We start from the raw sequence: 72,089 nt of genomic DNA, 5'->3' as shown, positions 1-72,089 counted from the left end.
TCGACACCTTATCTTCGGAAAAGGAGGCAAGGATGTACAGTGGAAAAAAGACAACCTCTTTAACAAGTGGTGCTGGGAAAACTGGTCAACCACTTGTAAAAGAATGAAACTAGAACACTCTCTAACACCATACACAAAAATAAACTCAAAATGGATTAAAGATCTAAATGTAAGACCAGAAACTATAAAACTCCTAGAGGAGAACATAAGCAAAACACTCTCCGACATAAATCACAGCAGGATCCTCTATGACCCACCTCCAAGAATATTGGAAATAAAAGCAAAAATAAACAAATGGGACCTAATGAAACTTAAAAGCTTTTGCACAACAAAGGAAACTATAAGCAAGGTGAAAAGACAGCCCTCAGATTGGGAGAAAATAATAGCAAATGAAGCAACAGACAGGATTAATCTCAAAAATATACAAGCAACTCCTGCAGCTCAATTCCAGAAAAATAAATGGCCCAATCAAAAAATGGGCAAAAGAACTAAACAGACATTTCTCCAAATAAGACATACAGATGGCTAACAAACACATGAAAAGATGCTCAACATCACTCATTATCAGAGAAATGCAAATCAAAACCACAGTGAGGTACCATTACACGCCAGTCAGGATGGCTGCTATCCAAAAATCTACAAGCAATAAATGCTGGAGAGGGTGTGGAGAACAGGGAACCCTCTTACACTGTTAGTGGGAATGCAAACTAGTACAGCTGCTATGGAGAACAGTGTGGAGATTCCTTCAAAAACTGGAAATAGAACTGCCATATGACCCAGCAACCCCACTCCTGGGCATACACACCGAGGAAACCAGATCTGAAAGAGACACTTGCACCCCAGTGTTCATCGCAGCACTGTTTATAATTGCGGACATGGAAGTAACCTAGATGTTCATCAGCAGACGAATGGATAAGGAAGCTGTGGTACATATACACCATGGAATATTACTCAGCCATTAAAAAGAATTCATTTGAATCAGTCCTAATGAGATGGATAAAACTGGAGCCCATTATACAGAGTGAAGTAAGCCAGAAAGATAAAGACCAATACAGTATACTAACACATATATATGGAATTTAGAAAGATGGTAACAATAACTCTATATGCAAAACAGAAAAAGAGACACAGAAGTACAGAACAGACTTTTGGACTCTGTGGGAGAAGGCGAGGGTGGGATGTTTTGAGAGAACAGCATTGAAACATGTATATTATCTAGGGTGAAAGAGATCACCAGCCCAGGTTGGATGCATGAGACAAGTGCTCGGGCCTGGTGCACTGGGAAGACCCAGGGGGATCGGGTAGAGAGGGAGGTGGGAGGGGGGATCGGGATGGGGAATACATGTAAATCCATGGCTGATTCATGTCAATGTACGACAAAAACCGCTACAATATTGTAAAGTAATTAGCCTCCAACTAATAAAAATAAATGGAAAAAAAAAGGAGGATTTTCTAAGACGCTTTTAACTGGTCACCTTGCCTCTGGCATTAACTTACTGCCATCCATCCTTTGCAAAGCACCCAGAATTATCTGAGACATAGTTTCAGCCATGTCATTCTGCATGAGGTATAGAATGAGCTATAATGTTACTAATTATCAATATGAAAATATAATTAGCAAGGAACTCAAAGATGTTAGAAAAATTCACACTTTGCCCTCTCCCTCCCAGTAGCAGACTCTGTTCTTAAGGATTTAAATGTCATTACCTGCATAATTGCTTTTCTTTGTTTATTTTGTGCTATAATTAGAATATCCACTTAGGTTTCATCTGTGGCCTTGCTATAGTCAGTTAACCACAAGAAAAGAGCATACAACCTGGGGTCCCAGTTTGGATTATCAACAATGGGCATAGTAGGATATTCCAGAATTCTATTTAACTGTGTTGTCATTGTTTGGTCAGACATGTCAACTCATCTCCTTCCCAGAACACCACTAAAATCTTATCATGACAATGATGAAGTCAAGGAGAGAAATTGAGGGGAAGTTACTATAATTTGGAAATTATGACATTTTTGGGAACACCTCCTTTCTCTGAACAGAGGGTATAATTTGACTACCATGTGGCAGGAAACAAATGAACAATAAAAACTTAAAATTTTGCTGGTAAAATTATTTTTCACTTTAGGTTATAATAGTAATCAAGAAATTCATGAACACATGAGAGATGAGCTTTCATCTCATAATGATTCTCTTGACTTTGGAACTATGTCCAAAGTACTTAACTGTATATTCCAGGCTTTCTAGAATCTGGGCTCCTTAGCTCTGTCTGTCCAATTATGAAACCCTGAACTCTAGGCCTCTAGCTGCATTGTTTCCTTTATGGGAAATATCGTCCAACTCCTGTGCCCATACTATCTATCTAGTCATTTTTCACAAGTGAATTGTCTCCTCTTTTATGAAGTTTTTCATAATCCAACTTCCCCCTTTAGAGAACTATACCCTGTATATGTTCTCTAAAACCTACAGTATTTCCATGCACTTACCTATCCGTATTTGTTTCCCTTGACTAGAGTCAAGTCATTGAGGGCAAAGATTTTGCCATTAGAATGCTGTTTTTCTCATTAGTGCTTAGTATTGAGTTCAGTTCAGTTCACTCGCTGAGTTGTCCCTGTCCATCACCAACTCCCAGAGCCTACTCAAACTCATGTCCATCACATTGGTGATGCCGTCCAACCATCTCATCCTCTGTCATCTCCTTCTCCTCAAAAATTTACCTGTTATATGACAGTTTAAAAAACAAAATTAAGAACTAATATTTTTCCTTTTCAGTAAGAAAAATTGATATGCCAGTGTGATGAAATATTTGAATTGTGTGTTCAATGAATACATGATATCTGTATGTTTTTTGGGGGGGGGATAATATAGATCAAAATGGAGAACATTTCCAGTATCCTGTAAAGCTCTTCTAGTGTTTCAACAAGTCAATACTCTCCCAAAGTTTAAAAGTACATCCTCTGATCTCTAATATAGGACCATAAATTAATTCCACATTTTCTTGAATTTCATGTAAATCATCAACATGTGTCCTTCTCATCACACCTCTGTCACTCAGCATGTCTGGGAAATTAACCAATATTGTCGCCTGTCAGCAATTATAAAAATATTCAAATATAGTGAAATGTATTTATCTTTTCCACTGTTGATGGACTAATAGTTGTTTCCAGACTTAAGCTATTATGTACACATCTGGAGAACACTCGTGTACAAGTGTTTTGGCAGATAAGCTGTCATTTTGGTTGATTATATACCTAGGAAGAAAATTGCTAGGTCACAGCATATACATATGTTTAGCTTCAGCAGACACTGTCAAACATATTTCCAATGAGACTGAACCAATTCATACACTCACCAGCAGTATCTGAGTATTTAGTTGCTCTGCACCCTTGCCACACTTGATGTTGTGAGGTCCTTTTCATTTTAGCTATTCAGATGAGGGTTTATTGTTATCGTGTGTCTTTACTTTGCAATTACATGATGACTAACAATACTGAATAACTCTTCATATATTTATTGAACATTTATCATCTTCCACAAAGTTCCTCAGTTTATCTCACTTATTTTTCTAGCTTTATTGATATATAACTGACATATAACATTGTACATGTTTAAAGTGCACAGTATGAGGCAGTCATATGCTTTACCTCATAAAGTGTACAGTGTGATGATTTGAAACACATAAATATTGTGAAATGCTTACCACGAAAACATTAGTTAACAATATTCACCTCACATAATTACCATCATTAGAGAAATGCAAATCAAAACTAAATTGAGGTATCACATCAGCCAGAATGGCCATCATCAAAATGTCAACAAATAACAAATGCTGGGGAGGGTGTGGAGAAAAGGGAACCCTGCCACACTATTTGTGGGAAGGTAAATCGGTACAGTCACTAGGAAGGACAGTGTGGAGATTCCTCAAAAAACTAAAAATACAGTTGCTGTATGATCATGCAATCCCAGTCCTGGGCATATACCCAAAGAAAATTATAATTCAAAAAGATACATGCACCCCAATGTTCACTGAAGCATTATTTACAGTAGGCAGAAGCTACGTAAATATCCATTGACAGATGAATGGATAAAGAAGATGTGGTACATATACATAATGGAATATTACTCAGCCATCAAAAGAATGAAATAATGCCATTTGAAGCAACATGAATGGACCTAGATGATCATACTAAGTGAAGTAAGAAAGAGAAAGACAAGCATATGATATCACTTATATGTGGAATCTAAAATAAACATGAAACCAATGAACATATCTATGAAATAGTAATAGACTTGGAGACATAGAGAACAGACTGCTGGTTGCCAAGGAGGAGAGAAAGGGGGCTGGGGAAGTGAAGGATTGAGTCTTGGATTAGCAGATGCAAACTATTGTATGTAGGATGGATAATCAACAAGGACCTACCATATAGACAAGGAAATATATCCAGTATCCTGAGATAAACCATAATGAAAAATAATATGAAAAAACAATATATTTATGTATAAATAAATCACTTTGCTGGACAGTAGAAATTCACATATTATAAATCAACTATACTGCAATAAACTAAAAAAAAAAAGAACCTAGGCCATTCATCTTATAATGAGACAATAAATCTCCTTATTCTTTAAGCCTCTTTGACTTGGATATTCTATTACTTGTAGCCAAACCACTTGATGCACTTAGCTTGCATAAAATTCTAAGTTTAGGGTTTTCATGTGAATGTTCTACTAAAACTAACAAAGTCTGGACACTTAAAATTCATTCTTAAGACTAACAACAGAATGCTTCCCAAGAAAACATCTAGATACTTGCTGCGTAAGCATCCTTGATATTGAATTTCCTCTAGTAAAAACATAAGCACTTAAATTTTAACCAACTGTAGAAAAGATAACCTTCAATCATTGTTTTGGATACAATGTAAAGTCTTCAAAATGTTAGTTGCTTTTCTTTATTATAATGAACTCATGATATGAAATTAGATATGAATATAGTAATCAGAATATGATGGTTTACTGTAGTACCTTAGATTGATTTTCATGCCTTGCTACATTGATAATCTAGCTCAAAACTCTGTTTTACACAAAAAATTAAACAAAACAAGGCTGACCTAAACTTAGAAATGCAGAGAAAAGATAATTTGTGATCTCCTGAAATATACCACTCTAGAATCATTAACATGCAATAAACTTTTGAGTTTAGAATCATTAACTAAAGTAAAATAAAATAAAACACTTTGTTTCTTTGCTTCAAGTGCAAAACAAAGCAGTTCCTGACTTTCCCAAGGGAATAAATCCATTTAAGAAATGCAGAAAGAGCTTCTAAGCTGTGTTCACTTCAGTTCAGTTGCTCAGTTTTGTCCAACTCTTTGCGACCCCATGGACTGCTACACACCAGGTCTCCCTGTCAATTGCCAACTCCCGTAGTTAACTCAAACTTGTGTCCATTGAGTCGGTGATGCCACCCAACCATCTAGCCCTCTCTCACCCCCTTCTCCTCCTGCCTTCAGCCTTTCCCAGCATCAGGGTCTTTTCCAGGGAGTCAGTTCTTCGCATCAGGTGGCCAAGGAATTGGAGTTTCAGCTTCAGCATCAGTCCTTCCAAAGAATATTCAGGGCTGATTTCCTTTAAGATGGACTGGTTGGATCTCCTTGCAGTGCAAGGGACTCTCAAGAGATCTCTCCAACATCACAGTTCAAAAGCATCAATTCTTTGCTGCTCAGCTTTCTTTAGTCCAACTCTCACATCCATACATGACTACTGGAAAAACCATAGATTTGAGTAGATGGACTTTTGTTGGCAAAGTAATGTCTCTGCTTTTTAATATGCTGTCTAGGTTGGTCATAACTTTTCTTCCAAAGAGCAAGCATCTTTTAATTTCATGGCTGCAGACACCATCTGCAGTGATTTTGGAACCCCAAAAACTAAAGTCTGTCACTGTTTCCATTGTTTCCCCATCTATTTGCATGAAGTGATGGGACCAGATGCCATGATCTTAGTTTTATGAATGCTGAGTTTCAAGCCAACTTTTTCACTCTCCTCTTTCACTTTCATCAAGAGGCTCTTCAGTTCTTCCTCACTTTCTCCCATAAGGGTGGTGTCATCTCCATCAGGTGAGGTTATTGATAAATCTCCCAGCAATCTTGATTCCAGCTTGTGCTTCATCCAGCCCAGAATCTGGCATGATGTACTCTGCATATAGTAGGAAAGTCAAGAAAGTAGGAAGTCAAGAAACACCTGGAGTAACAGGCAAATTTGACCTTGGAGTACAGAATGAAGCAGGACAAAGGCTAATAGAGTTCTGCCAAGAGAATGCACTGGTCATGGCAAACACCCTCTTCCAACAACACAAGAGAAGACTCTACACATGGACATCACCAGATGATTAACCCAGAAATCATATTGATTATATTCTTTGCAGCCAAAGATGGAGAAGCTCTATACAGTCAGCAAAAACAAGACCAGGAGGTGACTGTGGCTCAGATCATGAACTCCTTATTGCCAAATTCAGACTTAAATTGAAGAAAGTAGGGAAAACCACTAGACAATTCAAGGATGACCTAAACCAAATCCCTAGTGATTACACAGTAGAAGTGAGAAATAAATTTAAGGGACTAGATCTGATAGACAGAGTGCTTGATGAAAAATGGACAGAGGTTCGTGACATTGTACAGGAGACAGGGAGCAAGACCATCCACAAGAAAAAGAAATGCAAAAAAGCAAAATGGCTGTCTGAGGAGGCCTTACAAATAGCTGTAAAAAGAAGAGAAGCAAAAAGCAAAGGAGAAAAGGAAAGGTATTCCCATTTGAATGCAAAGTTCCAAAGAATAGCATGGAGAGATTTAAAGAAAGCCTTCCTCAGTGAACAGTGCAAAGAAATAGAGGAAAACAATAGAATAGGAAAGACTAGAGATATCTTCAAGAAAATTAGAGATATCAAGGGAATATTTCATACAAAGATGGGCTTAATAAAGGACAGAAACGGTATCGACCTAACAGAAGCAGAAGATATTAAGAAGAGGTGGCAAAAATACACAAAAGAACTGTACAAAAAAAAAAGAGAGATCTTCATGACCCAGATAGTCACGATGGTGTGATCACTCACCTAGAGCCAGACATCCTGGAATGTGAAGTCAAGTGGGCCTTAGGAAGCATCACTACAAAGAAAGCAAGTGGAGGTGATGGAATTGCAGTTGAGCTATTTCAAATCCTAAAAGCTGATGCTGTGAAAGTGCTACACTAAATATGCCAAAAAATTTGGAAAACTCAGCAGTGGCCACAGAACTGGAAAAGGTCAGTTTTCATTCCAATCTTAAAGAAAGGCAATGCCAAAGAATGTTCAAACTACTGCACAATTGCACTCATCTCACATACTAGCAAAGCAGTGCTCAAACTTCTCCAAGCCAGGCTTCAGCAATACATGAACAATGAATTTCCAGATGTTCAAGCTGGTTTTAGAAAGACAGAGTAACCAGAGATCAAGTTGCCAAAATCTGCTGGATCATCAAAAAAGCACAAGAGTTCCAGGAAAAAAAAAAAAAAAAACCATCTCTTTCTGTTTTATTGACTATGACAAAGCCTTTGACAGTGTGGATCACAACAAACTGTGGAAAATTCTTAAGGAGATGGTAATGCCAGACCACCAGACCTGCCTCTTGAGAAATCTGTATGCAGGTCAGGAAGCAACAGTTAGAAATGGACATGGAACAACAGACTGGTTCCAAATAGGAAAAGAATTACATCAAGGCCGTATACTGTCACTATGCTTACTTAACTTATATGCAGAGTACATAATGAGAAATGCTGGGCTGGATGAAACACAAACTGGAATCAAGATTGCTGGGAGAAATATCAATAACTTCAGATATGCAAATGCCACCACCCTTATGGCGGAAAGTGAAGAAGAACTAAAGAGCCTCTTGATGAAAGGGAAAGAGGAGAGTGAAAAAGTTGGCTTAAAACTAAACATTCAGAAAACTAAGATCATGGCATCTAGTCCCATTACTTCAAGGCAAATAGACGGAGAAACAGTGGAAACAGTGGCAGTCTTTATTTGCGGGGGCGATGGGGAGGCTCTAAAATCACTCCAGATGGCAACTGCAGCCATGAAATAAAAAGACGCTTATTTCTTGGAAGAAAAGGTATGACCAACCTAGATAGCATATTAAAAAGAAGAGACATTACTTTGCCAACAAAGGTCTGTCTAGTCAAGGCTCTGGTTTTTCCAGTAGTCATGTATGGATTTGAGAGTTGGACTATAAAGAAAGCTGGGCGCTGAAGAATTGATGCTTTTGAACTGTAGTGTTGGAGAAGACTCTTGAGAGTCCCGTGGGTGGCAAGGAGATCCAAACTGTCCGTCCTAAAGGAAATCTGTCATGAATGTTCATTGGAAGGCTTGATGTTGAAGCTCAAACTCCAATATGTTGGCCACCTGCTGCGAAGAGCTGACTCATTTGAAAAGACCCTGATGCTGGGAAAGATTGAAGGCAAGAGGAGAAGGGGACAACAGAGGATGAGATGGCTGGATGGCATCACTGATTCAATGGACATGCGTTTGAGTAAACTCCGGGAATTGGTGATGGACAGCAGGTCTTGCGTGCTACAGTCCATGGGATCACAAAGAGTCAGACATGACTGAGCATCTGAACTGAACTGAACTCTGCATATATGTTAAATAAGGAAAGCGACAATATACAGCCTTGACATATTCCTTTCCCAATTTTGAACCAGTCTGTCATTCCATGTCTGGTTCTAACTGTTGCGTCTTGAGCTGCATACAGATTTCTCAGGAGGCAGGTCAGGTGATCTGGTATTCCCATCTCTTTAAGAATTTTTCAAAGTTTTCTGTGATCCACAGTGTCAAAAGCTTTGGCATAGGCAATATAGCAGATGCTTTCCTGAAACTCTATTGCTTTTTTGATGATCCAAAACATGTTGGCAATCTGATCTCTGGTTCCTCTGGCTTTTCTAAATCCAGCTTGAACACCTGGAAGTTCTCAGTTCACGTACCATTGAAGCCTCATTTGGAGAATTGTGAACATTACTTTTCTAGTGTGTGAGATCATTCCAATTGTGTGGTAGCTTGAACATTCTTTGGCATTGCCTTTCTTTGGGATTGGAATGAAAACTGACCTTTTCCAGTCCTGTGGACACTGCTAGTTTTCCAAATTTGCTGGCATATTGAGTGCAGCACTTTCACAGCATCATCTTTTAGAATTTGAAATAGTTCAGCTTCAATTCTATCACCTCCTCTAGCTTTGTTTGAAGTGATGCTTCCTACGGCCCACTTGAGTTTGCATTCCAGGATGTCTGGCTCTAAGTGAGTAATCACACCATCGTGGTTATCTGGGTTATTAAGATCTTTTTTTTGTGTAATTCTGCTAAACATTCCTGCCACCTTTTCTTAATATCTTTTGCTTCTGTTACATCCATACCATTTGTGTTCTTTATTGTGCCCATCTTTGCATGAAATGTTCCCATGGTATCTCTAAGTTTCTTGAAGTGATTTCTAGTCTTTCCCACCCTATTGTTTTCCTCTATTTCTTTGCATTGATCACTGAGGAAGGCTTTCTTTAAATCTCTCCATGCTATTCTTTGGAACTCCACATTCAAATGGGTATATTTTTCCTCTTCTCCCTTGCCTTTCACTTCCCTTAATTTCTCAGATGTTTGTAAGACCTCCTTAGATAACCATTTTTCCTTTTAGGATTTCTTTTTCTTGGGGATGGTCTTGATCACTGCCTCCTGTACAATGTCATGAACCCCCATCTGTGGTTCTCCAGGCACTCTCTGATCTAATCCCTTGAATCTATTTGTCACTTCAACTGTATAGTAATAAGGGATTTGATTTAGGTCATACCTGAATGGTCTAGTGGTTTTCCCTACTTTCTTCAATTTAAGTCTGAATTTGCCAATAAGGAGTTCATGTTCTGAGCTACAGTCAGCTCCCTGTCTTGTTTTTGCTGACTGTATAGAGCTTCTGCATCTTTGGCTGCAAAGAATGTAATCAATCTGATTTTGGTGTTAACCATCTGGTGATGTCCATGTATAGAGTCTTCTCTTGTGTTTTTGGAAGTGTAGAATCTTCTCTTCTGTTGTTGGAAGAGGGTGTTGGCTATGACCAGTGTGTTCTCTTGGCAAAACTCTGTTAGCATTTGCCCTGCTTCATTTTCTACTCCAAGGCCAAATTTGCCTGGTACTGCAGGTATCTTTTGACCTCCTACTTTTGCATTCCAGTCCCCTTTGATGAAAAGGACAACTTTGTTGTTGTTGTTGTTGTTGTTGTTACTGTTAGTTGTAGAAGGTCTTGTAGTTCTTCATAGAAACTTTCAACCTCAGCTTCTTCACCATCAGTGATTGGGGCATCGACTTGGATTGCTGTGGTATTGAATGACTTGCCTTGGAAACGAACAGAGATCATATGTCATTTTTGAGATTGCACCAAAGTACTGCATTTCAGACTCTCTTGTTGACTATGAGGGCTACTCATTTTCTCCTAAGGCATTCTTGCCCACGATAGTAGATATAATGGTCATCTGAATTAAATCCGCCCATTCTGGTCCATTTTCGTTCACTGATTCCTAAAATGTTGATGTTCACTCTTGCCATCTCCTGTTTGACCACTTCTAATTTACTTTGATTCATGGACCTAACATTCCAGGTTCCTAAAGCAATATTGTTGTTCACAGCCTCAGACTTTACTTCCATCATCAGTCACATCTACAACTGAGCATTGTTTTTGCTGTGGCTCCATCTCTTCATTCTTTCTGCAGTTTTTTCTCCACTTTCACCAGTAGCATATTGGCCCCTACAAACCTGGGGAGTTCATCTTTCAGTGCCATATCTTTTTGCCTTTTCATACTGTTCATGGGGTTCTCAAGTCAAGAATACTGAAGTGGTTTGCCATTCCCTTCTCCAGTGGACCACGTTTGGTCAGAACTCTCCAACATGGCCCATCCATCTTGGGTGGCCCTACATGGCATGACTCATGGTTTCATTCGGTTAGATAAGGCTGTGGTCCATGTGATCAAGTTTGATTAGTTTTCTGTGATTGTGGTTTTCATTCTGTCTGCCCTCTGATGAATAAGGATAAGAGGCTTATGGAAGCTTCCTAATGGGAGACACTGACTGTGGGGGAAACTGGTCTTGTTCTGATGGGCAGGGCCATGCTCAGTAAATCTTTAATCAAATTTTCTGTTGATGAGTGGGGTGGTATTCCCTCCCTATTGTTTGGCTTGAGGCCAAACTGTCCACCACAGGAGACTCCTGGACACTCACAGTCACTTTTGACTTGTGGCTCCATCTCTTCATTCTTTCTGCAGATATTTCTCCACTCTTCACCAGTAGCATATTGGCCTCTACAAACCTGGGGAGTTCATCTTTCAGTTTCATACAGTCTCTTGTGGGTACACTACTCCTTTCTCCTGGGTCCTGGTGCACACAAGGTTTCATTTGTGCCCTCCAAGAATCTGTTTCCCCCATCCTGTGGAAGTTCTGTAATCAAATTCCACTAGCCTCCAAAGTGAAATTCCCTGGGGGCTCTCAGCCCTTTTGCCACATCTCCAGGTTGGAAAATCTGTTGTGGCTTCCAGAACTTTTTAATCAGTGAGAGAATTTCTTTGGTGTAATTGCTCATGTATGGATATGAGTGTTGGACTATAAAGAAAGCTGATCACCAGAGAATTGATGCTTTTGAACTGTGGTGTTGGAGAAAACTCTTGAGAGTTCCTTAGACTCCAAGGAAATCAAACCAGTCAATCCTAAAGGAAATCAGTTCTGAATATTCATTGGAAGGACTGACAGTGAAGCTGAAATTCCAATATTTTGGCCACCTGATGTGAAGAACTGACTCACTGGAAAAGAATTTGATGCTGGGAAAGATTGAAGGCAGGAGGAGAAGGAAACGACTGAGGATGAGATAGTTGGATGGCATCACTGACTTGACAGTCATGAGTTTGAGCAAGCTCTGGGAGCTGGTGATGGGACAGGGAAGCCTGGCATGCTGCAGTCCATGGGGTCTCAAAGAGTTGGACATGACTAAGTGACTGAACTGAACTGAAATTGTTTTACAGTTTTTGGGTCATTGACTTGGCAGCTCTATGGTGGGATTAATGGCAACATCCTCCAAGAGGGTTTATACTACACGCCATGTGTCCCAGGTTTGCTGCAGCCAGAGCCCCTGTCCCCACAGCAGGCCACTGCTGACCCGTGCCTCCATGAGAGACACTCAAAGGCAGGTCTGGGTCAGTCTCTGTGGAGCGTCTGGTTCCTGGTGTGCACATGGTTTTGTTTGAGCCTTCCGAGTGTCTCTGTTGGGCATGGGGTTTGATTCTAAATGTGATTTTGCACCTCTTAACATCTTGTTGGGGCTTCTCCTTTGCCCTTGGATGAGTATAAACTGTATGTAGGCATAAAATACTAGATCTAGGCTGTGCTAACTCTGGCTATGTACAATGATGTCAGTGTAAGTACTTTGTTTTAGTACTGAGTGAAGCTAACAGAAGCATAAGTAATGGGATCTATTGTCTCATCAATCTCCCATATTAGCTAGGCCTAACAGGTAGCTTAGATGCTAAAGAATCTGCGTGCAATGCAGGAGATGTGGATTCCATCCCTGAGGCGGGAAGATTCCTTGCAGAAGGGAATGGCTACCCACTCCAGTATTATTGTTTGGAGAATTCCATGGTCAGAGGAGCCTGGTGGGTTACAGTCCACGTGACTGCAAAGAGTTGGACATGAATGAACAACTAACACTTCCACTTTTCAACATATATTGGGTAGCTCTTCTGGAGCTGCTCCTGAAAGTTCTTCATGTTTCTCTTACCTCTGTTTTCTCATGTGATGACAGTAGGCAACTAAGAGGATGCCAGGACAATAGTAAGAAGTTTGACCAAGTAATGAAACCACCAGAACCTAAATCATAACACTTGAGTCAAGGTAGAGAGCAAATGACCACTTATAAAGGCCAGAAAAATGGAAAATAATGTATGCTATCTTTTCTGCTTCAATAGATGAAATCATAATAGAGAAAACTTAATCATGAAAGTATTCCACTTCTCAGAAACAGGAGTTATTTCAATAGAAATCATTTAAAATATTACTTTCTTTTCATTTTCACAGCTACTATGAAACTTCTATTTATAAAGGGAAACACCACATGCAAACACACTGAGGGCCTACTATCATCTTAACTGCTTATGTTCACTTGTATATAAATATAAAGTTACAGTTATCCCAGTGAAAGCCATGTGTTGGGTACTTGCAGGAATATTAGGTCGTATCAAGCAGGATTCCTGCTCTGAGGATTTACTACTCCTACACTGGGAATGAGACATATGTATTGCAGCTATAAGTAACAATAAACATCAACTTCAAATTTTTTCCTCAAGAGCAGAATGACAATGCTTACTTCAGAAGAAAGAGAGACCAAGAAGAAAGGGAGCTTATGATGGGCTGGTGAAAATGCAGAAGGCTTGATGTAGGGAATGGAAGTGGAGCTGACCCTTTAAATTGGTAGTACTGAGATAATTATAGAGGGAGATAAGCATTTGTGGTCAGATGAAGAGCATAGAGAAATGTAAAGAGGCAGATACAAATATCATTGGAAGGACTGATGTTGAAAATGAAGCTCCAATACTTTGGTCACCTGATGCAAAGAGCTGACTCATTGGAAAAGATTCTGATGCTCACAAATATTGAAGGCAAAAGGAGAAGGGGGCAGCAGAGGATGAGGTGGTTAGATAGCATCTCTGACTCAGTGGACATGAATTTGAGCAAACTCTGAGGGATAGTGGAGGACAGAGGAGACTGGTATGGTACAGTCCATGGTGTTTTAAAGAACTAGACATGACTTGGCAACTGAACAACAACAAATACCATGTATTTAAGGACCCAGTAGTAGGAATTTAGGTAGTGAATAGAGGTAGAGAAGATTGGTAAGATCCACTGGGGCCAGACTATAAATAATTCTGAAGGCAAGGAGCAGGAGCTTGCTTTTAAGCTATAACCAATGGAGAGTCATTGAAGTATTTTGAAAAGAAGAATAATCCAGTCAAAGTGATTAAGAGCATAGTCACCTAGCAATGCAAGTTGGGAGGATGGAAGTTGGGGTGGTATGGGCAGTAGACCTAAAATCAAATTTACTAATGTACTAATTTACATTAGTAAATCGCTATGATAATCCATGCATTGAATGATGAGAACCAACCAACATGTGGATGGTAGTACTTGGGAACTAATATATCATAAGCATTCGTGTAAGTCAGAAGTGACATGGGCCCTGCTATAAATTCCTCTGATGTTTCCTGAGGGCATGCAGGAAGAATCAAAGTGATTGCAAGTATGATCCGCCAGCAAGTGACAAAATAAGGATGAGTTTCAGCATATTTCATCTCAGATACAGGGCAAGAATTAAAAATCACAGGAAGAGTTGATCAAAGCAGGTATCAGAAAGCATGTATTGAAATAGTGCTGAATGGAACCAAAAGTTGATATCAAGATCATGAAGTCTTCTTTTGTAGATATTTTTAGGAAAATAGATTTTGTTTTGTGTCTGTACACAAACCCACACCCCAGCACATTCTCTTCCAAGTGGGGCAAATTAAGAGAAATTAACTTGATGACATCTCTAGGTGTTTTCCAGCCTGTGATTCCTGGGTACCATATTTGTTTAATTTAAAAACCAATTCAACATGCACAGAAGATATTACAAAGACTGTTAATATTAAAATAAAATTGCAGAGTCATTTTAAAATCATTATCAAACATTTAAATTTCCATTAAGGAAAATCGAACAATGAATCTTTAAAGACTCCTAAATGGGTGGCACTCCACATTGTTTATTCTTATACACTTATGAATAGCCAATTGTAAGTAATCCAAATTTCAAAAAGACAACTGGCCTGGGGAGGTGTATACAAGTGATTAGAATTTCAAAGAGCTCAGAATAAATACCAGCTCTTTGATAGGATAATTTATGCATAAAGTAGCAGGAAGAGGTGTCTGAGTTGTTCTTGGAAAGTTCACACAGAGCTATATTAGGAGTTTAAAGCGACCTTCGGTAATTTCTTATGTGTAATGAAACTCTAGGAGAGATATTTTTTCTTATTAAGATGTGTTATTGCCCAATGGTATCAACAAGGAACAGCTAATTCATATTGCTTTTTCATAAATTAGAAAGCTATAGTATGTGAAAAAAAATAACATGATCTGTGCAGGGGTATCATTGAAATTGATGAATATCATCAAAAACAGCCCAAAGAAAACGGAGATGAATTACCAATTCAGAGGGATACTTGTACTCAATGTCTTTTTGTGAGCACAAAGGACTCACAGGAAACTCTAAATCCTTGAATGTATAGAGCTATTTAGTAATCCATGGACCTTTGGGAAGGGAAAAAAGGGACTGAAATACCCATTGTATTTTGTAGGCCAGTTGAGGGTTTACCCAGGTAATGTTAAAGAGGGCATCACAAACAGTTCACAGTCTTGGACTAACATTTTACTGAAGGGTAAATATTAAAGAATGTAAGTGCATCATTGAAAAGAAAAAAACAACAAATATTCTGAAAGTATATACAATTTATGGCCTATAACAGTATCTATATCCACTCCCAGTCCTGAATTCTTACATTTAAATTGTTCCTTATGGGTATACTGGGGATAATTTAAATTCCAAAGATCTATTTTGTCCTGGGAAATAAAACCCTCAATTTGGAGTCTGCCTATTGCTGAGTCAACAACAACAACAAATTCCCAAACTGCAAAGCTACGTGGCTGATAGGGAACATTTTAGGGAGAGTCACAGAATATCTCTATGAAACTTTCCCAGGCCCACAGCTGGTGCCGTTCCCATCACAGTGTGACTGAGTCTCTGTCAGGACTCAAGAGCATCTCTCAGCCTGGGTCCTAGTGTCCCTACACTTGAGCTGCATCTGGCCCCTGTCCCTCCCAGAGCTTCATTCCATTACATTTCAGGACAAGGGAAGCGGCTGGCAGTATGCAACTGAGGACACTTTGGATTCTGAAGCTAAGCCAGGAAACTCTTATTAAAAGTCGTGATGAGGAACTGTCCACAGATTGTATGGGGTGGAATTCAAGCTAATCATGTTCTCTCTGCTCACACCAATAATCTGAGAACAAAGCATGCTCTTAAAACAAATGCAAGATATGTGCTCATCACAGGGAGTGGGGAGAAGATGGAATCAGTCATCCAGGCAAGATTTTGTGGGCCCTGAAATCTGAATGATAAAAGGGGAACAGGGATAGATCATTGAGATGCAGGCCAGGGAGGGGTGAAATGGGGAGGAAGAATAGGATATCACATATACAACACAAGGTGCTTTGGTTCAATGTTGGTCTTGTGTTTTTCTTAACTTCTAATTTCAGAAGTTGGCATATAACATAGGACTTTGGTTGAGTGGCTTTGGCTCTAATAATGGGCTGCCAAAGGCTATATCTCCTGCTTCATTGCTAGCTGATATAACACCTCTTATTAAGGATAGAATGCTGTAAGAAAAAAATAGAAAGAAAGCCAAAAGAAGAAAAAAGATGCATAGCAGCAAGGGCAGGGTTAACTCACTCTTGGGTGGTTCTGAAGAACAATCGAATGGGGCCTCGGTCATGAAACCTGAGTTTAAAATGCCTCCTTTGGGGTCTCACTGAGACTAGTCAGACCTCTGACAGGGATGGCTATGCTGAAAGGTTTCTATTCTGGCTTTAAAGAATAAAAAACAGACTATCCAGAAAAAATATGGTTTACATTTCCAATAATCAATGGAACCCAAGTACATGCTGGAATATTTTATGTTGCTACCTCTGTTTCCTGTGAGACTAACAGGTGAGAGGTAACAAAAGGTTACAGTGTCTGCTTCAGAGATTTGAATTTCATGAATGGAATCGAACATTCTTGTCACAGATGCAGGAGCCCAGCCTCCGCTGTAAGAAGAAGGACGAGCTGACAGGCGGTTCCCTGTGTCAAAGAACTTGAGCCAGGCTTTGACTCCCAGACAGGCAGGATAGCTGGCCTCCTCAGCCTGGTATCTAAGGGAATCCGACACTCTCCACAGTATTTCCTCCAGGATGATCTGCCATGGTTTTAGACCTCACTGCATATTTAGCATCTAATTGCAGCCTAACACAGTGCATCGGAGTGTGAGATGACAGGTTAGACTAAAGGGATTCAAGTGCAAGTTCCCCTACTTACTAATTCTTCTCACTGGGAGCATCACTTAAACTCTCTGAACCTCAGTTTCCTCCTCTTTAAAATGGCTGAATCAAGGAATTTCCTGGTGGTCCAGTGGCTAAGACTCCACATTTTCACTGCCAAGGGCGTGGGTTCAATCCTGAGTAAGGGAAACTAAGATCTCACAAGCCATGTCACCTATAATTAATTAAGTAAACTAAAATCACTGTATCAATAGCAATGACCACACAAGATCATTGGCAGTTGTAGTAAAAATAAATACATTAATGATATTAAAGCACATTATACCAAATCTAGCACAGAGTAAACACTTAAATATAACCAATAGTCTTCTTTTTCCAGATGATGACTCCAGAATATATCTGCTTTATCTACTCCTCAACACCAAGTGGTTAACACACAAGGAACAAGCTACAGTCTGACAACATGAGCTTTCCAACACATTCCTTAAGTTCTTCCCCCAAAAAATAAATGAGACCTCAAAAAGGAACCAGTGTAACGTGGCCAGATTTAGCAAATATAAAATGTTCCATTAAATGTGAATTTCAGATAAACAAAAATAATTATATGGTAAGTATGTCCCAAATATTGCATGGCACATGGATACTAAAATATATATTTGTTGTTTATCTGTAATTCAGATTTACTGGGCTTTCTGTACTTTTTCTGGTAGGCAAGAATCCCTTAGAAGAAATGGAGTAGTCCTCATAGTCAACAAAAGAGTCCGAAATGCAGTACTTAAATGCAATCTCAAAAACAACAGAATGATCTCTGTTCATTTCCAAAGCAAACAATTCAGTATCACAGTAATCCAAGCCTATGCCCCAACAACTAATGCTGAAGAAGCTGAAGTTGAACGGTTCTATAAAGACCTACAAGACTTTCTAGAACTAACACCCAAAAAAGTTGTCCTTTTCATTATAGGGGACTGGAATGCAAAAGTAGGAAGTCAAGAGATACCCAGAGTACCAAGTAAATTTGGCCTTGGAGTACAAAATGAAGTAGGGCAAAAGCTAAGAGAGTTTTGCCAAGAGAATGCACTGGTCATAGCAAACACCCTCTTCCAAAAAAAGAGAAGACTCTACACATGGACATCACCAGATGGTCAACACGAAAATCAGATTGATTATATTCTTTGCAGCCAAAGATGGAGAGGCTCTACACAGTCAGGAGAAAAACAAGACCAGGAGCTGACTGTGGCTCAGATAATGAACTCCTTATTGGCAAATTCAGACTTAAATTGAAGAAAGTAGGGAAAACTACTAGACAATTCAGGTATGACCTAAATCAAGTCCCTTATGATTATACAATGTAAGTGACAAATAGATTCAAGGGATTAGATCTGATAGAGTGCCTGAAGAACTATGGATGGAGGTTCATGACACTGTACAGGAGGCAGGGATCAAGACCATCCAGAAGGAAAAAAAAAATGCAAAAAGGCAAAATGGCTGTCTGAGAAGGCCTTACAACTAGCTCAGAAAAGAAGATAAGCTCAAGGTAAGGGAGAAAAGGAAAGATATATCCATTTGAATGCAGAGTCCCAAACAATAGCAAGGAGATATAAGAAAGCCTTCCTCAGCAATCAATGCAAAGAAATAGAGGAAAACAACAGAATGGGAAAGACTAGAGATCTCTTCAAGAAAATTAGAGATATCAAGGGAACATTTCATGCAAAGATGGACACAATAAAGGACAGAAATGGTATGGACCTAACAGAAGCAGAAGATATTAAGAAGAGGTGGCAAGAATACACAGAAGAACTATACAAAAAAGATGTTTATGACCCAGATAACCAGAATGGTGTGATCACTCACCTAGAGCCAGACATCCTGGAATGCAAACTCAAGTGGGCCTTAGGAAGAATCACTATGAACAAAGCTAGTGGAGGTGATGGAATTCCAATTGAGCTATTTCAAATCCTGAAAGATGATGCTGTGAAAGTGCTGCACTCAATATGCCAGCAAATTTGGAAAACTCAGCAGTCAGCAGTGTCCACAGGACTGGAAAAGGTCAGTTTTCATTCCAATCCCTAAGAAAGGCAATGCCAAAGAATGTTCAAACTACTGCACAATTGCACTCATCTCACATGCTAGCAAAGTAATGCTCAAAATTCTCCAAGCCATGTTTCAACAGTAAGTGATCCGTGAGCTTCCTGATGTTCAAGCTGGATTTAGAAAAGCCAGAGGAACCAGAGATCAAATTGCCAATATCCACTGGATCATCCAAAAAGCAAGAGAGTGCCAGAAAAACATCTATTTCTGCTTTTTTGACTACGCCAAAGCCTTTGACTGTGTACATCACAACAAACTGTAGAAAATTCTTCAAGAGATGGGAATACAAGACCACCTTACCTGTCTCCTGAGAAATCTGTATGCAGGTCAGGAAGCAACAGTTAGAACCCAACGTGCAACAACAGACTGGTTCCAAATTAGGAAAGGAGTATGTCAAGGCTATATGCTGTCATCCTGCTTATTTAACTTATATGCAGAGTACATCATGTGAAATGCCTGGCTGGATGAAGCACAAGCTGGAATCAAGATTGCTAGGAGAAACATCAATAACATCAGATATGCAGATGACACCACCCTTATGGCAGAAAGTGAAGAGGAACTGAAGAGTCTCTTGATGAAAGTCAAAGAGGAGGGTGAAAAAGCTAGCTGAAAACTCAATATTTAAAAACTAAGATCATGGCATCTAGTCCCATCACTCCATGGCAAATAGATGAGAAACAATAGAAACAGTGACAGACTTTATTTTCTTGGGCTCCAAAATCACTCCAGATGGTGACAGCAGCCATGAAATTAAAAGACATTTGCTTATTTGAAGAAAAGCTGTGACCAACCTATACAGCATATTAAAAAGCAGAGACATGACTTTGCCACGACAGGCCCATCTAGTCAAAGCTATGGTTTTCCCCGTAGTCATGTATGGATGTGAGAGTTGAACTATAAAGAAAGCTGAACGCTGAAGAATTGATGCTTTTGAACTGTGGTGTTGGAGAAGACTCTTGAGAGTCCCTTGGACTTCAAGGAGATCCAACCAGTCCATCCTAAAGGATATCAGTCCTGAATATTCATTGGAAGGACTTTTGCTGAAGCTGAAACTTCTATACTTTGGCCACCTGATGCAAAGAACTGACTCATTGGAAAAGACCCTGATGCTGGGAAAGATTGAAGGCAGGAGGAGAAGGGGATGACAGAGGATGAGATGGTTGTATGGCATTCACCGACTTGATGGACAACAGTTTGAACAAGCTCCAGGAATTGTTGATGGACAGGGAAGCCTGGCGAGCTGCAGTCCATGGGGTCACAAACAGTTGGACACGACTGAGCAACTTAATTGAACTGAACTGAAAGGATGGTTAATTTTATTTTGATAAATATTTTGCAAAATATATGTGCATCAAAACATTACACCTTACACCTTAAACTTATACAGTATAATGTGCCAATCATATCTCAATAAAGCTAGAAAAAATCTTTAAAAGATTTGTGACATTGATATTCTGGTATGCATTTCTTTTACTGTGATATTCTACACTTAGCTGAGGTGAGAAGGCAGTAATATTGTTTATGCCACCAGCAATAAAACAACACCTACCACTTATGATATATATCTACTGGGAGCCATGCATTTTGCTATGTGATTTATTACACGTTTACAATTCTGACAACTCTGCAAAGTAAGTGAAGCACAACAAGATTAACTGACTAGCCTAAGGTCACCAAGCTATTAATTATCTGGCTAAGATTAAAGTAAATTTCTAACTAAAATTAAAGTCTGCACTCTTTCTAGATGACACCCTACTGCTTCCATGTAGGGCTTATGGAAGTTTCTGTGTCTTCTACATTTCTAACAAAATTTCCTTCCATCACAATACCCTACTGCTGAGTCACATCTTGTTTTGCATTGCATTTACAGGCATAGGATAATTTTGTTGAAGGTGACTGACTATTGAGTTTTTGTTTCTATCTTGCATTGAAGAATAGGTACTACCTAGAATTGGGTCCACAAAAAAGTTCTGTTAGCATTGAATTATTGATTGTTGCCTGCCTATACAAGGGCTTCTCTGGTGGCTCAGTGGTAAAGAATTCACCCGCCAGTGCAGAACATGAGCTTGATCTCTGGATCAGGAAGATCTCCTGGAGAAGAAAATGGCAAACAACTCCAGTATTCTTGCCTGGGAAATCCCTTGGGAAGAAGAGCCTGGCGAGCTACAATCCATTGGGTCACAAAAGTCTGACATGGCTTAGCAACTAAAACAACAACTGCCTAAACATGACGCATCCAGAGCTAAAGCTGAAGCACAACGATACAGAAGTTCCACAACTTCCTCTGCTATCTTTAGGCACTTTGTGGCAGGTATTATGATGCTATGTAAGCTGTATGTTACTATATAGTTGATCAGAACACTGAATTTTTAATAAGGATGAACCTATATTATCAAGTATGTCCCATATAAACAGAACTTGAGTCTTTTTAATAGCACTCACAACCAAATTCTTATAAAAGTATGAGAGAGTAATACTGAATGTTAAGGGCTTACCCTTGCAACTCAGATGATAAAGAATCTGCCTGCAAAGTGGGAGACACGGATTGAATCCCTGGGTCAGAAAGAACCCCTGGGGAAGGGAATGGCTACCCACTCCAGTATTCTTGCCTGGAGAACTCCATGGACAGAGGAGCCTGGTGGGATATCATCCATGGGGTCGCAAAAGACTGAGCGACTAACACTTTTACTTTCTACCTCCAGTGCTTTTTCTGCATATCTCATCCTGAATATCTGAAACTTTGTACCCTTTGACAAACATTTCCCCTTTTTTTTCACTCTCTAGCCCCTGGTAACCACCATTCTATTCTCTGATACTATAAATTTTACTCTTTATATTCCACATATAAATGAGATTATACAGTATTTGTCTTTCTGTGTCTGGCTTATTTCACTTAGTATAATGCCCTCAAGATTCATCCATGTTCCAAACGAAAAAACTTCTTTCTTAAGGCTGAATAAAATTCCATTGCTTTTTATGTTTTTTCTCACATTTCCTTTTCTTACTCAGACAATGATGGGCACCTAGGTTGTTCCCATATCTTGGCTATTGTGAATAATGCTGCAATAAACATGGGAGTGCAGATAACTCTTCAAGATATTTTATTACCTTTGGATATTAAGGCATACCAGAAGTGGAATTGCTGGATCATATAATAGTTTTTCTGTTATATGTAGCCTCCATTCTGTTTTCCATAATGGCAATAACGACTTACATTCCCATAAGTAGTGTATAATGGTTCCCTTTTTCCACATCCTCACCAATACTTATCTTTTGTCTTTTTGGTAATAGTCATCTTAACAAGTGTGAAGTGATATTTCAATGTGATTTTGCTTTTTCTGATGATTCATAATGTTGTACACCTTTTGATATACCTACTGACATTTGTATGTATTATTTAGAGAAATGAGTTTTGGAGTACTGTATCCATATTTCATTTTGCTTGTTTCTTGCTAGTGAGGTCTTTATATATTTCAGATATTAATCTCTTTCCAGATATATGGTTCGCAAATATTTTCTACCTCTCTGTAGGTTCTGTCTTTATTCTGTTGATTGTCTCCCTTTTGGGGCTTCTGCTGCTGCTAAGTCACTTCAGTCATGTCCGACTCTGTGCGACCCCATAGACAGCAGCCCACCAGGCTCTGCAATCCCTGGGATTCTCCAGGTAAGAACACTGGAGCTGGTTGCCATTTCCTTCTCCAATGCATGAAAGTGAAAAGTGAAAGTGAAGTCGCTCAGTCATGTCCAACTCTTTGCGATCCCATGGACTGCAGCCTACCAGGCTCCTCTGCCCATGGGATTTTCCAGGCAAGAGTACTGGAGTGAGTTGCTATTGCCTTCTCTGCCGCCCTTTTGGGGAAGAAGCTTTTATTTGAGGCAATTCCATATATTCATTTTTGCTTTTATTGCCTGGGCTTTTAAGGATGATGTTAAAAAATCATTGCCCAGAACAATGTTAAGAATTTTTTATGTACCTTTTTTATTATAGTTTTACAGTTTCAGGTCTTATGTTTAAGTCTTTAATCCATTTTGAGTTACTTTTTGTATATAAGGAAACAATTGTATTCTTTTTTGATGTGAGCATCCAGTTTTTCCAACACCATTTATTAATGAAACTATCTTTTCCCTACCTTTGTGTTTGTGGCAACTTTATCCAGATTAATTGATCATACATATGAGGGTTCATTTGTGGGCTCTCTATTCTATCCATTGGTCTGTATGATTCTTTTAATGAAAGTACCATATTTATTACTATAACTTTATAGTATATTTTGAAATCAGGCAGTGTGATATCTCTAGCTTTTTTAAACTGATTATTTTACTTATTTATTTTTGTCTGTGCTGGGTTTTCATTGCCCCGTGGGCTTTTTCTCTACTTGCGGAGAGCAGGGGCTACTCACAAGTTGCAGTACACGAGCTTCTTATTGTGGTGGCTTCTCTAGTTGCAGAGCACAGGCTCTAGAGCCCTCAGACTTCAGTAGTTGTAGCACACAGGCTTAGTTTCTCTGCACACATGTAGGATCTTCCTAGATCAGGGATCAAACTTGTGTCTCCTGCATTGTCAGGTAGGTTTGTTACCACTGCACAACCAGGGAAACCCTCTAGCTTTGTTTTTATTGCTCAAGATGGCTTTGGCTATGTGAGGTCTTTTCCATAGGAATTTTATGATTCTTTTTCTGTTTCTGTGACAAATGTCATTAGAATTTTGGTAGGGATTGCATGCAGTCTGTACATGGCTTTGGGGAGTATAGACATTTTAACAATATTAACTCTTTCAATCTATGAACATAGGATATCTTTCCATTAAAATATATATTCCTTTTTGCTCATTAATATTTTATAATTCAGAGTACACATATTTCACCTTCTTGGTTAAATTTATATTCCTAAGTATTTTATTCTTTTTGATGCTATTGAGATATTGCAAATGAGACGGTTTTCTTAATTTCTTTCCCAGATATTTCCTTGTTAGAGTATAGAAACACAACTGACTTTTGTATGTTGGTTTTATATCCTGAAATATCACTGAAAAGTATTTGTATAGTTTGAGTTTATTTAGTGTCTTTATTGTAAGAAACAAGAGGCTTCCCAGGTGGCTCTGTGGGTAAAGAATCTGCCTGCAATGCAGGAGATTCAGGAGCCATGGTTTCAATCCCTGGGTCAAGAAAATCCCTTAGAGGAGGGCATGGCAACCCACTCCAGTATTCTTGCCTGGAGAATCCCATGGATAGAGGAGCCTAGCTGGCTACAGTCCACAGGGTCGCAAAGAGTCAGACACAACTGAAGCAACTGATTATGCACAAATGCACATTCAAAGATTATTTAACTGAGGTATAAGAAAGATATTCAAGTTGATTAAGGATCAGAACATTGCAACCTAGTTAACACATTAAATACTTATGACTGATAGTATTTTAAGAATTTCATAAAATTATATCCTTTAAAAAGACATCCACTATTATGATCCAATTAGTTTAATAGCATTTCTAAAAAAGTTTTGATTTTCCACAATTTGTAGAAACACGATGAATTTTTAAACTAATTAAACCAATATGGGAAATGTTGGAAATTTGAATTACAAGGAACTTAACCCTAGTGTTGAACAGACCAAAATATTACACTAATATTTTTTTCACATGGCAAACATTTTATAAAGATTTTGAAACATGCTAACTATCTTATTTTTTCCTGAAACTGAAGCCTTATTCTCTTATAGCCATAGCAACAAATGCTTTTAAGTATACAGTTTTCAGTCTCCACAAAAACACCATTTAGTAACTTTATTTATTTATATATATATTTTACCTTTTAAACCATTCTGTTTATCTAGACTAGATATCTTCAGAATGCACATAAAAGATCTGAATTATTTTTTGATTGGTTAATCAGTTAAAATTTCATAAGAAGTGGCTGTCGGGATAGGAGGAAGCCAGCTGCAGACTAGAGAGGGAAGAACATTTAGATGCAGAAAGAGAGGTTTTATATAAACACACACCCACACACAGGGGAATGACATATACCTGGTTTTGACATAACTTGGACCCTTGACAATTGTATCAAATCATATAGTTAAAAAGGCAGCACTTATTAGTCTTCAAACTATAGAAAACAAGGAGGGGATAGCTCTCATGTTTTAAAAAATGATCTCTTTTTGAGACAAACAAGATAGACAAACATTCTCATGAGGATTTTCTTTGCTTTTTGTTCTAAGGTACCCCTTATATGAACCATGTTGTTCATGTCAAAAGCTCCCCAAAGCAGCCACTGCTATTCCAAACTGTCTGTTGAAACTGTCTGATAAGCATATAGTTTAGCTTTAGAGTGAGAAAGGCTGATGGAAGCAGGTGTTCAGTCTGTAAAATGCATCGCTGAAGAAAAAGAACACTCCTCTGAGAACTGAACAATCTGTAAGAACAGTACTTGTATAACTTGGTGTCTATGATGTTTGGCCAAAGGGCAATCATCACCAGTCAGGGATCAAACTAAACCTGTCGATTCTGGGTAGATGTAACTAAGCAGGGAAATTCTCCAGAACACAAAGCCAGGATGGAGAAGGAAGTCCTTTCAAGGTTTTTAAAATGGTGTCCCATAAAAGTATTTGTTTCAAGCACACTGGTCTGAGGAGACCAGGTCATGGAGAATCTATTGAACTATACTTACCTGCTTCCTACAGACTTTTCTTATGAACAAACAACATTCAAGATGTTAGAACAGCAGACTATGAGAGGAGGTATTAGAAGGCGCTAAGCCAATTTTACCAAGGAATAATTCAAAGCAGATTGGGTAACAAAGAACTGAACTGAGACCTTCACTTCAGTTCAGTTCAATCAATTGTCAGACTCTTTGTGACCCCATGAACTGCAGCACACCATCCCTGTCCATCACCAACTCCCGGAGTTTACTCAAACTCAAGTCCATTGAGTTGTGATGCCATCCAACCATCTCATCTTCTGTCATCCCCTTCTCCTCCTGCCCTCAATCTTTCCCAGAATCAGGGTCTTTTCAAATGAGTAAGTTCTTCACATCAGGTGGCCAAAATATTGGAGTTTCAACTTTAGCATCAGTCCTTCCAACAGACCTTATTCCCAGGGAAACAAAATAAACCCAGTGTTGAAGGGGTTCCTGAAACGTTGGGGTCCAATTAAGCATGAATTTACCTTTCCAGTGTGGGCAGGGTGCATATCAAATAGGAAAACACAATGGACCACAGATACGTGCACTATTACTGTCTTGAGGGTCCTGAATCTCAATGGAACCTCCATTTCAGTCAAGGTCCTTCAAACAAAAGACCACTAGGAACACAACACTGGCTAAACAAGGTATGTATGTTATTCACCATAAGAAGGAAGAGCACACACCATGATGAACCATGAGACATTTCTAGGAGAGGTTATTAGAAAGGACTGATTTTAGAAAAGTCTTATATAGGAAGGTTTAGGGCTTGTGTTAGATGATTTTGTGGAAGCTTTAAAGAAGCAGGGCTTTGTCCCTTGGTCAGATGTTATTAGGAAGTGGGATCATTCTGCAGTTGGCTATATTAATAAACATTATCTATGGAGAAGGCAGATCAGAGTTGAGCTAAAGCTGTAATTGGTTTAAAAAAATCAGTCACCATATTAAACAGAATGGGGGAATGTTTAGTATTTTTTGACTTGGATAATGTTTATATTTTGTCTCTGTTCAGACAAGGTTGTGGAATGGTCTTCTCATGATCCATCATGGCCAGACTAGCCTTGTTGGATATCGATGTTCTATGACATTGTTTATGTTCAACAGAAGAATGCCAAGACCTAGTAGTGAGTGAGTGCCAGACTACCTCATGGCAAAAACAAGGCCTCATGCTCATATCAGTTTAGCTTCTGGATGTCAGTAGCTGCTTTTCTTGGGCCAACAGACATTTTATCTGAAGACAATAGTAGCTAATAGCATAAGCAATAGAGAAAAGCTCTCCCATTAGAGAAAAATAAATGTGTTAGGCCTGACAAGCAAAGCCCACATCAGAGGTATGTTTTTAAATTATCGAGAAATATCTCACATTGGCTCCTGTATAGAAGGGAAGTGGAGAGAGATAAATATACATTAAGATGTTCTTAAGTCTGTCTTTTCACAAGTAGTTCAAACAGGCTTATTTAAGAGCCTATTTTGAGCTAGATTTCTAGCTAAAAGTAAAAGTGTCTAAATGAGAACAATATACCCATTTTGCTCAGCACCAAAACCCTCTATAATTTGCCAGAGACATAATAGAACTGTTGTACAGATAAAACCAAAGCCTGTAAAAATCTGTTTACCACTGGCCTAATAATAAAGCATCCCCTCTTAAGTCTTTTCACTTGCAATTGATTTCTGGAGGTTGGAAACAAGCTTGTGACTCAGGAGTTTAAAATCCATAGGGTGAACTTGCTGCCTCAGTGTCATGCTGTGTCGTAGGCAGCTATGGCCTTGAAGGAAACAGAAGGAAACCTGGGCTCATTAAAGGGTTTTGGCATGAGGTCAGATAAGCAATATGAGTAAGGAGGACATAAATATAAGAGGGTCACATAACTCTGACCTGTGAAATGAGTGTCAATTGTCAGATATCAGAGGGTTGGCGGAGGACTAGAAATCTGAATCTGATATACTGTACCAGCCAGAAAGAAAGAGTGAAGTTATTAAGGCAATCTCAGGAAGTTTTCTACTCTGACTGGTGAGCCTAGCCTAAAGGCTTGGCCTTGAAGGACACAGTTAGTTTAGATCTAAACCATGAACTGCTGGATGGATTAAAATAAAGCACCTCCAGATACAGACTTTAGGTTGTCTAATAGTGGTGATACTTTGTGAGTTAGTATTTCTTCTTTGTTTTTCATACCACACTGTCACCTGCCTAACCTCCTTGCCATGGACTTTGAATGCCTCTCTTGTTTTTTCCAGTGCTTGCTGTTGAGTCCTTCTGGCATACAACAAAGTAATAACTACCCTTTCCTTAGAACAATCTATGAACTAGACAGTATGCAGGGAACTCTACCTACATTATTTATAATTCTCACAACAATTCTGCAAAATGGTTGTGATTGCCCCTATTTTATAGAAGGAAATGGAGACTCAAAAGCTTGTACCTTCAAACAGATTCAAACAACTGGATCCTTCTTTCACTCCTGTATTAAGGGACCCAGCTTACTTAGGGTGCCTCTGCTTGCTCTCAGCCTTGACACTTGCCAGGCACATCCCCTTGATCACTGTAGTCAAAATGCCACCTTTCCCAGCAAGATATTCTACACCTCCCTGCTTGCTCAGGGCTACTATTGCTCACCACAGCTCTTTTATCTAGACAATTCTCCACCAGAGTCATGCACAGCCCAGGATGAGGGACATTTAACTGCTTTTCTAAGTACTGGTCATCCATGGCTCTTCTTCCTGTAGCCACTTCCTGTGCCATTGGACTGCCTTATCCACTCAGTTTTCAACCTCCCAACTCACTGTCATGTGTATGTTATGTTAAGGAATACAAAAGTGAATGCGGAAAGACAGTACAGGAAGTGGCATCAATTGATTGAACTATAGTAGCATTAACTGAGTTAATGCTCTGCAGTTAATGCTCAGCAGTAACTGCAGAGCATTACTTTTTAATTTTTAATTTAGAAAAGCCCAAAGGACTCCAGGGAAAGGCATGACCCTCAGAGGTCTCACAGACAGGCAGTCAATACTGAGGACACCATTCTCCACCCCCACTAACCTCTGAAGGCCAAGACAGCAACATTCTAGAAGTTGAAAACTCTCACCAGGATGACTATGTTTGAGTCAAATGCTCCCCTCCTTCCATTTGGAATGATTTCCTGTCTATTTTGTTTGGAAAGCATCTCATGTCTTTTCACACCATTTAATCTAGAGCAGGTGCTCAACCTGTATTTATTTGCCAGTTGAGTCTTCAGGAATTTTCATCTCAGGATTCCCAAAGGCTAAGCTTTCTAATTTCATGTCATTTGATACTCACTCCCCAAGCTCTGACCCTTACCAAATTATTGGATACTTTTCCATGAAAGCTGCACAGTACATCAAACATCATAGTAACTATTGGCAAAATTGACCAAAGGAAATAAACAAACATCAAAGCACTGAACACAGCATCTATTTTTTCTGGAAATCAATGATTCTTTTCAGATGTCATGAAAAAAATCAAGCATAAATTTTCTTTATACTGAGGTACAATTACACTTGTAATTTAGCAAATTAATGTTTAAACTGACATGAGAAAACATACGTCAGCTTCATATGGAAATTATGGTTCCATAAAAGCTTTGTGCTCGCCTTACTGACCTATCAATGCACAATTTTTAAACTGTTGAGGATAAGAGATGCGGTATCAGGATGTACTGAACTGGTTCAGTATGAGCCAAATCTCAGTATGTATAAATTCAATGGTAGCCTGTTTCAGAGAAACTCTCTGTGTGTGTCAAAGGAAAAGAGACTTGCAAACTGTGATATTTCAAAAAATCAGAAAGTATATTTACACTGATTTAAAAAATTCTCTCCTAAAGAATCCACAAGGTCAAAATATTTATCACATAAATGTAGAATGTGTAAAATGCAAGTCAAAACCTACTGGCAGATAATGAATACACGGAATAAATGACCTGCTCTTTCATCACTTTATTCCAGTTTCTCTAAAGCCTCTGCAGAGATGCTCTTCTGTCCATCTATACTACTTCTGAATCAAGAAACACAGTGGCCTCACCCTGGATTATAAGCCCCACATCATATGCCATAACCATCTTTAAGTTGCAAAATGTTATTAGGAGCTTTTCCACTTTTCACAAGGAAAGCCTGAGCAAGAATAAAAGAATGTGAGGATATATTCAAAAAGCAAGTTCATCTTCAAATCTAGATGAGAAACAGAAATTTCTGCCACAAAACCAAAAGCTCCACATGTTGACTTTGGAAGGAGCATATTCTGATGAGAATGTGTAGATGCCCTGCCCAATTTTATTTTCCTTGCTATATTATTTTCCCTTTCTTGGGACCTCTTGCTCCTATTTCTCACAATGGCCTTAGGTGAGGTGAGCAAGGTGACTAACAGAAGTGCCCGGAGGCAGGATGGGGAAGTGTCCACTGTGAATGTGGATAGAGGCTGCATATCCGGAAAACGACGAGTTCATTACACTTCAGGTAACCTCTATTATGGGAAGACTCAAAAATATGTGACCTCCCTCATTCACAAAGGGATTAAGTTACTTTTGGCACCTTCCCCAGCTCCACACAGAGGGAAAAAAAAAAGAGCTCCTTTCCATATGTTAGAACGTGGAAAGGAGGGATGTCCTTCTTAGTCCAGTGGCTAAGACTCCGTGTTCCCAATGCAGGCGGCCCAGGTTTGATCCCTGGTCAAGGAACTAGATCCTGCATGCCTCAACTAAGACCCAGCATAACCAAAAAAAAAAAAAAAAAAAAAGTAAATATTTAAATATTTTAAAAAAGAACATGGAAAGAAGCTAGGATTTGCATAGGGTAAAACAGGTAAATCTGAGACATGCCCTACACATCAGCAGTCCTTCCTTCTTGCACGCATGTGTGCTCATGCACCAGCACACATACCCAAGCTCGGCAGAACGAGGCCAGCACAGCAGCAGAGACAGGAAAGAGATCCGGAGCCAGAGAAGTGGCGGAAGGATGGAGGATGCCCAGTCAGCACCCCAGGGAGCAAGATGAGAAGAAGAGGGCTTCCCATTTTTAAAAGATTATTAAAATATTTTCCAAATGCATTTCTCCATTATTGATTCATAATTAATGCCACACATAGCATGCATAACAAAACAGCAAAATATATCTGCACTCACGTATTGCCAGAGGTTGGAAATTTTCATCTGCCCGCTTTATTACTGAAATATCAAATCAATCCTTTTCCTCTGGTTGTGTTTTGATGGCAGTGACACTGATTCAGCAGCCAAGATTCTTTTGGTTACAAATGACAGATCAGGCCAAATTCTATGAAGCCATTAAAGGGGTTTTACTGGTTTATGAAACCAGGTAGGAAGGACAAGGTGTGGCAAGAGTTGGTGGCTGAGTGCATTAGGAAATTTTGCAGAGTTGCTCCTTGAGGTGTGCATTTGTGGGTATAAAAGAAAGTGCAACTACCAGGGTAACCTGACATTCTGGTTCATAGCATAGCTGCCAGGACATCACTGATCACTGTGTATGACTTTCATCTCGTGTGCTCTATATTCACCACCCATATGGCCCTCTCCCCCACCCAAATTAAAATTACACGGAACTATAAGAAATAATGAATATGTAAAATATTCCCACATGAAAACCATTTCATTTGGGATTTGTGGTAGCAGCAATAAACTGATGAAGCTGCCATCATATGCTTTATGAAATTATTGTAGTGTCTCTCTGGAGTTTCAGCTATGTTGGACCAATTTGTTCCACTCCAGTTTAATATAATGCTATGTTTCTGACTTGGTGTAGATAGTTTAAACCACATACTGCAAGCCTTCCTACACACACACATACCTTTTAAAACATTTATTCTTTTCTGAATGATTCCATCAATTAACTGCAAATGGGCTGAGGTTGAAGTGAAAAGGAACACCATGACCATTCAACTATTTATTTCAAGGAAACAAGAAAATAAAAGTGCTTTTATCAAAACAGAGATTTCAGAGGATAGAGATGAAAGAAAAGCAGATGATCATAAGGGTGCTTGAAACCCATAGGGAGAAAATGCTGCCCAATTTCAGGGAAGGCTGTGAGCCCTAGGAGCAGAGGGGGCCTGTCCAGTGTCTGCCTCTGGAAGAATATTCTGTGATGGGATACATGTGGTGGGAGGGTGTCAGTGTGAGAAACAGAAGGGCAGGGAGAGGAAGGCAAGTTGTAAAATGCTAAAGTTTGGATGGTAACCCATTGCTTGTTCCCAGAGATTAAAAACACTGTGTATATCACTGGCATCAGCCTAAAGCCACAGGCCATGGGCCACGTGACCAGGAATGTCTGTTGTATCCAGGTAGAGAAGAAAAATTTATGCTCTAACAGAAGCATCTTTCTTCCCCTTAAAAATGCCTATTAGTCATTCTGGAATGTTCCAAGGATACAGAAAAGAACAAAAAAGGATCACAAACACCCATGCACCCACCCAAACTGAACAAATGTTAATGAACCCTTAGGCTGTTTGCCTCAGATCCTTGTTGGGGTGAAAAAGCAGAGACCTAGAGCCTGCTTGTTGGTCCATAATCTCTCTTCTTGCCTTTTTCTTTGATAGCAGAACCCTGATATAGCTGTGCACAGAGCTTCCCAGAAGTAAGAGCTTTGTACTCTAGCCTATTCCAGTCACTGTGAGACAACGTGACTAGGTTATAGTCAACAGGATGTGTGGGAAGGGGCACCCCATCCACCATCCTCTTTACTTCACATTTCATAGTAACTGTGAGACATAAACTTCTGTTGTTTATAAGCCACCCAGTCTACACCATTCTGTAATAACAGGCCAAACAAAAGAAGACAGTTTTGGACACGTTGATTTTGAGATGTCTAATTGACGTTCAGTGGGAGCTGCTGGGCAAGCAGCTGGTTACATGTATTGGGGGTAAAACTCAGGGATGCAGCAGGAGATCGAAATCTGGGAGTCATTAGAGTATAGGTGTCATGGAAAGCCAGGATCCTGGGTGAGAGGACAGAAGGAATTATTGCAAATGGAAAAGAGAAGATACATAAGGACCTACTTTGAACTAGGCACTAATCCAGACATGTGGAATATATCAGTGAACAAAACAGATAAAGATCCTTGCCCTCCTTTGATTTATCTTCTGGCAGCATGAGATACACATTCAACCATAGACATAATGAATAATTATACAGTAACTTAGACAGATTTTTGTTTGGTAGTTTGTGCGGTAGTTTGAGCTACCACACAATTGCACTCATCTCACATGATAGCAAAGTAATGCTCAAAATTCTCCAAGCAAGGCTTCAGCAATACATGAACCATGAATTTCCAGATGTTCAAACTGGATTTAGAAAAGGCAGAGGAACCAGAGATCAAATTGCCAACATCTGCTGGATCATCGAAAAAGCAAGAGAGTTCCAGAAAAACATCTGTTTCTGCTTTATTGACTATGCCAAAGCCTTTGACTGTGTGGATCACAATAAACTGTGGAAAATTCTGAAGGAGATGGGAATACCAGACCACCTGATCTGCCTCTTGAGAAATCTGTATGTAGATCAGGAAGCAACAGTTAGAACTGGACATGGAAAAACAGACTGGTTCCAAATAAGAAAAGGAGTATGTCAAGGCTGTATATTGTCATCGTGCTTATTTAACTTATATGTAGAGTACATCATGAGAAACTCTGGGCTGGATGAAGCACAAGCTGGAATCAAGATTTCCAGGAGAGATATCAATAACCTCAGATATTCAGATGACACCACCCTTATGGCAGAAAGTGAAGAAGAACTAAAGAGCCTCTTGATGAAAGTGAAACAGGAGAGCGAAAAAGTTGGCTTAACTCAACATTCAGAAAACTAAGACCATGGCATCTGGTCCCATCACTTCATGGCAAATAGATGGGGAACAGTGGAAACAGTGGCTGACTTTATTTTTGGGGCTCCAAAATCACTGCAGATGGTGACTGCAGCCATGAAATTAAAAGATACTTACTCCTTGGAAGGAAAGTTATGACCAACCTAGACAGCATATTAAAAAGCAGAGACATTACTTTGCCAACAAAGGTCTGTCTAGTCAAGGCTCTGGTTTTTCCAGTAGTCATGTATGGACATGAGGGTTGGACTATAAAGAAAGCTGAGCACCAAAGAATTGATGTTTTTGAACTGTGGTGTTGGAGAAGACTCTTGAAAGTCTGTTGGACTGCAAGGAGATCCAACCAGTGCATCCTAAAGGAGATCAGTCCTGAATATTCACTGGAAGGACTGATGCTGAAGCTGAAACTCCAATGCTTTGGCCACCTGATGCAAAGAGCTGACTCATTTGAAAAGAGCCTGATGCTGGGAAAGATTGAAGGCAGGAGGAGAAGGGGATGACAGAGGATGAGATGGTTGAATGGCATCACCGACTCAATGGACATGAGTTTGGGTAAACTCTGGGAGTTGGTGATGGACAGGGAGGCCCAGTGTGCTGCAGTCCATGGGGTCACAAATAGTCAGACATGACTGAGCGACTGAACTTAACTGAACTGAACTTAGTGCTAAGAAATAGAGAAAAAATCAAGTGTGATAAGGGGAAGAGGAGGTACCTTGGACTGAGGGACAGGTTTCAATTTTCAAAGAGTGGCTAGTGTAGGCCTCAAGGAAAAGGTGGTAATTGACCTGAAAGGCACAAGGTGGGCAGTGATGGAAATCTATAAGGAGAAAGCATTCCAGGATGAAGAAACAGCAGGTGTGAAGGCCCTAGTCAGGTAATGAATCTGACATGATCAGAGCACCACAAGGAGTCTAGTGTGACTGAAACAGAGCAGAGTAACTAAACCCCGTTCCCCACTCTCCATCCACCCAACAGACCTTACACCCCAACACACTGCTGCCCTCTCTCTCCTCCTTACTCTTAAAAGCTTGGCCGAGCTATCAGCTGGCATCCTCCATTCCTCTCCCCTCACAGGACTTAGACAACCAGCTTCCCCCTTTCCAAACAGCATCTACCTCAGCTCTCTGGTGTCACCCCACCTCCCCAGTCCCACTCATGTCCCAGGACGGTGCCTAGTTCAAGTCCTTTGTTCCAATGTCTGGATAAAAGGATCTTCTCGTGCAGAAAGGCCACCCAGGACTGTTGCTTGGTAACCTGACTGGCACAGGCAGGCAGACCTCAGCCTGGCCATGGTAAGGAGGCTGGGAGGTATTCTCATCTCCTGGGGGTTCAAGGGAGAGGAAGGAATGCCATCAGGAACTCTGGAATGCAGCCCTTAGTGGGGCTGACAAGAGTGACTCCAGTCCCTGTTACCAGGCACCTGCCACCTCTGCCTGTCACCTGTATCAGACACAATAGCTCACGTGACCTGCCTCAGAGTAAGGATCAGGGAACTCAAGGGACTTTCCCAAGCTCACACAGCTTGTGAGTCTGGGAGTTGGGATTTGCATGGGACTCCTGGCCCGTGCTCTTTACCCCTGTGCTATGCTCACTGAACCGCAACTCATCTGTGGGTAAAATGAGACAATGAGACCAGACACAGCCTAGGGTCCCATTCACCTCTAACGAGTCATGATTCTGGTCAAAAGACAGAGTCGACAGAAACAGCTGTTATGCCACTCTTTTCTATCTTGCTTATTCATAGCTCAGGTCCCTTGTAGCTGGTACATTTGTACTAGGTGGAAAGGTGACCTTTCTTGGCAGGTGAGACTTACAGCCTGCCAGCCAAGATGCAGACAGACATCAGCTATATTCTTCCATTCAGGGAGTTGGGGTAGGACATTGACCCTGACCTACTTGTGATCCCCATTTGGATTAATTAGCTTTGCAGTGCTCTCCCTATCTACACATTGGCTCTCAAACTACTGGCTGCAGGGGTAGGCAGACAACAAGAGAGGCAGGGTTGGTGTCTGTTTAACCTCATTTCTGGAAAAAGCTCACTGGACTTGACCTTCTTGTACTGGAATAAGTGCAAATAGCATGTCTGGTGATCACATTTCAATAGAAAATGGGCACCACATTTTTTTGAGGGTTCCCTGTTTTGCCAGAGAAGTCAATATTCAATTTCAATTTCAGTTTTTGAAAAAATGTGAAACTGAAATTGTTTCTATAACAAGTAAGAAGGTTTTGGGTCTTAGTATACAAAGTCTGACTGTATAATAATGAGGCTGGAACTTGAGTGTTCCAATTCAGCAAATCTTTATCAAGCACCTACTGGATGAAAGACTATGAGCCAGTCAAAAAAGAGGCTACAGAAATTAATCAGCCTTATTCTCTGACCTGAAGGGACATGGAACAAAACCTATGTAACCTGAGGATCAAAATGTCTCCACCATTGTGGAAAGAGGGAGAATAAGGAGACAAGTACCCTGATAATGCTGGGAATTCACCCCAAGGGAAGAAAGAGTTGGGGTATCTGGGCTCCATTTAGGGATAGTGGTTCATGGTGTACCTAAACCAGTAAAACCACCAAGCTGATTTCCAGGAGAACCTATTTATATTCCTTCACAGAGAAATTAGAAAGTTGAATGAGCCAAGGAATCTTTCAGGGACAGTGACACCTATGGTTATTTAAAGGTTCAAGTTCAGCTGAAATAGATAAAATACCCAGGCAGAAGGCCATCTTTCCCTTTGGGAATAGAGGGCACAGCTAAGAATTACAGAAAAGGGCATTGATTTAGAAGGACTTGAAAACTGTGCTGGCCACCTGGGGCAGTGGATTTGACCCATGGGAAGGGAAGGGCTGTCACAATGCTGCATAGGTGCCTAGAGTCAAGTGCCATTGTCATTGTCTCCAAGGTTGGTGCAGGCTTCAAACATGCAGATTACTGTCATCATAAATCAATATGGTTAGTGCCACAAGAGTAGAGCCACAAATATTTTGAGCAATGGTGACACCATCATTGAGCCTCCCAAAGTCAAAGCCTTGTAAAAAACACACATTTTCATGAAAGCCATTTTTTGTAATAATAACTCATGATTTAATAATGCTTTCTATTAAACAAAGCATGCATTCTTCTTTAATCTTATGTAATCTATGTAACAATCCCATGATACAGTGCAGAAAGCCCAGAAAACATCAGACTTTTAAAGAATTGGCACTCTGAGAGGTTAGCTGACTTGCTCAAACATATTAAGAGTAACAAATAGTGGAGCCAGAATTCAGTTCACTTCAACAGACACAGTGTGTGGTTTACTGTGTGACAGGCACAGTGATAAGGTGTGTGGAATTAGAAAGAAGAATCAGCTACAACATGGTCCTGAGGACCTCATCCACTGATAGAGAAGCAGACATGCAAACGGCCAATGCTAAAGCAGTGTTCTAAATGCTCAGAATTCTGAAAACCCTCTGGAAGCACAAAGAGGGGACACCCATTCCAGATGGTGAGGGGTGTTAGGGAGCCCTTTCTGGTGGTGATACCCAAATTGAGTCTTAGAAAGTGATTAGAAGCTAGCCAAGTGAAAATGGGCAGCTTATACAACTACAGCTAGTGGTGCAATGCAAGATAGCATGAGGAATCACAGTTAAGTATTGCTATGCCAATTTGGCAGTGGCGGGGGGTTAGTGTGACACACAGCACAGGTGCAGTAAACAAGACTGAGGAGTTGGGAAGGAGCAAAATCAAATGTCCCAGAATGATCCTGGGCTTAAGTATAATTTTAATTTCTCCAAGTGATTCAAACATGTATCCAGGACTGAGGATTCCTGATATCAGCCCTCCCTAGACCGTGACTTTCATGCTTAGTGTGCAAAGAAATCATCTGGGTAGCTTGTTAAAAATGTAAATTGCATAAATACCTCCCACAGGTGGTTGGCTACCCCAGGCCTGGGATCGAGCTGAGGAATACACATTTCCAACAGATGGCAGATAACTGTGATGTGGGTGTTCACCAGAGGATGCTGCAGGTGACCCCCCAACCACTTCAACATATCCAGCTTAAATATACAATCTGCTCAGTTGCTAAGTCGTGTCCGACTCTTTGTGACCCCATGGACTGTCATCCACCAGGCTCAGACTTTGTCCATGGGATTCCCTAGGCAAGAATACTGGAGTGGATTGCCATTTCCTTCTCCATAAATAAACATTGATGATGTCCAAATCTAGATTTCCAGTCATGTCTCCTTTTTAGAGGTCAAGACTCATCTAGTGAACCTACTGCTAGAGGGTTTTTCTTGGATGCCCCAGATACTCAAATTCCACACCCAAGATTGACCTTGAACAAGTACTTAACATTCTACAATGGCTTCCATTATACTCAAGTTAAAATCCAAAACCTTTAAGATGCTCTAATCGGCCCAGAATGATCTGGCCCATCAGCACACAGCTTCTGGTGTCAGCGTAATGGACTTCTTTCAGTTTTTCCCAAGTACCCTGTTCTCCCACATCCTGGCCTGTAACATGCTTTTGCTGTGGGCACCATGCTTTTCTGCTTCATTCATATCCATTTTGTAATTTCAATAAATATCACTTCTTCTGGGAAGTCTTCCTAGGTTCTCTCCTATTACTGTATAATCCTTTGCATAAAGGTCCTAACAATTGTTATCATTTGCCTAGTGACTGGAAGGAACACCAGGCTAAACTGTGAACTCCATTAGGGTGGAGTCCATGTTTGCCTGGTTCCTTACAGTATCTTCATTACGTCATACAATGTCTGGCCCATAGAAAGCAATTGCTAAGTATTTTGCACAATGAAGGGATGAAAGAAATGACCTAGTGCAGGCATTTGTGCTAAGGGAAAATACAAAATTCAGATAGAGATTGATATGCACAGATGTTCATCACAGCAGTGTATAGCATAATTTAAAAATAGGAATGAAAAATCCAAATGTTACCCAATAGGAACACAAGTGGATAAATTATGGTATATCCATGGAAAGCAATCTTATGTATGCATTGAAAAGATGTTTGACTTTCTAAATATTCTGCAATTAAATAACTTATGGGGGAAAAAAAGCCCTGGAAATGTTGTTTTAGAAACTACAGGAGGAAGAGGGAATGCACTTTCACCTCAAATCCTCTATCATTCAAGGTTTCATCTGGAAGTAGAAGCCACTTTAGTGTGAAGCCCACCCCACACATATCTCCACCCCAGACATGGGAACATATACAAGAATGAAAGGACTGGCATACAATGATCAAGGAAGTCACCACAATCTAACTGGTAACAGCAAAGCTGCTGTTCTTAAGTACTTTCCCAGAAGCCCCTCGAGATGCAAGTGGTTCTCAAGAAATCCCCCACTAAGTGGCTTCAAACCCCGGGTCTCTCTACCATGTCCACCTACAACTGCCTTCTGGAAGTAAGACCATTTCTCTTCTGCATTCCACATTGGGCATGAGTCACCCTCGCTGAAGGATTGTAACCCTGAACCTGTACCTGAGCAAACAGGATTCTATGGGGTCTTCCCAGAACAAGCCCTTCCTTCACATCCTCTGCTGTAGCTCCTCTCAGAAGCACCAAGATAATAATACCTCATGCATATTTCCTGAGTTTTTCAGATGCTAAAAACCACCACCCAATGGAAGAAATTAGCTACTTGATGATCACAAGCACGTAGCACCTGACCTTCTGGCACCCACCAATTGATAAAGTTCATCGCACTGTTACATCAACAGCAACCAGAGAATTGTGCACCAGCTGGTCACATACCCTGTGACCCCCTCCCTCACCTGGCCTTTAAAACTGCTTTGCTGGACTTCCCTGGTGGTTCAGTGGCTAAGACTCAAAGTTCCCAATGGAAAGGGCCTGGGTCAAACCCTGGTCAGGGGAATAGAACCCACGTGCCACAAGTACAAGTCCAGAGTTCACAAGCTACAACTAGAGATCCCATACGCCTCAACAAGACCCAGCACAGTCAAATAAATATATAAATATTTAAAAATAAATTAAAAATAAAAATGTTTTGCTGAAATCTGTCTAGGAATTCAGGGTGTTTGGGGGGCATGAGCCATCTGCCTCCTTGCATAGCCCTGCAATAAGCTTTTCTCTGCTCGAAACTCTGACATTTCATTACTGTTTGGCCTCACTGCTCATCAGGTAGAAGAATTTGCCTTCACTAGCAAATCCACTGGTGAAGAGAATTCTGGAGCTGGAGTAGTTGTCAGCTTCTGGTTAGAAATGCAAATAGAATGGCAGTAAAGTTGGATAACAACAAGCAATTCAGCCCCAAACCCAATATGATACAACACTAATGGACGCATCCAAAACTTGCTGAAGGCATTGTGCATTGGTGGAAAGAAAATCACACTGAGAATATGAAGAGCCAGATTGAGGTCCTAACTCCACACAGCAAGTACTGTGACCTTGGGCAATTTCCTGGATCCCATTTTAGTTTTCTTATATGTGTTCAGTCGTGTCTGAATCTTTCCAACTCCATGGACTGTGTAGCCTGCCAAGGTCCTCTGTCCATGGGATTCTTAAGGCAAGAATACTGGAGTGGGGAGCCACTGCCTTCTCCCAGAAATCTTTCCAACCCGGTCTACTGCTTTGCAGGTAGATTCTTTACCATCAGAGCCACCAGGGAAGCCCCATGTGCACCAAGAGGAAATGATAATCTCTTCCCAGTATCAAATAAGATTTGGTATTTGAAACTTTTTAATTATAAAATATTATATGCTTATTAACTGCGATTCAACAATGTGTCTCTTATCCTCTGATAGGAGCCATCAAAGGAATAATCTGATATAATAATAATGCAATAGGGATTTGACATGAAATATTTCAAAGCTACTGTTACAAGAAATTGTACTTATGGTAAATAACCTTTTCTCCATTAAATGTAGGTTGATCACTGTGGCCAACACTGGTACCAAAAGTCTGAGTGTGGACTAAGAATGGCATTGGAAGCTGGCTGAAAAGCAATTTGTAGATCAATAAATGCTTAAGACATACTGAGAAGATGGTAAAACTTACAGCTCCATGAAATTGGAATTGTTAAATCCCAAACTGTTTGTGAATAAAGATTTAAGAAAATGTATTTTGATGTTTTGTAGGTCACTGAATTCATAAAGACAACTACGGTTTTCAAACAGACTACTTGACTGCTTTTCATACCATCACAGCAGAAGGAAGAATCCCAGTTGCATATTTTCGAAGAACTGCAAAAGATTATGAGGAAAGAGAAGATTATGAGGAAGCACCATCCTACAAATCTTCTAAATGAAATGCTTGAAGGGAACATGACCTTACTTACCTCGTTCCCCTGGATCGAATTTCTTCTGGACTCTGCTGTGTACCTTCCAGTCTCTCCTCTTCAGAAAGAGAATAGCCATTAGTCCTCCCTCCAAGGAAATGGCGAGTTAAATCGTAAGTACTATGCAACAGTCTTTTTTTATTCCACTGGAATCAACGTCGGGCTTTCCAGGTGGCTCAGTGGCAAAGAATACACCTGCCAATGCAAGAGATGCCTGAGACGGGGGTTCCATCCCTGAGTCAGGAATATCCCCTGGAGGAGGAAATAGCAACCTCCTCCAGTATTCTTACCTGGAGATTTCCACCAGTAGAGAAGCCTGGCGGGCTATAGTTCATGGGGCCTCAAAGAGTCAGACTTGACTGAGCATAAGCATTGTCTACAATTTCATGTTGCACTTTTACATTTCCTTACTGGCCTCAACAATACTGGGTAGATTTAAAAGATAAAGCAGAACATTTAAAGTTATCCACACTTACCAAAGCAATAACCTTTCTCTTGTCTGCTTTCCCAAGACAATCACAATAGCTCAATTTCCAGAACAGGTCACGTGATTACTTGACAGTGACTAGAGGCTTAGAACAGGGCTTCTCAAATGTTGTTGTGCATAGAAATCACCTGTGGATCTTGTTAAAATGCACACAGCATCCAGGATGAGGCTGAGATTCTGCATTTCTAATAACCTCCAAGGCGACAGAGTTACTGATAGCCAGGACAACATGTCAAGTTACAAGATACCACAGCTGTGTTTCCCGAATTGGCCTTTTGATAACAGCCACCTGGAGCAGTTGTTAAACTACCTAATTCCATCCTCTGGACAGAAATCCTAGTGTTACCTGGGTTTGGGGACTTCCCTGGTAGTCCAGTGGCTAAGACTCCGCCCTGCCAATGCAGGAGGACTGGGTTCCATCATTGGTTGGGATCCCACATGCCACAACTAAGATCTGGTGCAGTCAAACACATAAATATTTTAAAAACAAAGAAAGAAAATGGGGTTTGCCTCTTGGTGGGTGTCAAGTCAAAAGGTACAACCAAGCCAAAGCACAGAAGAAGGCTTTCTTACTCGCCGCAAGTGAAAACACTTTCACAAAGCAGTGTCTCCTCAACATCAAAATTTGAGAAGTTCTAAGACAGAAGATGAGATGGCTGGATGGCATCACTGACTCAATGGACATGAGTTTGAGTAAACTCCAGACGTTGTTGATGGAAAGGGAGGCCTGGCGTGCTGCAGTCCATGGGGTTGCAAAGAGTGGGACAGGACTGAGCAACTGAACTGAACTGAACTGTGTACACTTTCTTCTGATTGGCTGGTGGTGAGGTAATAGGGTGGGGCTCCAGGAATCCTGTGCACAGCCTGAAGTTACCATTCTCCACCGGATGGGGGGCGGATTAGTTCCTGCAGAAGAATTCAAAGATCTTGTTCTGTGTATCCCTTGAGGAGGAAACAGGCCCTGCTTTAATTGCTGCACTATTGTTTGCTGATCACTCACTCACGGATTCTGCATCCCCTCCCATCCCTGTATTGTAACTATTTCAATGTGCCCTTTATATTCAAGTAAGGTCTGGGAAGCTGAATGAAGCCTTTTCCCTACCAACAGGAAAGAATTTGCACCCAAGAGGGCCCCACAGAGTCCTGCTCAGTATCCTGAGGGGATAGGTTGAGGCACAAAATGATACATTTGGGTCTTCTACGACGCAGGACTGAAACCAAGTCCATTTATTCCTGAGCCACTCTTTCCGCATCTTCCCGCCCTCAGTTCAGTTCAGTCGCTCAGTCGTGTCCGACTCTTTGCGACCCCGTGAATCGCAGCACGCCAGGCCTCCCTGTCCATCACAAACTCCCGAAGTTTACTCAAACTCATGCCCATCGAGTCAGTGATGCCATCCAGCCATCGCATCCTCTGTTGTCCCCTTCTTCTCCTGCTCCCAATCCCTCGCAGCATCAGGGTCTTTTCCAAGGAGTCAACTCTTCGCATCAGGTGGCCAAAGGATTGGAGTTTCAGCTTCAGCATCAATCCTTCCAATGAACACCCAGGACTGATAGGATGGAATGGTTGGATCTCCTTGCAGTCCAAGGGACTCTCAAGAGTCTTCTCCAACACCACAGTTCAAAAGCATCAATTTTTTGGTGCTCAGCTTTCTTCACAGTCCAACTCTCACAGCCATACATGACTACTGGAAAAACCATAGCCTTGACTAGATGGACTTTTGTTGGCAAAGTAATGTCCCTGCCTTTTAATATGCTGTCTAGGTTGGTCATAACTTTTCTTCCAAGGAGCAAACATCTTACAGTTTCATGGCTGCAGTTACCATCTGCAGTCATTTTGGAGCCCCCCCAAAAATAAAGTCTGTCACTGTTTCCATTGTTTCCCCATCTATTTGCCATGAATTGATGGGACCAGATGCCATGATCTTAGTTTTCTGACTGTTGAGTTTTAAGCCAACTTTTTCACTCTCCTCTTTTCCTTCCATCAAGAGGCTCTTTAGTTCTTCTTTGATTTCTGTCATAAGGGTGATGGCATCTGCATATCTGAAGTTACTGATATTTCCCCTGGCAATCTTGATTCCAGCTTGTGTTTCATCCAGCCCAGTGTTTCTCATGATGTGCTCTTCATGTAAGTTAAATAAGCAGGGTGACAATATACAGTCTTGATGTACTCCTTTCCCAATTTGGAACCAGTCTGTATTTCCATGTCCAGTTCTAAGGGCCTCTTCTAGGCATTTTAGAAAATGCACTGTTTCCATGCATCTACTTCCCTGACGGCAAAGCCACCTTGCCTCTTTCCAGTTGGTGAGTAGGGCCACCTCCCTTCTCTCCTCATCTGTGTCCTTCTAGTAGGTCAGCGAGAAAGAAAAAGCAGACAAATGAGATGGAAATTATGCAAAACAATTTTTCTAAGAGCTAGAATTTACTATTTTAAGGAGACACTATATGAGACACTTTTACTTGGCTTCAACATAAACTTAGAACTTAAATCCTACTTTATTGTGATGATTCTTCTTCAAATGCCAGGAAGATTTAGCAGGACAAGAGAGGCCTTGTTCCAAACAAGGGAGCTGTTGGAACCCAATGAACCTCCTGTTGGCCCACTGCTAACAGTATTTTAGATGTGGACTATCCTTTTCTTAGATAATCGGCGTTCCTTTTGATTCCCCCAGAATAATGCATTTGAAAGTAAAATGTATTCTTCCTGCTGCCTTAAGTTCTAGTGACTCTTCCAATACAGATTTCTGTCATATGGAGGTTTTGATTTAAAGTGATTTCCTACAGTAGCCTAAGGCAAATCACTTAACCACTAATGGGTAAGCCATCACAGCCTTGAAATGATGCCTATTTAAAGGCTCACTGAACTGAGTGGAACTATTTCAGAAGCAAGTGTGAAATTTCAAATGAACTTATCACATTCATTAGCTGCACATTCAAGTATATTTTGTGTTTAGCTTTCTTCTAACTCAAAGTTGGTAGGGGAGTGGAAGTGAAGAGATTGCAAGACCAGTAGGTGTGTGAGGTCATCTCTCAATTAGTAAATCAGACCCCTTGGACCCGAGACCAAAGAGTTATGAGGGGGAGTGCTCTGAAGTTCACATATGACCCAGGAACACACTTCTGCTCTAACCACCTATTTTAGCCCTGTGACTTGAAGACGGTGTGCTGGAGCTGGCTTGCACCAGTTTGTGAGAGCCTATCAAACAATACAGGGGGTCACAAAGAGGCGGACAGGACTGAGTGACTGAACACACACACACACACACACACACACACACACACACATCAAATTTTTACCTTTTTTTTGAGCTGATTGAAGAAAGAGTGTAGCTTGAAATTGACCATGCTGAGCACACTTAACATTACCAAAACCATCAAATGCTACAAATTATGGTTTTTCAAAATGATGGTTTCATTAGCTCATTCATTTTGGAGACCTTGCTTAACAGCAAATCACTAAGTTGAAACAGTTTTTTGCCTTTAAAAACCCCATTTTCCTTATCTATAAAATGGGATTGATAATAGTTCGGCTTGGGGCTTGGGGCAAGGATACAAATGCAAGCCAATGTATACTTTCTTCTTAAATATTTGTTTTTAAGCAAAAAGGAAATCAGGGGCTTTCCTGGTGGTCCAGGGTTTAATACTCCACAGTTCCACTTCAGGGGACACAGGTTTGATTCCTGATCAGGGAACTAAGATGCTTCACAGTGCAGTCAAAAAATGTATTAAATAAATAAAAAACAAAACAATATGAATCAACCTGGTGTTGCTGCTGTTTATTTGCTAAGTCATGTCTGACTCTTTGCATCCCCATGGACAGTAGCCCACCAGGCTCCTCTGTCCATGGGATTCTCCAGGAAAGAATACTGGAGTGGGTTGACATTTCCTTCTCTGGGGGATCTTCCCGACCCAGGGATTGAACCCATGTCTCCTGGTAAAGAATCTGCCTGCCAATGCAGGAGACACAAGAGATGGGGGTTCAATCCCTGAGTTGGGAAGATCTTCTGGAGTAGGAAATGGTGCCCCTCTCCAGTATTCTTGCCTGGAAAACCCCATGGACAAAGGAGCCTGGAGGGCTACAATTCCCAGAGTTGCAAAGAGTCAGACATGACTGAGTGACTGAGCAAGCACGCATAGTTCCATAATAACTATATCAAAAGAAAGTATAAAGCTACATTTTTTACATTACAGAAAGTTGTCAAAATATCAAAGGCAACTAAAATATGATTACACAGGTTTGATGTTCTGTGGATTAGCTGGCAATGCTTAGATGAAAAACAAAATAAAGATATACCTAATTCATAAATTATCATACATTTCTTCAACTCTTTGATATCTTTTTCTCACCATTATTTAAGTATAATCTTCTTTTAATTGAAGTATAGTTGATTTATAATATTGTGTTAGCTTCATGTGTACAGCATAGTGATTCAGTATTTTTGCTGATTATATTTCATTATAGATTATTATGAGTTGTGATTCCCTTCACTGTACAGTATATCCTCCTTGCTTATCTATTTTATATATAATAGTTTGTGTCTGTTAATCCCATACCCCTAAAAATCTTTTGTATAATCTTTAATTATGCTTTTATCATCGATTTTTATATAATTTTTATTGAAAGTGAGAAATACAATGTTGCCTGCCCTATCAGTACACAAAGGATGTCAGAGTCATGGATTACAGCCACCACTGGCTGTGAGCCCTGAAGGAACTCAGGAAGGAAACAAAGAATCCCTGCCATCTAGCAGCCATCAGACTCTACCCACTCCCTTGGGTGAGCCCTGAGGGAACTCAATGTGAAAACACAGGATGCTGGCCCCAGATAGCTTAGGTGCATATCAAAGGAATGATTCCATTAAGCCCAGACTCTTGCATATTCCCATACAGAGAAAAGGGCTAAATTCCTTAACTTGAGATATTTAGTTTTCTTTTATTAATAGTAATCTTGTGTTCCTACTACCTGCCCTTTGTTGCAAAACTCTTACATATCCTGGCTCCCCCTCCACCTCCTTGGAGCAGTTCTCTCAGGGTAACCTGAGATGATGCTTCCTGGGCTTAAGTACTAAAAATTCCCACTGAATCTCAAAACAGAACTCTTAACTTTTAGGTTGTGAAAATTTTTTTTTAGTTGACAAAATTAATGTTGTAAAGGATAAAAATATAATTATACTCAAAGTGTGCAAAATGTAATATATGTTTATAACAATGTAAATTATTTTTAAAATAAAGATTTGTTCAGTTCAGTTCAGTTCAGTCGCTCAGTTGTGTCCGACTCTTTGCGACCCCATGAATCTCAGCACGCCAGGCCTGCCTGTCCACCACCAACTCCTGGAGCTTACTGAAACTCATGCCATCGAGTCGGTGATGCCATCCAGCCATCTCATCCTCTGTCATCCCCTTCTCCTTCTGCCCCCAATCTCTCCCAGCATCAGGGACTTTTCCAATGAGTCAACTCTTCGCATCAGGTGGCCAAAATATTGGAGTTTCATCTTCAGCATCAGTCCTTCCAATGAACACCCAGGACTGATTTCCTTTAGGATGGACTGGTTGGATCTCCTTCCAGTCCAAGGGACTCTCAAGAGTCTTTTCCAACACCACAGTTCAAAAGCATCAATTTTTGGAGGCTCAGCTTTCTTCACAGTCCAACTCTCACATCCATACATGACCACTGGAAAAACCCTAGCCTAGACTAGACAGACCTTTTTGGCAATGTAATGTCTCTGCTTTTTAATATGCTATCTAGGTTAACATACTTTAAAAACAGGATTTTTAAAATAGTCAAAATCATCTGTTAAACTAAAGAATGCAAATTATGATTAACAAATGTAAAATGTTTAAATCAAAGTTAGGTAAATAAAGCTTATACTTTTGGGGAAACATTTTTTAACATATTAATTTTAAAAATGTAATCATTATAAGGGAGGAAAGGAACAGGCTGAGCTGACTCCATCTTGAAAAAGAAGAAAACTCCATCTTGCACTTTCAGTGAGCTTTGGACTATGTGCCTGGTAGCCATGGAGATAACATACCTACAGCCAAACTAGGCTTCTGGACTGATAAACACTAGATTCCATACCAAGATTTCCCGTCGCCAAAAAGAATGTAACCATCCCCTATGTAGTCAATCACCTATGTAGTAATCTTTATGGCACCTATTGGTGTAGGCTACAATATATAACCAACTGACCCTTCTGATTATGAATCATGGCTGTAACCTAATTGTATCTCCCTTTAACGCTTTCCAGGCTAGGTTTAAGGAATTTGGGGATGTGGGTTTGAGCAGTACACTTAAGGTATACAAGGTTTTCACAACAGTCAGTCAGGGTCTTTAGCTAAGAGGAGACTGCCTTGGGCCTACCGATATAATAAACTGCACTCCACTATCTGCATTGTCCTTCTGAGTGAGTTTGTTTCCTGGAATGCATGGCTATAACAGTTATACATAGTTTTATAAAAATAACACTATTCACAACTCTAGTCTTCCATATCCTTATCTTTGCTCGTGTAAAAAAATTGATATACTTTATACATATTAGCATGTAAAGAATTTCTATTTTCTGTATATGTATAAGCTCTATACCTATATAAAGGTAAAATTATGAAAGCATGAGTCATTTAATATTGAATGATGTTCTTCAATAGCTATGTGTCTATTAATTTGTAAGTATTTGTAAAACCATAAACATAAGAAAATGAAAGAAAGAAAATCAACAATACCAGGGAATGATACTATGGAAGAATTCAGTACGTTCATGCTATGAAAGAAGACGAAAGGATTTATTTGTCATTTCTGTTACCTAAACACCTCTAGTCAAATGCTCCCTGTACTCTGAAGTCCCTTTCCCCTCTCTGATGTGAGCAGTGGCACCACTGCATTTGCAGTTTCCTCTTCTTTGAGGACCCAGGACAAGACGTGGGGCTTGATCAGTGTTAGTCATGAGTGATAACCTCATAGGATTGGTGAGTTACTCTGGTTCAGCACTCCCTTGACTTGTGCTATGGTGACACTGTGCCAGCACTGAGGAAAAGATTCTGAGTGATTCAGGTACTCGTTTTTTTTGTTTTTTTTTTTTTTTTTAATAAATTAATTGTTGGGTATATGTGATTCTACTATCTAGGACCTTCTAAATCATGGAGTTCAGTCAAGGAAGCTCTGTTCTCCAAATCTAAGAGCATAACCATGGTAAGCTACTGTAAGGTACAGTTCGGGCGAGGCAGAAAAGGAAAGACGACCTCAACAGAAGTAGGTTACCTTTATTCAGGCAAGGAGGGGCAACAGTCAGCCTAATGACCAGGCTAAGCGCTGAGAGGGATCAGGGAGGCTTCATATTTATAGGGAGGTTTGTGGAAGTGATAAGGGAAACGTTAATCAAGCAGGATATTTTGAGTATTCTTTTGGTGAGATGACATTTGTAGTTGGGCAGGGGGTGATAAGTCTTCTGGGCAGGTGTATGGGGTGGAAGGTTTCTGGACAGGGTGTGATAAGTCTCAGATAGATGCAACCGGCCTGGAGCATCAGGGCAGAACTAAAGTTCTGTTTTGTTTTCTCCAAAGTTAGATGATTCAGCAAGGACCTTTGAGACTGTTGTTTTCTTTTCTAGGCCCAAAAGACTCCTTAAGCTACTATGGGTTAAGTGTTCTGTGTACAATGTCACTTTTACAAAATCCCTAATATATATTAATTGATGCTATAGAATTGTTATAGAAACACTCCTATTATTTTATTCTTATTATAATTGTTACTCCTTACAGAAAAAAACACTAGCTCCTTACACAAACTGTCACCTCAGGGATACACTGGCAGGAAGTCGTTAGTAATATATAGAAAAGGAAAGTGTTAGCAGGAATAGAAATGCCAAAAAAAAGAAAAGGAAAGGAAAATGTTAATGGGTCTTGTACTACTTTCCTATTGCTATTGTAACAGAGTACCACAAACTTAGCAGCCTGAATGGAACAAATTTATTATTTTACATTTCCGGAGGTATAAGTCTAACAAAGATTGTAGTTGTTCAGTGGCTAAGTCGTGTCTGACTCTGCAACCTCATGGAATGCAGCATGCCAAGCTTCCCTGTCCTTCACAATCTCCTGGAGTTTGCTCAAACTCACGTCCATTGAGTCAGTGATACCATCCAACCATCTCATCCTCTGTCTCCCACTTCTCCTCCTGCCCTCAATCTTTCCCAGCATCAGGGTCTTTTCCAAAGAGTTGGCTCTTCACATCAGGTGGCCAAAGTATTGGAGCTTCAGCTTCAGCATCAGTTCTTCCAATGAATATTCAGGGTTGATTTCTTTTAGGACTGACTGGTTTGATCTCCTTACAGTCCAAGGGACTCTCAAGAGTCTTCTCCAGTACCACAATTTGAAAGCATCACTTCTTTGGCGCTCAGCCTAACAAAGGTATCACTAGACTAAAATCAAGTTGTCAACAGGGCTGTGTTGTCTTGGAAGCTCTAGGGGGTATCAATTTCCTTGCCTTTTTTCAGCTGCTAGAGGCTGCCCATGTTTCTTGGCTCAGGCTCCTCCCTTCCTCCATTAGCAAACACCACAGTAGAGTCTAGATCTTTCTTTTCATTCTGACTTCTTTCCCTCTCTTCTACTTTAAGGACCCTTATCATTACAGGGGGCCTACCTGAATAATCCAGCATAATCTCCCCATCTCAAAACCCTCAAAACCATTAATTTAATCACATCTGCTAAGTTTGTTTTGCCATTTAAAGGTAGCATAGCCATAGGATCCAGAGATTAAGACATGGACAATCATTTCTCTACCTACCATACAGCATCTTGTATTGAACATCAGCACATCTACTATTCCAGTAACTAACTTCTAACCACATTCCTCCCCTAATTTTCCACTTCATAGGAATCTGTCCTTCCCTTTCTTCCCCGTAATGGAAAACTTAAAGTGGACCAGATAATATTCTAGGCACAGGAGTTACAGCTATAAACAAAACAGGGGTGGCCCCTTCTGATGTGGATTATACTGTCTAGTTGGAGAGACAGAGATCAACTAAGGATCACACAAAATAATGTAAAATGCCAATATTGTCATTAGTGTTATGCCCAGGCAGGGATTGAGAGATAGGAGGAAGGGGCATGCTTTGGAGACCATTAACTAGGAAGATTAGAATTACAGCAGGTGCCATGGACATTTAGATAAGACAGTCTTTCCACATGATTTTCTGTCAATAAACATGTTCATTTCATTTAGCTAACAATGGCCTTTTCCATTTCAACTTCGTATCTTTTATAAATGCTGTCAGTTCATACAGAAAAGCAAGTTTCATGTGTTTAGATAGTCACAAAAATGCTTTGGCTTGAATACCTCAGGAGTGTCATCTCCACTGATGGATACTTCTGTAGCACTCTGAGATAGACATCGGTGCAGATATTGGCCAAGGGTGAAGGCATCTGTAAAATACTTAAAACACATGGTTTTTGCCTCCATATTCAATAACATAAGCTCTGGCTGAGGGAAGCATGGGTGAGAGCAATGGATACATGATCAAAGGGAAACTTAAGACACCTTTGTTGGTATCTGTGCTGGTTTTTCTATTACCACTGGTTTCTGTGCTGGTTTTTGCCATTACTCGAAGCCTTGGGAGAGGAGTACTGAACAAAGGGACTCAAATAGTTTATGACTTTCAGGGCCCTGGGAGGATGATGATAAAGCTTATTTTAACTATAGCTATGCCATATGGTCTCTGCTTTCCTAGATTTCAAGAATAAATGGGAGAATTAAAAATACTTGAGGTTCAACACAATTGAGAATTGTCTAATAGAAGGCAAAACAAAATAATCAACAAAAAGCAAATATTGGTTCAAAACAGCCTGGCTTTCAAGCAACCTATTTCTTTCCCTCTTTTGTTGTTACTATTTTTAAAAAAATACCATCAGATTTATTTAGATAAGACATGATTTTTTTCATAATTCTCTTACTATGCAGAAACTTAGGGATGGGGGAGGACTATTTTGCCAGGGCTGCTTACTTTAGTGATTTAAAAATTCACAGGGTGGTTCAACACCTATGGTTCCCTCTCATCTTCATGATTTATTTAAAACCACACATCTAGGAGATCAGTTTTCTGTTGACTTTCATTTATTTTCCCCAGGACAGAGATGATTAGTTAATGCAACAAATTTCATATCTGGAAATGTCTGCTGTAAACACTTTGCTAAGCAACATTTGTCAAATTAAGACAGTTGATTTGGCCTTGAGTGTCCTTTAAAATGAGGTTTCTCTATTTGGGATGCATTCTTTCTGGAGGCTAGGTTTGGTAAATAATTTATGGTGTCCAGAATACCCTTGATGAATTTACTACTACTTCTTTATTTAGACCATTTTTGTCTTTATTTAGGCCATTTTCAGGTCTAGGGACTTACTTATTCATTATATTACTGCAGAAAAGATGTGTCAAAGATCTGTAAGGATTGCATATACCAAGCAACTGATTATCAGTATGGATCTAACTAATGTCTGATAGATATTCTGTGAAACAAAGTCAAACAAATTCTGGATATATGAGAGAACAAATTTTCTCACCAAATGGAATGGCTTCTCGAGTTAAAGCAAAGCAAAAATCCTCAGGGTCTGCTAATAAATCTCTGGTTTAGTGGAATAGTTCAAGAGGGTCAAACAATATTAATTGTTTCAGTGAAAATTCCTATTCTATTTTAAAATATGCATTTACTCTTACATTTGGTTGTTGCTGGGTCTTAGTTGTGGCATGTGGGATCTGGTTCTCTGACTAGGGATGAACCCAGGCCCTCTGCACTGGGAGCACAGAGTCTTAGTCACTGCATCACCAGGGAAGTCCCCAAGGATTCCTATTCATAGGGTCTGCTTACATGGATGTCCACTGCTACAAACATGCCTCTCTCCCCTCAGGTATTTTTACCCTTTGAAGATTCTAGCCTTAGTATGGCTAACCAAAGAGACCTCAGCAGAACTGATACAAGTTGGGGCAAAGATATGCAAATACCTAGAGGGCAATGAATAAAGGAAAACACAGAGCACTGAAGGGAAGGAAAAAGAATTTTCTCTGTCCCTCTAGGTTCTTGGCTAAGACTTCCCTGTAATAATAAAAAAAGATAGACTGATAGGAGAAAAACAAATTTAATTACTTATGTACAGGAGTCTGACAAATATATGAGACTTGAAGGCAGCCAGACACTTGTGGTTTGTATGTCACCATGAGCTGAAGAAGGGATAGGGGCCCAGGGCTTCAAGGCAAATAAAGCAGTTTATAGGTGGAGAAGATGAAATGTTTGATAAACAAATGTTTGCCCTGCCTGCCATGCAGATAAATCTCTCAGATGAGAGATTATCTTTCAAATTATCTCTGGTAATAGCTGCCTTCCTGATGTTAGGGGAATCACTGATAAAAACCGCCCACCCTGACCAGGCATGATAGTAACCACTTGCATGAGTTATCTTAGAACAGGAGGTCCTGGTAAGAACAATGGAACTGACAAGCTACCTACCAACCAGAGGAATTTGGGAAAGGTCAAAAGGAGATGCCACATGTCTGACCACCTCCCAGAATCCTTCTCAGTGGCATCCATCTTGACTGAGTGACATGTGCATCACCATGAAGGACCCAGAGTCAGAATGACTGGCCAGAGACTACCTGGAAACTAATCCCACACCATAAAACCCAAGACTGAGCTACATGGCAGAGTAGTTCTCCTGGGTTCTCTTATCCTACTGTTCTCCACCCAGGCACCCCTTCCCAATAAAGTCTCTCGCTTTGTCAGCACCAGTTTATTCTCAGAAAATTTATTTCTGAGTGTTAGACAAGAGCCCACTCTTAGGCCCTGGAAGGGGTCCCTGTTTATTGCAACACTGTCAAAGGCCCCCTTTCTAAATTCTTTTAGACAGTTAAGGGCAAGATACAAAGTTCTTCCTGGGCTTACTAGGTCTCCATTGCCTTCAGCTCCTCATGCCAAAATGGCATATTTTAGGGTGAGATAATCTGTTCTCCTTCAGCATAAAACAGTGAAGCTTATAAAGTACAGGTCTCCTATTCAAAAGGAACCTGAACACGGAGTCAGACACAGAACAGGCACTCAAAATATTCATTTGAAAAAATATGTATACTCACATACATATATGCACTGTTATTTATTGTGTATTAAGATTGAAGAAATTAAATGCTACAAAGAATTCAAATTAACCTAAAGAAAAGTAGGTTGGAATTGGAATGAATAGAAAGGCACAAGGGCCTGGGAAGTTTCTTGGCCTTCCCTTTGAGCCTCAACAAGGAAGGTGGCTTTATCTCCTTCCTGTAGATAGAATTGCTTTGAGGGCCTGATATTTGCATGATGAGATGGTTTTGATCCTTTTGTGGGCTGTAAAATTGCTTCAGAGTACTTCTGCCTAGATTTCTCTGTTTCTCACCTCTGGGATTTTCTGGATCTCTGAGGAAAGGTCAGGCCCTCTGATATGGACAATTTAGGCACTTTAGGATATTCAAATATTCTAACTAGAACTTGACACCTCAAAGTATGTGATACTTCAAAATGGGAATAATGTACTGGGGCAGGGTAGGGGCTGTAAACCACAGGATGTGAGAAAGAAGATATTTCCCTGGAAATGGCAAAGAGCAAAACTCTCTCAGCTCCCACTGTTCATTCTGGAGAAAGACCACAAAACTCCCTCCAGAAGTTCTTCTGGGTTCAAAGGGTTAATAAAATCTCCCCAACAGGATGAGTCTTTGTCTTGTCTCAGTTACTCCAGGACTCTAAGGAGACGTGATTGATTTGTGTATGTGTATGTCTTTGCAAAGAAGACCCACACAAGAGGGAGAGGTCAGGAAACAGAATTAGGACTAGCAGCAGGGCCCATTACTAATACAGCAACATGAGCCTAAGTGCACCTGGGCTATAGATAGATCAAGGGCCAGATCAAAAGATAGACTTCATATGTAAATACACTATGTCATATTCATATGACAGATTTCAGCAATTCAATGCCTCAATCCTTAACAATTAATGAATGATCTGATCTTCTAAGATCCTAATGCACAGTCGTATTCCTACCAATAAATATGAAATACTGAGTTTCAGAGTTAAATATTCAACTGTCATTTAGTGTGTGAAGAAAGTTTTTATAAGAGGATGAGATATGTCAAAACCTACAGTGAGGTTTTTCTTTTTTGGTTCTTTTTTCAGGAGTATTATAGTTGCAGATAAAGCTATTTTCAAATAATAAGGATTTTAAAACACAAAGGCTCAACTGTACTATTTCATGAGAAATCCTGAGCAAGGATTCTATTTTGGGAAATGAGAACGGCAGGAAGGATCAAGGACATCTGTGATTACAATTGCTTCATATTGCTTAGAGGGGCTCAAGCGATTAAAATATCTGTTTGAAGAAAAGAAAATGCCATGATGTCTGTCTAAACAAAGAAAAAAGTAACAAAATATGATTCGTTGCTTCCTGAGAGTACAAATCCCTCAAGCTGAAATTCCATAGCTAATGCTTTCTTTGGAGGGTTTTGTGTTCTAAAAGGAACAGAAACAAGGAAGCAATGCTCCCCAGAAAAAGGAAGAGTGACCTGGGCATCCACCCAAAGCTGAGGTCCCTGTTCTAACATTCACCTCTACCCAGCTCTGTAATCCTAGGCAGATTACCTAACCTTTCTGAACATCAGTTTTTCCATTTTTAAAGTAGGGATATAATATTCTCACCTCTAAGATTTGTCATGAGGATCAACTGAAAGAACGACTGCAAAATGCTTTATAAATTCTAAAGTTCCACACCAATAAAACTTATGAACAACTTCATTCACTGAATGAAAACTGAATAGAGGAGAGCTGCTAATATAATAATGATTATACAATTATGGTGGGTAGGATGAGCTGGTAGATTGGGATTGACATATAAACACTACAATGTATAAAATAGATAACTAATGAGAACCTACTATATAGTACAGGGAACTCTACTCAATGCTCTGTGTTGACCTAAGTGGGAAGAAAATCTAAAAAAGAGGGGATATATGTATACATATAACTGATTCATTTTATTGTATAACAGAAAATACCACAGTGTTGTAAAGCAACTATATTCCAATAAAAATTAATTAAAAAATATATACAGTTATCATTTGCTAATCCCTTACTCTTTGCATTCCCTGAATTCTGTAAGCACATTTTTCTCCAGCACAAGGACAAAGAGATGGAAATAATGAGAGAAGATGAGGTATAGGAGAAGAAAAAGGAATGATTCAATTTGTTGGTAACTGGCTATCCTGAGGAAGAAACCAAAATAAATGGAGCTGAAAGAATAATCAAATATATAACAGAAGAAAAATTTCCTGAGCTATAAAGAGTCTGCTGATTGAAAAGGTCCATTGTATTTCAGTTAAAGTTAATGAAAATAGCACAACATCTAGGCTTATCCTGGTGGTATTTTTGAATTACAAGGACAAAGAAAAAAGTATCCTACATACAGTTCAACAGAAAAACCAGGTAACTTACAAAGGAACAAAATCCAGTCTAGTCTCAGACTTCTGCTCTACAATCTTGAGCACCGGAAGAAAGTGAAGCAATGTCTACAGAATTCTGAGGGGAAAAGGTTGTGACCTAAGTTTTCTTTACAAAGTCAAGATATCATTGATGGATAAAAGTTACATTTCACCATGAAGAAGTAACAGCCATGTACTTTTATGCTCTGAACAACAGAAATGGCAAAATGTTAAAAATACAAGATGATCTAATAGTCTACCTGAAACATACACCAGAAACAATTGAAGGGTAATAAAATGAAATCAAATAATAAGTTTTAGAATTTTCTTAGGTTAATCAGGGCACAAGGCAATAATTATTTAGAATATAAAATGAGAAGATGACTAACTTGAGAATTACATTTATAATAGAAACAAAAGACATGAAATATCTGGAAATTCCCTTGAGGAGATTTATCAGACCTAAATGAAGAAAACTATAAAAGAGATATGAAAGATTTTTTTAGAAAATATTACAACTGTCAATCAATTTACACTTTTAATTCTCTCTTAAAGAAGGATATTAAATGTTACAAATAAATCCATTCTCTAAAATTAGTTCATAGTTTTAAAGCCAATCAAATCAAAATAAAGGAAAAACTGAATTAAAATTATATTCTAATATTCATCTGGAAAAGTGAACAGTCAATATCTATAACAGTTAAAAACATTTTTAAAAAAGGTATCACAGGGAGATTTGTTCAAACAGATATTAAAATTAACTATAAGTCACAGGCATTAAAAATGTTGTTACTGGCACAAGAATCAACAAATAGATCATTTGAATATACTAGATTGCCCTGAAACACACTTTATTATAAAAACAAACTCAACACATTAAAAATGAATAATTACAAGCAATGGAAAAACTTATTCCTTTAAAATATTAAGAAAAGAACTACTTGGAAATCACTTGAGTGTATCCTCACCTCAAATCAAATGCCAAGGTAAATTTCAGATGGATTAAATAAAGAGCTAAATGTAAAATTGCAGAAGCCATGGAAACTCTGAAGATGTAGATGAATGTTTAACTTACCATAATGTTCAAGAATAGGACTTTATTAAGATTGCAGAGGACAAATATTAATCAAGGAGATTTAAAATAGAGAACATTTTTGCATTGATCCTGGACTTCCCTTGTGGCTCAGCTGGTAAAGAATTCGTCTGCAATGCGGGAGACCTGGGTTTGATCCCTTGGTTGGGAAGATCACCTGGAGAAGGGAAAGGCTGCCCATTCCAGTATTCTGGCCTGGAGAATTCCAGGGACTCTATAGTCCATGGGGTTGCAAAGAGTTGGACACAACTGAGTGACTTTCACTTCACTTCACTTCTACCTTCATTATTTCCTCAAGGCAAAATTATTGATACCAACCCCAAATTTGCAAAGTGATGTACCTGCTCATTTTATCAGCAAATTATGTTTGATTAAATTTGCTACTTCTAAAATATCTTTGATAGGTGTTATCTTCCTTGATTTATAAATTAAGGTAAGCTGATATTTTCAAGGTATAATGACAATTTGTGTGTAGTAGTGTAAACATTGGTATTTCAAAGGATTAAACAATGTTGGCATGGTAAGACAGAACTCTCTTATTCTGACATTGTTGCCATTGTAATGGGAGTGGATAGCTGCTGGAAAACTGAATAATGTATTGCAGTATTTCAGCTTTAAGTAAACAAAAAATTCTTTGTGAAAAGTGTCTCTCTCTTAACAACTTTCTTCTTTTTAAATTTTTACTGAAATATAGTTTATGTATAATGTGTTAGTTTCAGGTGTGGAGAAGGAAATGGCAACCCACTCCAGTGTTCTTGCCTGGAGAATCCCGGGGACGGAGGAGCCTGGTGGGCTGCCGTCTATGGGATCACACAGAGTCGGACACGACTGAAGCGAGTTAGCAGCAGCAGCAGCAGTTTCAGGTGCACAACAAACAGATTCAGTTATACATGTGTATTTTTTTCAGATTCTTTATCCTAACAAATTATTACAAGATATTGAGTATAGTTCCCCCTTTGCTATACATTAGGTCCTTGGTTATCTATTTTATATGCAATAGTGTGTATGTTTTAATCTCCAACTCCTGATTTTTCCTTCCTTCTCTTTTCCCTTTCATAACCATTGGTTGGTTTTCTATCTCTATGAGTCTACTTCTGTTTTGGACACAAGTTCATTTGTATCATATTTTTAGACTCCACATAAAAGTAATATTACATAATATTTGTCTTTCTCTGTCTGACTTACTCCACTCAGAATGATAATCTCTAGGTCCATCAGTGTTGCTGTAAATGCCACTATTTCATTCTTCTTATGGCTGAGTAGTATTCCATTGTGTATATATTATATATATTATATATATCATATCTTCCTTATCTATTCATCTGTTGGAGGACACTTAGGGTGCTTCCATGTCTTGACTATTGTAAATAGTGCTGCAATGAACACTGGGGTGCATGTGTCTTTTCAAATTATAGTTTTCTCCAGATATATGCCCAGGAGTGTGTTTACTAGATCAGATGGTGTGTGCATGCTAAATCACTTCAGTTGTGTCTGACTCTTTGCACCCTTATGGACTGAAGCCCATCAGGCTCCTCTGTCCATGGGATTTTCCAGGCAAGAATATTGGAGTGGGTTGCCCTGCCTTCTTCCAGGGAATCTTCCTGACCAAGGGATTGAACATGCATCTCTTATATCTCCTGCTTTGGCAGGCGGGTTCTTTATCATTAGTACCACCTGGGATGCCCAGTTCATATGGCAGTTTTATTTAATTTCTTTGAGGAAACCTCCATACTGCTTTTTCATAGTGGATATCCCAGTAAGCATTCTTAGCGACAGTGTATAAGGGTTCACTTTTCTCTACATCCTCTCAAACATTTATTTGTAGACTTTTTGATGATGGCCATTTTGAGAGGTGTAAGGTGATACCTCAATGTAGTTTTGATTTGCATTTCTCTAATAATTAGCAATGCTGAGCATCTTTTCACATACCTGTTGGCCATCTGTATGTATTCTTTGGAGCGACTTTCAAGTATATAGTCTGGTTTTGTTGACTATGGTCATCACTCTGTACATTAGATCCCCAGAACTTTAATTTACACAGAAATCACCCAGAGATGTTGTTAAAAAGCAGGTTTTGACAGAGTAGATGTGAAGCAGAGCACAAGGTTCTGCCTTCCTAATGCACTCTCGGGTGGTACAGATGCTTCTGGTCTATTGACCATTGGTAGAATAAGGTGGCACCAGTACACTGCATGACTGTCAAAATAGTTTCTTCTTAAAACACACACACTCACTCACACACACCCATATATATTAGTTACTATAATTTGCTAAGTTGTATGAAGAGAAAACAGGAGACTCTATAGTTCAGTTAAGCAAAAAGTCAACACCAATAATATAGAAATGTGTGGAAAGATATTTAAGTATTTAAAATACGCCATCTAAGCAGATAGATATGTAAAACTAATTCCCATGCCATAAATTCTCTAAATGTTATATTTTGTAAACTGTGTCAAGGGTCTGCTTTACCTACTGAGAGTATGAGTGACAGGAAAAGCATGGCTTTTCTACGTTAGTGGAAATCATGGACAAGCACTGTTAAATGATGTCCAGTGGGACCCCGATGTTCAGATTGGATACTTGACACTATTACTGGCTTCAGTTTAGTATGATTCCTTAAGAGGACAAGAGGGCGTATTACTGAAATTAATCACATTTCCAATAGATTAATAAAACTGACTTAACTGAATCTATAAAGAGACTCTCCCAATCAAAGCTGGATAGAAAGCACAGTTTTTTTTAAAAGGAACTACGCATGTATATTTGATGATTCTATGAGCTCTTAAAGTCATGAAATTGTGACTATTATTATTCATTGAATCTACATTCTGAGAGCTATGCCACGTTTCAGTGTAATTTCCATTGCCTTTCTGCTAAACTTACCATTTCCAGTCAGCCCAATTTTAAATTAACTACAATCAAGATTCTATTCTCTTCTTTCACGTGACTACCTTTTAAGCTTGCTTGGCTCACCATTCTTGCTGTGATAAAGATGTGAGACTCCAGTCTTCATTTTGAGATCTAATCTTAAATTCGCTCTTTGATTTGCAAAATCACTTTTGAACTTTTCTTTCTGCAAATTAGAGAATCTTTTATTGGTCTCATTTTTCAAATGCTCTTACTTTATCATTTTATGCTGTTCAGATATGGGGGGAAAAGAGATAGCTCCTCATTTAACTATGTTTGGAGACTGACATACTTTATCATATTTATTCTCAAGTCTAGTAATTTTGTCCTGAATGAAGTATTATATTGTACATGTCATGGGATACTTCAGGCTGGATTTTAGTGTTAGGTAAGTTATAAATTCTTTACTCTTCCCTCAGTTTGTATATGCCTAAGAAAGGCAAGCAAAATTCTGTCTCCATCAAAGAACATAACATTATCCTTGTCTTCCCCTAATGATCATTTAATGGCACCTATCCAAGACTTCCAGCAATATAGAAAGGTAATGTTTTCCTACTACTCATATACTCAGTGGGCAAAATAAACTTTGGACACAGTTTGAGAGACATAGCTTTTTTGGAGAATTAGCTTTACTTAATTGCCTACTTAGATAGTATATTTTAAATATATCTTGAAATTCTTCATTTTTAGTAATGTTCCCTCATGTGATGGTTTGAACTATGGTGTTGGAGAAGACTTTTGAGAGTCCCTTGGACTGTAAGGAGATCCAACCAGTCCATCCTAAGGAAATTAGTTCTGAATATTCATTGGAAGGACTGATGCTGAAGCTGAAACTCCTATACTTTGGCCACCTGATGTGAAGAACTGACTCATTGGAAAAGACCCTGATGCTGGGAGAGACTGAGGTCAGGAGGAGAAGGGGATGACAGAGGATGAGATGGTTGGATGGCTTCACCAACTCAATGGACATGAGTGTGAATAAACTCCAGGAGTTGGTGATGGACAGGGAAGCCTGGCGTGCTGCAGTCCATGGAGTCGCAAAGAGTCTGACACAACTGAATGACTGAACTGAACTGATCATTCCAATGTTGTCCAAATTCTAATGCGAATGCTGGACCAGCTACATAATTTATGGGGCCAAGTACAAAATAAAATTGTGGGGCCTCTTGTTCAAAACTTATTAATACTTTCATGAAGGTGACAGCAGAGCATTACCTCAAGCACAGAGCCCTTTCAATTGTGGGGGCCTGTGCAACTACCCAGGCTGCACACCCATGAAGCCAGTCCTATGTGGGTATGTGTGTGTATACACACATTTGCACGTTACATAGGCTAGGATGATACAAACCATAATGTCAATGGGCATCTTTGAACGGTGAGGTAATGGGTGATTTTCGTTTTCTTCTTTTGTTTTCCTCTGAGTTTTATGTTTCCTCAACAGTAAAATCAGAGTGATTAGGAAAAATACCAATTAATATTGTCATCAAAAGATGATGTGTGCATGAATGCTAAGTTGCTTCAGTCCTGTCTGACTCTTTGTGACCCTATGGACTGTAGCCTGCCAGGCTCCTCTGTCCACTGGATTCCCCAGGCAAGAAAATGAGAGTTGGTTGTTGTGCCCTCCTCCAGGAGATCTTCCTGACCCAGGGGTCAAACCCACATCTCTTATGTCTCCTGCATTGGCAGGCAGGTTCTTTACCACTAGCACCACTGGGAAGCCTAACATATACACACTCAGTTAAATTCAGTTCAGTTGCTCAGTTGTGTCCAACTCTTTGTGACTCCATGGACTGCAGCAGGCCAGACTTCCCTGTCCGTCAACAATTCCAGAGCTTACTCAAGCGCATGTCCATTGATTCGGTGATGCCATCCAAACATCTCATCCTCTGTCGTCCCTTCTCCTCCTGCCTTCAATCATTCCCAGAATCAAGGTCTTTTCCAATGAGTCAGTTCTTTGCATCCGGTGGCCAAATTTTAGGAATTTCAGCTTCAGCATCAGTCTTTCCAATGAATATTCAAGACTGATTTCCTTTAGGATGGACTGGTTGGATTGCCTTTCAGTCCAAGGGACTCTCAAGAGTCTTCTCCAACACCACAGTTCAAAAGCATCAGTTCTTCAGTGCTCAGCTTTCTTTACAGTTCAACTCTCACATCCATACATGACTACTGGAAAAACCATAGCTTTGACTAGATGGACCTTCATTGGCAAAGTCATGTCTCTGCTTTTAATATGCTGTGTAGGTAGGTTATAACTTTTCTTCCAAGGAGCAAGCATGTTTTAATTTCATGGCTGCAGTCACCATCTGCAGTCATTTTGGAGCCCCCCCCCAAAAAAAAAATAAGGTCTGTCACTGTTTCCACTGTTTACCCAGCTATTTGCCATGAGGTGATGGGTCCAGATGTCATGATATTAGTTTTCTGAATATTGAGTTTTAAGCCAACATTTTGACTCTCTCACTTTCATCAAGAGTCTCTTTAGTTCTAATTCACTTTCTGCCATAAGGGTGGTGTCATCTGAATATTTGAGGTTATTGATATTTCTCCCAGCAACCTTGATTCCAGCTTGTGCTTCATCCAGTCCAGCATTTCTCATGACGTATTCTGCATATGAGTTAAATAAGCAGGGAGCCAATATACAGCCTTGACATACTCCTTTTCCTATTTGGAACCAGTCTGTTATTCCATGTCATGTTCTAACTGTTGCTTCTTGACCCGTGTACAGATATTTCAGGAGGCAGGTCAGGTGGTCTGGTATTCCAATCTCTTTCAGAATTTTCCACAGTTTGTTGTGATCCACACTGTCAAAGGCTTTGACATAGTCAATAAAGCAGAAGTAGATATTTTTGTGAAGCTCTCTTGCTTATTCTGTGATCCAACAGATATTGGCAATTTTATCTTTTTTCTCTGCCTTTTCTAAATCCAGGTTGAACATCTGGAAGTTCAAGATTCAGATACTGTTGAAGCCTGGCCTTAAGAATTTTGAGCATAATGTTGCTAGCGTGTGAGATGAGTGCAATTGTGTTGTAGTTTGAACATTCTTTGGCATTGCCTTTCTTTGGGATTGGAATGAAAACTGACTTTTTTCAGTCCTGTGGCCACTGTTGAGTTTTCCAAATTTGCTGGCATATTTAGTGTAGCACTTTCACAGCATCATCTTTTAGGATTTGAAATAGCTCAACTGGAATCCCATCACCTCCACTAGCTTTGTTCGTAGTGATGCTTCCTAAGGCCCACCTGACTTCACATTCCAGCATGTCTGGCTCTAGGTGAGCGATCACACCATCGTAATTATCTGGGTCATGAAGATCTTTTTTGTACAGTTCTTCTGTGTATTCTTGCCACCTCTTCTTAATATCTTCTGCTTCTGTTAGGTCCATACCATTTCTGTCCTTTATCGAAACCATCTTTGCATGAAATGTTCCCTTGTTATTCCTAATTTTCTTGAAGAGATCTCTAGTCTTTCCCATTGTATTGTTTTCCTCTGTTTCTTTGCATTGATCACTGAGGAAGGCTTTCTTATCTCACCATGCTATTCTTTGGAACTCTGCATTCAAATGGGTATATCTTTCCTTTTCTCCTTTGCTTTTTGCTTCTCTTCTTTTCACAGCTATTTGTAAGGCCTCCTCAGACAGCCATTTTGTTTTTTTGCATTTCTTTTTCTTGGGAATGGTCTTGATACCTGTCTCCTGTACAATGTCACAAACCTCTGTCCATAGTTCATCAGGCACTCTGTCTATCAGATCTAGTCCCTTAATTCTATTTCTCACTTCCTCTGTATAATCATTAGGTATTTGATTTAGGTCATACCTGAATGGTCTAGTGATTTTCCCTACTTTCTGCAATTTACGTCTGAATTTGGCAAAAAGGATTTCATGATCTAAGCCACAGTCAGCTCCTGGTCTTGTTTTTGCTGACTGTATAGAGCTTCTCCATCTTTGGCTGCAAAGAATATAATCAACCTGATTTCGGTGTTGACCCTCTGGTGATGTCCATGTGTAGAGTCTTCTCTTGTGTTGTTGGAAGAGGGTGTTTGCCATGACCAGTGCATTCTCTCGGCAAAACTTTATTAGCCTTTTCCCTGCTTCATTCTGTACTCCAAGGCCAAATTGGCCTGTTATTCCAGGTGTTTCTTGACTTCCTACTTTTCTGTTCCAGTCCCCTATAATGAAAAAGGACATCTTTTTTGGGTGTTAATTCTAGGTCTTGTAGGTCTTCATAGAACCATTCAACTTCACCTTTTTCAGCATTACTGGTCAAGGCATAAACTTGGATTACCGTGATATTGTGATTTGCCTTGGAAATGAACAGAGATCATTCTGTCATTTTTGAGACCGCATCCAATTACTGCATTTTGGGCTCTTTTGTTGACTATGATGGCTACTCTATTTCTTCTAAGGGATTTTTGCCCACAGTAGTAGGTATAATGGTCATCTGAGTTAAATCCACCCTTTCCAGTCCATTTCCATCCCAAGACAGATGGGTCATGGTGGACACCTCTGACAAAATGTGGTCCACTGGAGAAAGGAATGGCATCTACTTCAGTATTCCTGCCTTGAGAACACCATGAACAGTATGAAAATGCAAAAAGATAGGACACTGAAAGTGAACTCCCCAGGTCAGTGGGTGCCCAATATGCTACTAGAGATCAGTGGAGAAATAAATCCAGAAAGAATGAAGAGACGGAGCCAAAGCAAAAACAAAATCCGGTTTTGAATGTGACTGGTGATGGAAGCAAGTTCCAATGTTGTAAAGAGCAATATTGCATAGGAACCTGGAATGTTAGGTCCATGAATCAAGGCAAATTGGAAGTTATCAAACAGGAGATGGCAAGAGTGAATGTCGACATTTTAGGAATCAAGGAACTAAGATGGACTGGAATGGGTGAATTTAACTTAGATTGGTTAGTTTTCTGTTATTGTGATTTTCAATCTATCTGCCCTCTGATGGTGAAGGATAAGAGGCTTATGGAAGCTTCCTGATAGGAGAGACTGACTGAGTGGGAAACTGGGTCTTGTTCTAATGGGTGGGGCCATGCTCAGTAAATCTGTAATCCAATTTTCTGTTAATGGACAGGACTGTGTTCCCTCCCTGTTAGTTGACCTGAGGCCAAACTATGGTGGAGGTAACGAAAATAATGGTGACCTCCTTCAAAAGGTCCCATGCTCACAGTGCTGTACACAGTGCCCCCAACCCTGCAGCAGGCCACTGCCGACCTCTACCTCCACCAGAGACTCCTGGACACTCACGGGCAAGTCTGGGTCAGTTTCTTGTGGGGTCAATGCTCCTTTCTCCTGGGTCTTGGTGCACACAAGGTTTTGTTTGTGCCCTCCCAGACTCTGTTCCCCAGTCCTGTGTGAGTTCTGGCGACTCTATGGTGTTATGGGGTTAGTGGCGAACTCCTCCAAGAGGGCTTATGTCACACCCAGGTCTGCTGCACCCAGAGCCCCTGTCCCTGCGGCAGGCTACTGCTGACCTGTACCTCCACAGGAGACACTCAAACGCAGTTCTGGCTCAGTCTCTGTGGGGTCTCTGGGTTCTGGTGGGCACAAGGTTTGTTTGAACCCTCTGAACGTCTCTGGTGGGTATGGGGTTTGATTCTAAACATGATTTCACCCCTCCTACCATCTTGTTGGGGTTTCTCCTTTGCCCTTGGTCATGGGGTTTCTCCTCAAGGTCGCTTCAGTGCCACGCAGCCACCACTCCAGCACCTACTGTCTTGCTGGGGCTCTAGATATGAAATAGAAAATCAACAAGGACCTACTGTATAGCACAGGGAAGTATACTCAATACTCTGTAATAACCTATAAGGGAAAAATGAAAGAGAATAGATACATAGATAATGCATAACTGAATCACTTTGCTGTACACCTGAAACTAACATGACATTGCAAATTACGTACACTTCAGTTTAAAAAGAAAACCTAAATGAATAGTACTATCTTTCAGCTTTTTTAATCCATAAAGTAGATAGCATGGATACAAACCATTGTCCTGATTAGTGGACAGTGTGGTCACAAGAATCATAAAACAATAAATATATGTTAAGAACTCTAAAACCACTATGTTCCTGTGCTCACAAAGTCATTTAGGCCTGTGCCTGTGTTTGTGTAATAAAATCTGAGGGGAACAGGCTAGCCATATATATCACTGGTAGGCCTGTGGTTTGGAAGCATACACACAGGGTGATATGATATATCCATGATGGCCAACATGTGCAAATATTTGAAGTATGTTCTTCTCATTCCCACTTTGTGAAGTTACTCATCCAAGAAATCAACAGTGAAACTGAAAATCCAAGCCAGGCAATTTGACCCCAGGTTGTGGCATTCAGTTATAACACTGTAACTTGATTCAAATAAAACAATGCTCTTTCTAGACACTAACCCAATTATTTCAATCCAGGAATGCCTCACCAGGGAGAGAGAGACCTCACTAAGTCCTTAATATGATTATGGCTTTAATAAAGCTTTGATTATCAGCAGCTGGAAGTTAAAACATCAAAAATTCATAAAAAGAGTGTGCATGGATTTTAAGTCTTTCTACAAAACACCTTCCTTAAATATGTCATGTTTGGATTTGAAGTTTGATAAGCCTATAAGAAACAATTTTCCACCACAATTGATGGCTACTGAATCGTCCTCACAAATGAAATGGCTCAAAACAGAATTAGGTGTGATAAAGCCTTCCAAATAGTAGGTACAGAAATTTTCTCTGATTGAAATGGCAGTCAACATCCAACTTTGCTAATTAAATACTAATGAAGAGCTGTTAAATTGGACTTTAAACATTTGTTTACAACCTACATTGACTGGTTGGTGCCACCAAGTGCCACCAAGGTCTGATGGGTCCTTGTGTAGGTTTCCAAAACCTTTCCCTGTTTTTCTACCTGTACCAAAGCTACAGGCACTGCTTGACCAGACCCCATGTGTCTCTTTTACCTATTCATCACCTTTTTGTGTTAATTTGATTGTTTGGCATCTGCAATTTTTCTTTTTTACATCTTTTTCCTTTTCTTTCTCACAAGAAACATACTCACCTGCTTGGTTCTTTCGATTTCAGGATTTCTCTGCTTTTTTTTTTTTTTTTTACTGTCTCCAGTTTCTTTTCATTTGTTGTTGCTGTTGTTTAGTCACTAAGTCATGTCCAATTCTTTGCAACCCTATGGACTGCAGCACACCAGGCTTCCCTGTCTCTCACTATCTCCTAGAGTTTGCTCAAACTCATCTCCGTTCAGTCAGTAATGCCATCCAACCATCTCACCCTCTGTCATCCCCTTCTCTTCCTGCCCTCAATCCTTCCCAGCATCAGGGTCTTTTCCAATGAATCAGCTCTTCACATCAAGTGGCCAAAGTATTGGAGTTTCAGCTCCAGTATCAGTTGTTCCAATGAATATTCAGGCTTGATTTCCTTTAGGATTGACTGGTTTGATCTCCTGGCAATCCAAGGGACTCTCAAGAATCTTTTTCCAGCACTGCAGTTTGAAAGCATCAATTCTTCAGCACTCAACCTCCTTTATGGTCCAACTCTCACATCCATACATGACTACTGAAAACCATAGCCTTGACTATATGGACCTTTGTTGGCAAAGTGATTTTCTATTAGCTAACAAACATAAGTTTGCTATCATTGCAGCTTAGACACAAAGCTATGGTTTAAAAAAAGATGGCTTTCCTAAAATGTTGTTTGCTTCCTAGCCTTTCTAATTTAGAAAGCACATTAAATGTGATAATTAGGCATAATAAAGTTATCAAAACTAAAAATAAAAGTGGGAGGTTTAAACAGTGATGAACTATTGCATGCATGTTCCACGTCTCTGCTCCATTCTTGTTTGGCAGCTTAAGGATAAGATACTGAAAACTAGAAGTTCCGAGGGGGTTTGTTAAGAGAATCAGTGGCTTAGAGACAACTAGATCCCCCTGTGCCTGACATACCTCTATTTCATCAGTGATACAAAGTATTGTTCTATAGGAAGCACCTTAAGAAAAACACTGCTTTTTCTAGTCCTAGTTGGTCGTCGGGTAAGAATGTGCCCACTAGTGCCAGGGGCCATCTATTATGGTGTTAGATTATACTCTGAATTTGGAGGAGAGAATTAAAATAAGAGAGGGACTACTTTAGCAAAATACACATGTGATAATTAAGTGCAAGTGTAAAACTCCAAATAGAGCGAGTCCACTCAGCACACGATCATTTGTCAATGCCATTGCATCTACATTGCCACGTATTTGTTTCAAGGGTGTGATATTGACATGTTACAGGTTTAGGGTGCTTCCTTGTCCAACCCTTGACAGAAAAACTACATCCCATAGTATTTTCATATTGCCAGGTGGAGAAGTCAGCACTTATATAAGTCCACTTGGTTTCTCAGGCTGCAAAGGGTAGATTTATAAACACATTTCTTGTATTCAATAAGAAAATAGTAAACAAATATTTAGTGGGTGCTTTCACCATGTCAAGAGTGGTAACAAAAATGTTTGGGAATTTATGGTGTGATTGTTTCCAAGCGAGGACATAAGGTGTTTACAGTCTTGTATAAGATTATGTTCAGGACACAATTAGAGAAAGAGAAGAGGGGGTTGGCTCCGTTTTCTGACAGAGGATGAAAAAAACTGACAGGGGCTCTCCAGAGAGATGACAGGTAAAGGAAATGCCAGAAACCATTACTGAGGGAATGGAAATCGCTAGACTTGAGGTTGATTGGAAAGGAAAGGAAATTATACATAACCTAATTATTGTACTGCATCCTTAATTAGGTTAAGGGAATGTCTACATTTTAAAGGTTCAGAGATATTTATACTTCTGCCAGAATCACCAGGGAGAAAGAAATGGGGCTTTGTTTATACATAAAGTGATAAGGAGCAACAGCCTTTCCCACTATTTTAAAGGGAACAAAGAAAAAACAATAGGATGTTAGTTTACTATTATTTTGTATATTTGGTGATCTCATGTTGAAACAGGTCGACAAGGTTCTTCTTACTCATAGGCTTTTCAAAAATTAATTTGTGTATTATTGAAGCCATTCTTCAGTCTAAATACATTTGGAGTTTATAAATAGTTCAATTTTTGCTCTAAATTGACAGTCTCCTGTCACATGTGAATTCCTTCAGAAACTAGGTTTTGTGTGAATTCTGCAAGTGCCCAGACTCTGTCAGAGCTAGTAAGGCTTGAGACACTTTTGGACTCCTGGTGGCAGTGCTGCCAGAGACCCTGAGGTTAGCATTCAGAGTTAAATGAAAGTTATGACCAACCTAGACAGCATATTAAAGAGCAGAGACATTATTTTGCCAAAAAGGCCCACCTAGTCAAGGCTATGGTTTTTCCAGTACTCATGTATGGATGTGAGAGACCATAAAGAAAGCTGAGCACTGAAGAATTGATGCTTTTGAACTGTGCTGTTGGAGAAGACTCTTTAGAGTCCCTTGCACTGCAAGGAGATCCAACCAGTTCATCCTAAAGGAAATCAGTCTTGGGTGTTCATTGGAAGGATTGATGTTGAAGCTGAAACTCCAATCCTTTGGCCACCTGATGCGAAGAGCTGACTCATTTGAAAAGACCCTGATGCTGGGAAAGATTGAGGACAGGAGGAGAAGGGGACAACAGAGGATGAGATGGTTGGATGGCATCACCAATTCAATGGACATGAGTTAGGGTAGGCTCCAGGAGTTGGTGATGGACAGGATGGCCTGGCGTGCTGCAGTTCATGGGGTCACAAAGAGTCGGACACAACTGAGCGACTGAACTGAACTGAACAGTTTTAAATTGATGCACAACCCCCTAATAGAGAAAGTGTGTTTGGGCTATGACCTTTATGTCAGGAATCTCAAACTGTATGCACCATGACATTTTTTAGTTCTGCACCCTTTTAGAGCTTCCCTAGTGGCTCAGATGGTTAAGAACCTGCCTGCAATGCAGGAGACCAGAATTTGATCCCTGGGTCTGGAAGATCCCCTGGAGAAGGGCATGGAAACCCACTCTAGTATTCTTGTCTGGAGAATCCCATAGACAGAAGAGCCTGGCGGACTAGAATACATAGGACAGTACAGTCAGACTCAAATGAAGTGACTTGGCACGTACGCACCCTTTTAGTTTTCTAACCATAGATACGAGTAGACAATAAGTAGCTATGCAAATACATGCAAACCTCGGAGATACTGCAGGCTTGGTTGCAGACCACCACAACAAAGCACACATTGCAATAAAGCAAATCATGCAATTTTTTGGTTTCCCAATGCACATGAAAGTTATGTTTATACTATATTGTAGTCTATTAAGAGTTCAATGTGTGCTCAGTGGCTTAGTCATGTCCTACTCTTTGTGACCCCATGGATTGTAGCCCACCAGGCTTCTCTGTCCGTGGAATTTCCTGGCAAGAATACTGGAGTGGGATCTTCCCAACCCAGGGATCAAATCCATGTCTCCTGTGTCTCCTGCATTAGCAGGAAGGTTCTTTACCACTGTACCACCTGGGAAGCCCCATTAAGTTTGCAATAGCATTATGTCTAAAAATAATGTACACACCTTAATTAAAAATACTTTATACTAAAAACTACTAACCATCTCCTGAGCCTTCAGTGAATCATGATCTTTTTGCTGATGGAGGATCTTGCCTTGATGTTGATGACTGCTGACTGGTCACAGTATTGGTTGCTGAAGGCTAGGATGGCTGTGGCATTTTCTTAAAATAAGATAGCAGGTAATTTTGCCACATTGATTGACTCTTTCTTTTATAAATGATTTGTCTGTAGCATACAATGCTGTTTGATGGCATTTTACACACAGTAGAACCTCTTTCCAAATTGGAATCAATCTTCTCAAACCCTACCACTGCTTTATCAACTAAGTTGATGTCATATTCTAAATCCTTGGTTGCCTTTTCAACAGTCTTCACAGCATCTTCACCAGGAGTAGATTCTATCTCCAGAAACCACTTACTTTGCTCGTCCATAAGAAGCAACTTCTCATCCATTAAATTTTTCTCATGAGACTACAGCCATTCAGTTACATCTTCAGGCTCCACTTCTAATTCTAGTTCTCTTACTATTTCCACCATATCTGCAGTTATTTTCTCCACTGAACCCCACAGAATCATCCATGAGGGTTGACATCAGTGTCTAAATTCCTATGAATGCTTATATTTTGACCCTTTCCCATGAATTGCAAATGTTTTTAATGACATCTAGAATAGTGAATCATTTCCAGAAGGTTCTCAAATATACTCTTTTCAGACTCTTTTCTTTAATAGATTATTACAAGATATTGAGTAGAGGTCCCTGTGCTATATAGTAGTCCTTGTTGACTATCTATTTTATATATGGCAATGTGTATATGTTAATGCCAACCTCCTAATTTGTCACTACCCCCCCACTTTCCCATTGGTAACAATAGTTTGTTTTCTATGTCTGTGAGTCTCTGTTTTGGAAACAGGTTCATTTGTATCATGATTTTAGATTCCACATATGAGTGATATCATACAGTATTCATCTTTTTCCGTCTGACTTACCTCACTTAGTTTGATAATCTAGGTCAATTCATGTTGCTGCAAATGGCAATATTTTATTATTTTTCCCCCTACATTTCATTCTTTTTATGGCTGAGTATATACCACATTGTGTATAGATACCACATCTTTTTTATCCATTCATCTGTTGATGGACATATTATCTTATTCTTATAATTTAAAATAAAATCATAAGTCAAAGTCAGATTCTACATGCTATAAATGTTAATGTTTTAATTGAATATATTTTCAAACCACATCTTTTTGTCTAAAATTGATTCTAAGTTTTGTTTTTCCAGTGCAGCAAATTGTTGTTGTTCAGTGGCTCAGTCATCTCCTACTCTTTGCAATCTTTTTTTTTCATTCATTTTATTTTTTCCATTTATTTTTTATTAATTGGAGGCTAATTACTTTACAATATTTTAGTGGTTTTTGCCATACATTGACATGAATCAGCCATTATACAGAGTGAGGTAAGCCAGAAAGATAAAGACCAATACAGTATACTAACACATATATATGGAATTTAAAAAGATGGTAACGATAACCCTATACTCTTTGCAATCTTATGTGCTGCAGCACTCATGCTTC

The sequence above is a fragment of the Cervus elaphus genome, chromosome X (genome assembly GCF_910594005.1).
Source record: "Cervus elaphus chromosome X, mCerEla1.1, whole genome shotgun sequence".
Classification (NCBI taxonomy): Eukaryota; Metazoa; Chordata; class Mammalia; order Artiodactyla; family Cervidae; genus Cervus; species Cervus elaphus.
Note: the sequence above shows the minus strand (reverse complement) of the source record.